This window comes from Zingiber officinale, chromosome 7A, assembly GCF_018446385.1.
Source record: "Zingiber officinale cultivar Zhangliang chromosome 7A, Zo_v1.1, whole genome shotgun sequence".
In the NCBI taxonomy this organism is placed as follows: Eukaryota; Viridiplantae; Streptophyta; class Magnoliopsida; order Zingiberales; family Zingiberaceae; genus Zingiber; species Zingiber officinale.
Window position 1 is genome coordinate 61,753,032 of NC_055998.1, and position 72,089 is coordinate 61,825,120.

The following is a 72,089-nucleotide window of genomic DNA, read 5'->3' on the forward strand; positions in this document are numbered from 1 at the left end:
TTATGCATATCAAAAGACATAAGTCAAAGTACCCGCCTCCGAAAAATAGAAAGGTCCGATCTTACTCCGAGATACTCGTCTCGCGTCAAAATCCTGTGTTAAATCGAACAGTTTAGCTAATTTAATTATAAACAAATAGCTAAACTAATTTCTAATCCACTGACTAGTTAGGGTTAGTTTCATGAACCCCAGTCACACAGTTATACAACTTATAAACCTAAATCACCCTATAACCAAATTAATTATGTATCAAGTCGTACCTAGAACATGTATCAAAAATGTGTCAACTAAATCCATAAACCAAATACTTACCTTACCGCTGCGGGATGGGGTTGCTGCCAAAAATCAAAAACACCCCACAATACACCAAACCTCACCAATCTGTGACCTAGATTAGAAGCAAAGAAAAACATGAACTGAGATCTAGCCACAAACCTAATTCCACAGCTAGGTATGGCCCTTACCTTCCCAATTCTGCTAGGGCAGATCACAATGAAGACAGAACCACTGTGAAAAGAAAAACTAGGGCACAACTCCTTGTCTTCGGCACTGTCAAACAGAGACACCAGAAGAGAAATTTCGGCCAGCGCTCAGGGACCCAACCTAGTGTTCGGATGCTCGATTTTCGGCGGCTCCAGGTGTCCGCGAGAAGAGGAAGGAAGGCTCTGTGAGTTGCAGCGGCGGCGCTGGAAACTCCACAGCAAGGACTACGGCAGACGAGGCTTCGGCTGGACAGAGGAGAGAAGAATCAGCGTCACTGGAGTTGGGGGCAGAGGCTAGGGCACCGGCGATTGGGGTCGGCGTCGGGTGGCTAGGGCAGGCGGTCGGGCGGCGGTGCTAGGGCTGAGAAAGCTGTCGTCGTGAGGGGCAGGGGATGAGGAAGAAGAGGAGAGAACCGTCGAGTAGCCGGCGGTTAGGGCTCCTTTTGGCGTCGGGTTCGGGAGTGAGGGAGAGGAGAGGCGCGCGGGGATGTTTCGGCGAGAAAGAAAACAGAATGAGAAATAAGAAAAAGGGAAAAAGAATTTAAAAAAAAAAGAAAAGGAAAAATCAACTTTTCCTCATTTAAACGGGGTAACCTAAACAGGCTTTTCCGGGCCCCATTTTTATCCCCTTTAACTTGTCCATACGAGCTCCGAAAAATTCCCGAAAAATCTCCAAAAATTCCAGAAAATTCCCTTATTAAGATTCGCCTATTTTCCGGTATTTTACAGATCTACTCTGAACTTGTCTCGACTGTTAAGTCAGGTTTTGGGAGAGAAATAGAGTTGAGATGAAGTTTTGAATTGCTTGAGGGTCTAGGCCGTGCGGTGATGACCGGCCATGTAGCCTTACTCAGCCCTAGTTTGGGCACGACCGTGCGTGCCACACGGCCGTGTAAGGTCGGTCGTGTGTTCCACACGGCCGTGTAAGGCCCTCCCTGCTGGAGCAGGGCACGGTCGTGTGGCTTCCACACGGCCCTGTCACCTTGGCAGTAACAAAGAGGGGCATGGTTGTGTGTCTCACACGGTCGTGTCACCTCGGCTGAGTTAAAGTGGTGCATGACCGTGTGAATCCACATGACCGTGTCATTTTACCCGAGGAGGAGAGGTGCATGGCCGTGTGTGGCACATGGCCGTGCAACCTTTCCAGAGGCTAAGCCTTGCATGGCCGTGTGTGGCACACAGCCGTGCAACCTTTCCTGAGGTGAAGCCTTATATGGTCGTGTGTGGCACACGGCCGTGCAACCTTGGCCGAGAGGAAGAGGGTTGGCACCGTGTGACTCCACATGGCTGTGTCATGGCCGTGTGGGGGTCACACCCTACATCCCAAAAGTAGTGGTTCTCCCCTTTGAACTACTTCTTGACTTATCATTTTATCCCACAACTTTAGGGAGAATATTTGACAGTTCAACTACTACCAAGCTGCAAATTCATTGTACACCATTCTTAATAGTACTTTTATACTAAACAAAGATAAGAACATATGTCCATCAATACCAAAATCTAACATGGTCAGACACTAGCAAATTCCAGGATCACTTCCCACTGTTCTGTCACACATAACATCAAACATTGCTCCTGCTGCCCCCTCCTACTCAAGCTTTCTCTTACCTTTATCTGCAGTATAAGGAAATGCAACTATAAGCAAAGTCTTAGTAAATACCATCTACTCACAAAACTACACATTAAAGAGAACATGCCTTTTATTGTAAAACTGCTTGGGGGAAAAAAACATAAACATGCACTTGAGTATAGTTCACGCTAAAACATATGCTTTGTAAATTTGCACATGATATGTATTTGTAACTAGTTTTATAATGCTAAACATCAACTTAAACCTTGCTCGTAATGGAACGAAAATAGAAATCCTGGCATATCATAGAGTTCATCAACACTATACTTTATTCAAGTTCTCCACTTAATGATGGTTTCACTACAACAAACCAATGAACTTTGAAAACTTTATCATACATATTAGTGAACATAATAATCAACTTTCTTGGGTCCGGCAATGTACCACTTATGTGCATCCTTAATAAAATCTGAGGTAGCTAATCCCGAACCTATTAAGGTACTACTAGGCGAACTTATGCTTAGGGGCAATCTAGGAGTCCATCCCATGGACCTTGTGTCCAGTACATGCCATTTTAAAATAAAATACTTTCTTCTACTCAGTACTTTCTTATAATTACACTTGTTGTCATTTCAACAAACATCTTATGTGCACTTAATCCCCCACACATATAGGGAAGTATCTTAGAGAACTTGATTATTCTTCTTAGTCCCAAAAATTTAATGGGAAGCAAATCAAGGTACTCACACTACAAGAAAAAAGCCTAACAACAACGGTTTTTCCCCGTTGTCGTAGCCCATTTTAAACTGTTGTTAAAGGTCGTGTTGTTAAAAGGGGTGCCCAAAGACAACAGTTTTTAGCCGTTGTCTTTGAAGGCAAAGACAACATTTTTACAACAGTGAAAAACTGTTATCTTTTCCTTCAAAGACAACAGTTTTTCACCGTTGTCTTTGAGCGTCTACCTTTAATAACAGGGTCTTCAACAACTGTTTTAAACTATCTATGACAACGGTGAAAAACCGTTGTCTTTTTTAGAAAAAAAACTAAAAAAATTAATACACAATTTTTCAATATTATAAATCATTCAAAATACTAAATTTCAAAATAAAATTTAATATACAATTTTCTAACATTCAAAAATAATATCTATAACATTCTGAAGAAATTTCATAAGCAACCAACAAAATTTCATAAGCAACCAACAAAATGATAACACTATTAAAACAAAAGTAGAACAATGTAACACAAGCTTTTCTACTTAGATGTCGGTGAAGAGGAGGGATTGCAGCTCCTAGTGCTCCTTAATTTATTAAAGTCTCTTCATTTTTTTAGCTTATCGACATTCTTCCCAATACTCTTGAGGACACCTAAAAAGAGCAGAATGAAATTATGCAATCCTGTGCACAAGAACTATGTAATTCTAAGTGGTGGATCATGTCTGTCACAAGTTCGCCACTAATTTTTTTGACCATTATGCACAGATTGTAGACAAGCATGAAAATAAGCAGAACCATAAATATAAGCGAATAAAGGATACCTTTCAATCTTCTAAATCTTCTTTTCTGGTTGGCCCGTCTCCTTTTCCTCTCTTCTTTTGTTAACTCTGCCTCTTCTTTGATGTTTCCTTTTCCATGAAAAATCTCCTCAGGGACAAGCATAGCCGCATCTGAGACGGCCAATGGAGCAACCTGCAAAACCATTATATTTTAGTGTAGCGCCCGAAAAATTCTCAAAACTATTTTAGAAATATTCTATGATTTTATGAAATTTTAGAATATTTTTATGGAATTTTTAGAGTAGCGGAAGTAGCAAAAATAAATAGAAACGTAAAATACCTTAAGTGGGAATTGAACCCGAGACGACTTATAGTGGACTCTAGTAACCAAGTGAACCCAGCAGGGTCGTGCTGAAAGGAAAGGGGAACAATTTTATTTAAGTTAGAGTTGGGTGAATTAATTCCTTAATATAAATAGGGAATTAAGTGAGGAGTTTTAATTTGATCGTGACTTACCTCTTCTCCTCACCCTTACACGCCGCCCCCTTCTCCTCTTCTTTCTCTCGGCGCACCAAGCCCCAAGGGCTAGGGTTCCGTCCCAAGGGCAAGAGGAACACCTTCCGGCGATATCTCGGTTAGAGGACGTTTCTCTCCGAGAGAAGAGCACGTAGACGCGAGGAGATCGACGAAGGGATCTTCTCCACCGGAAATCTAGCGATCAGATCGTAAGGAAATCTAGCGCAGGATGTAAGAAACCCCTCACCTACAGTATAAGTAGTTCTCGTGTGATTGCATGCTTTAGTTTATTAGTTTATGGATTTTCGGCACATAGGGTGTGCAACAACACACGCCAAGTGCTCGATAGTATGTTCATCACAATTAAAATGCGACTTAGGCATTTTAATAGTTTAGCTAAATGCGATAGAAGCATTTAATTAGTATATGCAGTTTTCTACAGCTTATATGGGACTACGGTTTAATGGGTGGGCTTCCACAGTCGCCTCTAGGTTCAGATAACCTAGCTCTAGGTTCAGATAACCTAGAAATAGCAAGATAAGAGAATTTAGCTATAACTAATATTTTATTTTAGCAGTGGCACTGTACTGGATTAGATATCCATTGGGTTGGGCTCCCACAGTCGTCCCTAGGTTTAGATATCCTAGTAACCCTACTAAATTCGGGACTTGCAAACCCGGGTCTAGTTAGGGATACGCGCATAGCACGTACAGTTGCCGGGCCCATCAGCAGCATGATTATGTATTTTCATCTATCTAGGATAAATAGTTTTCAAACTCACAAATCAGTTGTGTATACAGTTTAAACTCAGTTCTAGCTTAGTTATAGTTTTAGCTCAGTTCATGCTTCAGCTTAGTTTTCATTATTGATACATGTGATAGTTCTATGATTAGTTTTGGTTTCTACGTTGTATGATATCATGCCATGCTCTCACCTGTTCAGCATGTATTTCAAATAGCATGTTTTCAAACCATAGATTGCATCGTATGCATGTTTTGTGAGGTAGATGGTTGCTTACTAAGCGAAAGCATACATATACTGTTTTCCTTATACTGCAGATAAAGGTAAAGGAAAGATGGACAAGCGGAGGCTGGAGGGCAATGCGATGAAGATGTGTGTAGAAGGAACCTGGAATAAAGATCTTGGAGAAATTAGCAAACTAAGACTTTAGTTTTATATAGTGTTATTTTCCGCATTTCTAGTTATTTTAATGCCTTGAATCGTGCACGACTTGCTTAGATTGTTAGTACTTATGCTCATAATCCTAGTTATGTGTCATTGGTATGTTTCCAGCTATTATAGAACTCTTGAAGGTGAGTTCGGCATGAAGCAGTGCTGAAATCAGAGTTTTGCTGCGAAATCAGAAACCCCAATCGATCAACGGATCGATTGGGGGCCCTTAATCGATCAACGGATCGATTGGGAGCCTGGTCCCGTGAACAGTAAGCTTCTGGATCGATCAGCCGATTGATCCAGTCGCATTCTGTCGCAAACAGAGAGTTCAGGGATCGATCATTCGATCGATCGGGAAATCACTCTCGCGAACAGAGAGCTCTGGAATCGATCACTGGATCGATCAGCCGATCGATCCAGAATATTACTCTGAGCACAGTAGCAATCTAAATCGATCCATGGATTGATTCAACAGCTTGCAATCGATTGAGTTCAATCTGGATCAATTGGGAAGCAAGGTTTCGACCAGGAAATCTTGTAATTCAGTTCCTTGACCATAGGGGATGTAGATATGCCATGTATACCTTAAATTGCATCCCTCAGCACATGTAGGACCAAGAATTTGTATTAGCTTGGTAAAGTTTTTAATTGGTACAGTTTTCCGCACCTAGACTTAGAAATGGTCATGGAGATAGCTTAGCACAGCATAATGTGACGGTCCGGCCTTGCAGCCTAGCCAGTAGAAGGCGGGTCATTACAGAGTGGTATCAGAGCAGAAAGTTCCATACTTTCTACACACATCAGCATTGAACCTGCAGCTTCCAAGTAAGAATACCTCTCACTTTGTTATGTTTATTGCTTTCATGTTTGTAGATAACTAAAGTATGCTTATCTGTGATAGTAACTAACATGATAGTATTAGCTATGTAAACATGATGCTTTAGTTATGTATGTCCTTTGTTCCTTTAGAAATGGCACGAGCACGCCCAGCTAGAAGGGCACCAGATACTGAGCCCCAGCATGAGGCAGGCAGTTCAGTGCCTCCCCCAGACCTTACAGCAGTAGTGGCTCAGTTACAGAAGCAGCTAGCAGAACACACTCCCACTGTCACCCCAGAACCTAACTTAGCAACTCCAGTAGTTATAGAGGTTCCACCAGTCCAGCCTACAGCACCAGTAGCCCCAGCAGTAGAGACAAGGAGAGAAGCCTATCTGATCCAGTGGCAGAGAGTTAAGCCAGAGAACTTCTCAGGCACCAGTGAACCATGGGATGCTCAGGCCTGGTTCAAAACACTGGAGAGTACGATGGAGCTTCTGGACTGGCCAGAACATGAGAAGGTGAAATGTGCATCCTTCTGCTTGACAGGAGATGCACGTATGTGGTGGGAGAGAATTAGAGCGAAGCGCCTAGTGAACCAGATGACATGGGCTAACTTCGAGAAAGAATTCTTCGAGGAGTTCTTTCACATGTGGGTCACAAACCGCCACTATGACGAGTTCACTGAGTTTCGTCAAGGAAACCTATCAATTGAGGAAGCCGTGAAGAAATTCAATAGATTGGCTCATCTATGCCCCGAACTAGTCAGCACAGAAAAAGAAAGAGTCCGGATGATGCTCAAGATGCTGAGGCCGGAAAGAGCAATGAACGTGGCTGGCGGCGTTCATAGGCCGCAAACCACTAAAGAACGAGTCAGTAGTGCTCTGACCACCGAGCACTACCAGAACAATATCAAACAGCAAAAGCAAGTCCTCTCATAGTCCAAAGGGCTGGGAGGCTCAGGCACTCAGAAATAACAGGGCCACAGCTCTAACTGGAAAGGGAACTCCAGCAGCAAGCGCAAACTAGGGAGTTACCCGAAAGGAGGACCAGCTAGTAAACAGCCTAGTTATCTCAAATGTGCTACTTGTGGGAAATTTCACCCAGGAGTTTGTCGCAAGGGCACACGAGGATGCTTTGAATGTGGACAGGAAGGGCATATGGTGAAGCAGTGCCCAAACAAGACTAGTCTTCCTCAACCACAGCCGATTCAGTACGGAGGCCAGCCAGCACAGCTACATCAGATGCAGGCCATTCTAGATGGTCCACACATCAGCCAGGGCAGATTAGAAGCCCCTCCAGCTACGACCAATGCGAGGATCTACTCACTCACCAGAGAGGACGTAGCAAATGCCTCGACTGTTGTTTCATGTCAGATTAGTATTTTACAGCAAAGTACAACTGTCTTATTCGATACTGGGGCAACCCATTCCTATATATCCAGGATGTTTTCCGAAAAGTTAGCAATACCCCCAGAGGTACTCAGCAGTCAGTTTTTGACAACATTACCTTCTAGGGAAATTATGAAATCCACGCGCTGGCTCAGAGCAGTGCCAGTTATTATTTCGGACAAAGAACTCTTTTGTGATCTGATAGTGCTAGACATGACTGATTATGATGTCATTTTTGGAATGGACTTCCTGATCAGATACGGTGCCTCTATAGAGTGCCGTAAACAGAAAGTCGTATTCCAACCCGAAGCAGAAGTGCAGTTCGAGTACATCGGAGAACCAAAGAGAAAGGCCAAGAAGTTTCTCTCAGCTCTAAAAGCACAGAAATTAATGGACTCAGGATGTACGGGATTCCTAGCACATGTAGTCAATATCAGACAGAACAAGGACCAACAGCTAGAAGGGATCCGAGTTGTATGTGACTACCCAGCAGTTTTCCCTGAAGAGTTACCAGGCCTAGCACCAGACAGGGAGATTGAATTCGAGATAGAACTCATTCCCGATACGAACCCTATCTCTAAAGCACCTTACCGCATGGCTCCAGCAGAACTGAAGGAACTTCATGAGCAATTACAGGAGCTGCTTGACAAGGGCTTCATATGTCCTAGTCACTCACCATGGGGAGCGCCTGTATTGTTCGTGAAGAAGAAAGACGGGGGCATGCGCCTGTGCATAGATTACCGAGCACTGAACCAAGTCACCATCAAGAACAGGTATCCTCTTCCCAGAATAGATGACCTGTTCGATCAGCTAAAGGGAGCAGCAGTGTTCTCTAAGATAGACCTCAGATCAGGTTATCATCAGGTGAAAGTTAAAGAAGGGGATATACCCAAGACAACATTCAGGACTAGATACGGACATTATGAGTTCGTAGTCATGCCCTTTGGCGTGACAAATGCTCCAGCTACTTTCATGGATCTCATGAACAGAGTATTCAGGGACTATCTAGATAGATTTGTTATTGTGTTTATCGATGACATTCTTATCTATTCAGGAACTCAGGATGAACACGCAGAGCACCTGAAAATAGTATTGCAGACTGTTCAGCAGAACCAGCTGTACGCCAAGTTCACGAAATGTGAATTTTGGTTAGATTGTAACACCCACGAATTTCTTAAGCTAAGTATGTGAAGATTTTCAATTAGAATAAAGGAAGATAAGATAAGATGGAACCAAAAATATATATATATATATAAAAAAAAAGAGAGTTGGTCAAGGATTGAACTTTGAACCTTCTTAAGCTAAGGATTATGGAATTACCACTAGACCATCATGAGTTATTGTTGAATAGAGAATGGGAATTGTAGATAAAGATAAAACCATGATTAAGAGAAGGAAGCAAGAAAACATCAAGTAGCTTTCTTCCTCTTTCTCTTGATTAAGAAGCAAGACAAATTGTCTTGCCTTCCTCACTCTTTTCCATTTTGGTGGAGATTCAAGAGGGAATGAGAGGAGAGGAAGTAAGGGGATGAATGAAGATATTTTCTTCATCATTAAGAGGATAAAGGATGAGTTAAGAAGAGGGGAAAGCAAAGTTCCTTTTTGCTTCTTACTCCCACCTAGCATAAGAGGAAAAACAAAGAAGGGATTTCATTTTTCTTCCCTTCCCTCACCATTGCCGTGACCTAGAGTATCCCCTCTCCTCTTTCCGAAAATCCAACTAGGTTTTCTCCCTAAGAAAACCAAACAACAAGAAGGAATCCTCAAGATCTACCTCTCACAAGCAAGAGAAGCAAAAGGAGCACTAGGAGGAGAAACTCTCTTCTTTCTTCTCTTCACAAGGGGTATCTTCTTTTAGGGAAAAGACCAAACAAAAGGAGGTGAGTATCCCCTCACCTGTGGTACAAGTTGTTATATGATTTTGTTCAAGTTTAGATGAATCAACAACTTAAAGTTTCCTTTATAAATTTCGGCCATGACATTTGTAAGGTTTATGGAAGTTCAAAACCAAAACCAACATGTTTAAGTTTTTTTTTTCTCATGATATACTATGAATATGACCTTGATATTTCATGCTTGTATGTGGCTTGGAGTTAGGTAATACCCTACCTTAGGGTTCGGACATGAAAAGATTTAAAACCCTAGGGAAGCTAAATTTAAAAACTAACATGTTTATGATCTCTTCTATGATGTTATATGAATATTGTCTTGATGTTTTCTACTTGTATGTTGCTTAGAACTAGTAGGACCCTACCATAAGGTTTCGGCCATGAAGGGATTAAATACCTTAAGGAGGCTCAACCTCAAATCTAGCTTGCTTATGTTTTACCTTATGAAAATAACATAAAGCACTTGAGATTCATGTTGCTTAGGGTTAGGTTTTCACATGATAAACTTTCGGCCAACATGAAATGTAAGGCTTAAGCAAACCTAAATTAAACCCTAACATGTTTATGTTTCTCTCCATGATATGCTATGAAATTCATAATGTACTCACATTGTTGTAAATTCTAGAAGAAGTATCAAGTATGAAGTTTCCCATAATATGTTATGAATGTTCTCTTGATGTTTTATACTTGTATGTTGCTTAGAACTAGTAGGACCCTACCACAAGGTTTCGGCCATGAAGGGATTAAATACCTTAAGGAGGCTCAACCTCAAATCTAGCTTGCTTATGTTTTACCTTATGAAAAGATATGAAGATAACATAATGCACTTGAGATTTCATGTTGCTTAGGGTTATGTTTTCACATGATGAACATTCGGCCAACATGAAATGTAGGGCTTAGGCAAGCCAAAATTCAACCCTAACATGTTTATATTCCTCTCCATGATATGCTATGAAATTTTGTAGAGTACTCACATGCTTAGAACCTATGTTTTGTGGCATTCAGCCACCTATATTTTGTGGACTTAGGAAGCTTGAAACTTTAACCTAATATGCTCATGTGATTGCCTATGATAGATGCATGGAAATTGATTAGGGTTCACATGTTTACATGCTATTTGAAACCAAGTTTGGACCTTGTATGTTTCGGCCAAGGTGGGTTTAAAAACCTAGGAAGCATAGAACCTAAATCAAATATGCTTATGATGTTCCTTATGTTAAATGTTATAGAAATGAATGTGGGTTCATATGTTTGTATGATTTAATAAAACCTAAATGAGCCTATGCATGTTTCGGCCACCCTTAGTGGGTTGAGAATTTAGACTAAGTTATGACTCAATATGTACCTTCCTTGCCATGATATGAATTAGGAGAAGTTAACTTGTGATCCATGCATGATTATGTTTTCTTTTTCCTTCCATGATATATTATATTGCTCGTTTAAGTATGCTTATGAACCATGCATGAGAATGATACCTAAAATGGCTATGTGCCCAAATATGATGGCTATGTGCCCAAGACAAGTATGATGGCTATGTGCCCAAGTATGCATGGCTATGTGCCCATTTATGCATACCTTATAAACGACATGAATGACATGAACATGATATGCTATGAATGACATGAATGTGATATGCTATGAATGACATGAACATGATATGCTATGAATGACATGAACATAATATGCTATGAATGACATGAATGTGATATGCTATGAATGACATGAACATGATATGCTATGAATGACATGAAAATGATAGGCTATAAATGACATGAATAAGATATGCTATATGTTATGAAATGATAGAGATATGATATGACATGTATTTTACTTTGAATGGCTTGTACCAAAAGGGTGGGCTCCTTATGCGCCCCTAGGTCGAATTATGGGCCTAGTAAAGGGTGGGCTCCTTACGTGCCCCTAGGCCAAGCTACAGGCCTAGTTTCCTAGTAGGTTCAAGACTAGCTACCTTAGGTCTACTTAGGATGCGCGCATTATGTATGTATGTGGTACTAAGCCGGGCCCCTTTCATGTTGAGATTATTTTCAAGTACTATATGATATTGTTTTAAGACATCTCACACATGACATAAATCATGTTTTGAAAGGCATATTACACATGACATTACCCATGTTTCAAAGGACATCTTGCATCCATGCTTACGTTATGATGTGAAATAATGCTTGCAGTTATGCTATGATATGATGCCTTGATGCTATGAAAAGAAATGTCATGATGCTTTCACTTATGCTATGATGTACACTTATGCTATGATGTGATATATGCTATGATATGATGATTTCTTATGCTATGATATGATCTATACCATGATATGATGATTTCTTATGCTATGATATGATCTATACCATGATATGATGATTTCTTATGCTATGATATGATCTATAACATGATATGATGATTACTTATGCTATGATATGATGTTACTTATACCATGATAAGATTTATGCCATAATATGTTGTTTACTTTATGTTACAATATTATTGAAATTTATGCCATGATATGATATGTTTTTAATTATATGATGATATGAGCGTCATTTATTCTATGATGTATGATATGATGATTTACATGATATGTTGGTTTTTGTGAGTAGGAAAGGATCTCACTAAGCCTTGAGTGCTTACAAATACTTTTCCTTGTACCACAGATAAAAGGTAAAGGATGGATAAACTAGAGGAGCAGTAGGAAGGGGCAAGAGATGTGTGATGGTGACTTGGCTAAAGAAATAAAATGACCTGCTTAAGTGAACTTATGAATAATATGTTATGTTATGTGATGTCTTTCATGATTCCCTATGCATGTGTTAAAAATGAATAATATGACTATTTAAGTTGAACCATGCTATTTCATGCTCATATGCTTAGTATGGTTTTATAAAAATATATATATGCTTCTGCTGTATGTATGTTCATGTACGCTAAGTAAAAAAAAAAAACGAAAGTGACCCCTCCCTCACTAGGCAGGAGTGAGTAGAAAAAGGGGCAGGCGTTACAGGTTGGTATCAGAGCCAGGTTAGCCATCTCACTACACACATCAAGCCTCCATCCTGCCGCTCCAAGTAAGAATTTTCTATGCTTACTCTATTTTATGCCTGATATGTTTATTTAAATATACATGCCTATTTTATTGTTATGATTTTTAGTCTAGGAATATATGATTGTAGGATAGGGTTGACGATAACATATGCTAGGTTGTATTAAGAATGATAACTACCTTATGTTATTCTAGTTGGGAACTATAACGACTTATGCTAGCATTGTTGTTATTTATGAAGATAATCATGGCTACTAGAAGGCATAGTGGCAGACCCGATGAGACAGTAACTCCACCAAACCTGACTCAGGTAGTCACAGACCTCCAGCGTCAAATCACCGAACAACAACAATTGATTACTACTCTAATGGGTCAGCAAGGAAATCCAGTCACCCCGCCAACAAATCAAAACACTATGCCCGTCATACCTATAGCTGCTCCGATGCCACCAACAGCCCCTGTTCCAGTAGTCCGACAGGAAACTTATCTGATACAGTGGCTGAGATTAAAGCCGGGGATTTTACGGGTACATGTGAGCCATGGGACGCCCAGGCCTGGTTCAAGATGGTGGAAAATATCATAGACCTGCTAGATTGGCCCGTACCAGAAAAGATCAAGTGCGTGTCTTTCAGTTTTTCTAGAGACACAAGGATGTGGTGGGAAAGAGTTAAGGCCAAGAGACAAGTCAATCTGATGAACTGGACAGATTTCGAAGCAGAGTTTCTGGAGGAATATTTTCATATGCGGGTGACAAATCGGCATTATGACGAGTTCACCGAATTTCGACAAGGCGATTTATCAGTTAGTGATGCTGTGAAGCGCTTCAACCGCCTCGCACGCCTATGTCCAGAGTTGGTCAGCACGGAAAGAGAACGGGTCAGATTAATGTTGAAAATGCTCCGACCTGAAATAGCTTTGAATGTGGCCGACGGAGTTAATAGACTGCAAACCACGGAAGAGCTAGTCAGCAGTGCTTTGATCACCGAACATTATCAAAAGGCGATGAACGAAGGAAAGAGTCCGGCACAGACTGAAGGACAAAAATCACAGAGTACCAAGACAAACAGGAAAGGAAATTCCGCTGGAAAAAGAAAACAATGGAACAACAGTAAAAGTGGTCCAGCAAATAAGCAGCCGAGGTACCCTCTTTGTGCCACTTGTGGAAAGCAGCATTCCGGAGTATGCCACCAGGGTACGAGGAAGTGCTACAGTTGTGGACAAGAAGGAAATATGGTCAGAGACTGCCCTACCCGGTTCCAGGTACCATCTCAGCAGTATGACCAGAATAGGAGTACCCCCGCACAGCTACATCAGATGCAAGCGGCAATAGAAGGGACTCTGATTAGCCAAGGGAGATTAGAAGCCCCACCAGGGACGACGAATGCCAGGGTTTTCTCTCTCACCAAGGAAGACGTGGTGAGTGCTTCTACTGTGGTCACAGGTCAGCTATCTATTTTCAGTCAGTATGCTACTGTATTATTTGATATTGGAGCAACCCACTTGTTTGTCTCCATACCCTTCATGAAAAAGTTAGAAGTACCACCACAAGTCATAAATGGTAAATTCTTAACAACCTTACCTTCGGGAGAAGTGATGCCTTCCGATCAGATGCTGCGAGCCGTGCCTATCCGAATCGCAGACAGAGAACTCTACTGCGATCTGATAATACTCGACATGCAGGATTTTGATATTATACTAGGCATGGACTTCCTGAGCAAGTACGGCGCTTCAATCGAGTGCCGTAAAAGAAGAGTAGTCTTCCAACCGGAAGCCGAACTGAGGTTCGAATTTATTGGAGAACCAAGGAAAGGAATTGAGGGATTCCTATCAGTTATGAAGGCGCAGAAGATGCTAGATAAAGGATGTACTGGCTTTCTACCACAAATGGTCGACACAAATCGAACCAATGACTAGAAACTAGAAGATGTCCCGGTAGTATGCAAATATCCAGAGGTATTTCCAGATGAATTACCAGGATTAGCCCCTGATCGAGAAATAGAATTCGAGATTGAATTGATTCCTGGCACTAAACCGATCTCTAAAGCACCCTACCGAATGGCGCCAGCTGAGTTGAAGGAACTGCAGGGACAACTATCAGAGTTACTTGATAATGGACTTCTTCGCCCTAGTCACTCCCCATGGGGAGCTCCGATACTGTTCGTAAAGAAGAAGGATGGAACCATGCAAATGTGTATAGACTACTGAGAACAAAATAAGGTAACAATCAAGAACTGGTACCCTCTTCCACGGATCGACGACTTGTTCGACCAATTGAAGGGTGCAACCGTCTTTTCAAAGATTGACTTGAGATCCGGCTATCATCAGGTGAAAGTGAAACGGAGTGATATTCTGAAGACGACATTTCAAACAAGATACGGACACTATGAGTTTATAGTTATGCCCTCTGGTGTAACTAATGCTCCTGCTACATTTATGGATCTGATGAATCGGGTATTTACGACGTATCTCGACAAATTTGTGATCGTCTTCATTGATGATATCCTCGTCTATTCCAGAACCCCAGAGGAACACGTTGAACACCTGAACACGGTGCTACATATCCTTCAGGAGAAACAACTATATGCAAAGTTTTCCAAATGTGAGTTCTGGCTTGATCGGATATCATTCTTGGGTCATGTTATCTCCAAAGACGGAGTAATGGTGGATCCAAGCAAGATCGAAGCTGTAAGTAACTGGAACAGACCGAAGAATGCCAGCGAAGTCAGGAGTTTTCTCGGGCTTGCAGGCTATTACAGGAAATTTGTAGAAGATTTTTCCAAAATTGCAGCCCCTATGACATGTCTCACCAAAAAGAACAAAAGGTATGAATGGACGGATGACTGCGAGAAGAGTTTCACGGAATTAAAAAGGAGACTGACTAGTGCGTCGATCCTTACTCTTCCGGAATGTGACAAGGGCTTCGATATGTACAGCGATGCCTCTATATTAGGATTGGGAGTTGTACTCATGCAAGACGGCAATGTCATTGCCTACGCCTCTAGACAACTTAAAGAGCATGAAAAGAATTATCCCACCCATGATTTGGAACTAGCAGTTGTGGTCTTTGTGCTCAAAACACGGAGACATTATTTATATGGAGCTCAGTGTAAGATTTACACCGACCACCAGAGTCTGAAATACTTCTTCACACAGAAAGACCTGAATATGAGACAACGTAGATGGCTCGAACTAGTCAAGGACTATGACTGCGAGATCTTTTATCATCCAAGAAAGGCGAACAAGGTGGCTGATGCACTCAGCAGGAAGTCTTGTGCCACCTGATGTCACTGTTTTAAAGTTTGAGGATGAACTTTCTATGATGTATGGGGTACTGTAACACCCACGAATTTCTTAAGCTAAGTATGTGAAGATTTTCTCTTAGAATAAAGGAAGATAAGATGGAACCAAAAATATATATATATATAAAAAAAAGAGTTGGTCAAGGATTGAACCTTGAACCTTCTTAAGCTAAGGATTATGGAATTACCACTAGACCATCATGAGTTATTGTTGAATAGAGAATGGGAATTGTAGATAAAGATAAAACCATGATTAAGAGAAGGAAGCAAGAAAACATCAAGTAGCTTTCTTCCTCTTTCTCTTGATTAAGAAGCAAGACAAATTGTCTTGCCTTCCTCACTCTTTTCCATTTTGGTGGAGATTCAAGAGGGAATGAGAGGAGAGGAAGTAAGGGGATGAATGAAGACATTTTCTTCATCATTAAGAGGATAAAGGATGAGTTAAGAAGAGGGGAAAGCAAAGTTCCTTTTTGCTTCTTACTCCCACCTAGCATAAGAGGAAAAACAAAGAAGGGATTTCATTTTTCTTCCCTTCCCTCACCATTGCCGTGACCTAGAGTATCCCCTCTCCTCTTTCCGAAAATCCAACTAGGTTTTCTCCCTAAGAAAACCAAACAACAAGAAGGAATCCTCAAGATCTACCTCTCACAAGCAAGAGAAGCAAAAGGAGCACTAGGAGGAGAAACTCTCTTCTTTCTCTTCACAAGGGGTATCTTCTTTTAGGGAAAAGACCAAACAAAAGGAGGTGAGTATCCCCTCACCTGTGGTACAAGTTGTTATATGATTTTGTTCAAGTTTAGATGAATCAACAACTTAAAGTTTCCTTTAAAATTTCGGCCATGACATTTGTAAGGTTTATGGAAGTTCAAAACCAAAACCAACGCGTTTAAGTTTTTTTTTTCTCATGATATACTATGAATATGACCTTGATATTTCATGCTTGTATGTGGCTTGGAGTTAGGTAATACCCTACCTTAGGGTTCGGACATGAAAATGTTTAAAACCCGAGGGAAGCTAAATTTAAAAACTAACATGTCTATGATCTCTTCTATGATGTTATATGAATATTGTCTTGATGTTTTCTCCTTGTATGTTGCTTAGAACAAGTAGGACCCTACCATAAGGTTTCGGCCATGAAGGGATTAAATACCTTAAGGAGGCTAAACCTCAAATCTAGCTTGCTTATGTTTTACCTTATGAAAAGATATGAAAATAACATAAAGCACTTGAGATTCATGTTGCTTAGGGTTAGGTTTTCACACGATAACCTTTCGGCCAACATGAAATGGAAGGCTTAAGCAAACCTAAATTCAACCCTAACATGCTTATGTTTCTCTCCATGATATGCTATGAAATTCATAAGGTACTCACATGGTTGTAAATTCTAGAAGAAGTATCAAGTATGAAGTTTCCCATAATATGTTATGAATGTTCTCTTGATGTTTTATACTTGTATGTTGCTTAGAACTAGTAGGACCCTACCACAAGGTTTCGGCCATGAAGGGATTAAATACCTTAAGGAGGCTCAACCTCAAATCTAGCTTGCTTATGTTTTACCTTATGAAAAGATATGAAGATAACATAATGCACTTGAGATTTCATGTTGCGTAGGGTTATGTTTTCACATGATGAACATTCGGCCAACATGAAATTTAGGGCTTAGGCAAGTCTAAATTCAACCCTAACATGTTTATATTCCTCTCCATGATATGCTATGAAATTTTGTAGAGTACTCACATGCTTAGAACCTTTGTTTTGTGGCATTCGGCCACCTATATTTTGTGGACTTAGGAAGCTTGAAACTTTAACCTAATATGATCATGTGATTGCCTATGATAGATACATGGAAATTGATTAGGGTTCACATGTTTACATGCTATTTGTAACCAAGTTTGGACCTTGTATGTTTCGTCCAAGGTGGGTTTAAAAACCTAGGAAGCATAGAACCTAAATCAAATATGCTTATGATGTTCCTTATGTTAAATGTTACAGAAATGAATGTGGGTTCATATGCTTGTATGATTTCATGAAACCTAAATGAGCCTATGCATGTTTCGGCCACCCTTAGTGGGTTTAGAATTTAGACTAAGTTATGACTCAATATGTACCTTCCTTGCCATGATATGAATTAGGAGAAGTTAACTTGTGATCCATGCATGATTATGTTTTCTTTTTCCTTCCATGATATATTATATTGCTCGTTTAAGTATGCTTATGAACCATGCATGAGAATGATACCTAAAATGGCTATGTGCCCAAATATGATGGCTATGTGCCTAGGACAAGTATGATGGCTATGTGCCCAAGTATGCATGGCTATGTGCCCATTTATGCATACCTTATAAACGACATGAATGACATGAACATGATATGCTATGAATGACATGAATGTGATATGCTATGAATGACATGAACATGATATGCTATGAATGACATGAACATGATATATTATGAATGACATGAATATGATATGCTATGAATGACATGAACATGATATGCTATGAATGACATGAACATGATAGGCTATAAATGACATGAATAAGATATGCTATATGTTATGAAATGATAGAGATATGATATGACATGTATTTTACTTTGAATGGCTTGTACCAAAAGGGTGGGCTCCTTATGCGCCCCTAGGTCGAATTACGGGCCTAGTAAAGGGTGGGCTCCTTACGTGCCCCTAGGCCGAGCTACGGGCCTAGTTTCCTAGTAGGTTCAAGACTAGCTACCTTGGGTCTACTTAGGATGCGCGTATTATGTATGTATATGGTACTAAGCCGGGCCCCTTTCATGTTGAGATTATTTTCAAGTACTATATGATATTGTTTTAAGACATCTCACACATGGCATAAATCATGTTTTGAAAGGCATATTGCACATGACATTACCCATGTTTTAAAGGACATCTTGCATCCATGCTTACGATATGATGTGAAATAATGCTTGCAGTTATGCTATGATATGATGCCTTGATGCTATGAAAAGAAATGTCATGATGCTTTCACTTATGCTATGATGTACACTTATGCTATGATGTGATATATGCTATGATATGATGATTTCTTATGCTATGATATGATCTATACCATGATATGATGATTTCTTATGCTATGATATGATCTATACCATGATATGATGATTTCTTATGCTATGATATGATCTATAACATGATATGATAATTACTTATGCTATGATATGATTTATGCTATGATATGATGTTACTTATACCATGATAAGATTTATGCCATAATATGTTGTTTACTTTATGTTACAATATTATTGAAATTTATGCCATGATATGATAATTTTTTAATTATATGATGATATGAGCGTCATTTATTCTATGATGTATGATATGATGATTTTACATGATATGTTGGTTTTTGTGAGTAGGAAAGGATCTCACTAAGCCTTGAGTGCTTACAGATACTTTTCCTTGTACCACAGATAAAGGTAAAGGATGGATAAACTAGAGGAGCATCAGGAAGGGGCAAGAGATGTGTGATGGTGACTTGGCTAAAGAAATAAAATGACCTGCTTAAGTGAACTTATGAATAATATGTTATGTTATGTGATGTCTTTCATGATTCCCTATGCATGTGTTAGAAATGAATAATAAGACTATTTAAGTTGAACTATGCTATTTCATGCTCATATGCTTAGTATGATTTTATAAAAATATATATATGCTTCCGCTGTATGTATGTTCATGTACGCTAAGTCAAAAAAAAAAATGAAAGTGACCCCGCCCTCACTAGGCAGGAGTGAGTAGAAAAAGGGGCGGGCGTTACATAGATCAGGTGTCCTTCCTGGGTCATATCATCTCGAAGGATGGTATCATGGTAGATCCCAGTAAAATAGAAGCGGTGAGTAACTGGAAAAGACCTAAGAACGCCAGTGAAATTAGAAGCTTTCTGGGATTAGCAGGTTATTACAGAAAATTTATAGAGGACTTCTCCAGGATAGCCTCCCCAATGACAGCTCTTACCAGAAAGAACAGGAAATTTCAGTGGACAGAGGACTGTGAGAACAGCTTCAGTGAGCTAAAGAGGAGATTGACCAGTGCTCCCATTTTGCCTCTACCAGAAAACACCGACAGCTTTGACATTTATAGTGACGCCTCTAAATTGGGACTAGGAGTAGTACTGATGCAAAATGGCAAGGTGATCGCCTATGCCTCCAAACAACTCAAGGACTATGAGAGGAAATATCCTACTCATGATCTTAAGCTTGCAGCAGTCGTGTTCGCTCTCAAAATTTGGAGACATTACTTGTATGGAGCTCAGTGTAAAGTGTATACAGATCATCAGAGTCTGAAGTACTTCTTCACTCGAAAGGATCTGAATATGCGACAGCGTAGATGACTTGACTGTTGGGTTCTTCGAGCCGCGAAAATCGCTTTTTCGCGTCGCGGAAACCCCGAAGGACCCAAAGCCGTAGATCCGTGCAAAGATTCGTATACAAAATTCGAAAAAAAACTATTTCTTGTACGAGTTCAAAAACTGATCTACTACTTAGATCTATGAGGAAAAAGTGTTTACCCTTGATGCGATGCCCTTCGCGTTCCCGCTCGTCCAAATGATGCCGGATCTCAAGACCGTCAAGCGCCGGTCCTCTAGAAGTATCCACACGGACACACTAGATGGAGATGACAAAAAACCAAGGTGTGCTAGCACCTATGTGGTTCGGCCAAGGGAGGAGAGGGAGAGGGAGAGCTTGAGAGAGAGAAGGAGGAAGATGCACACAAGTGAATGAAAAATGAATTTTTCCACCCAAAAACCAAGTGGCCGGCCACACTTCAAAATTCACATTAATTGCATTAATTGCAATTAATATGAAACCATAAAATCACATTAATTGCATTAATTGCAATTAATATGAAACCATTAAGAGAGTGACTTTGTTACTTCCATGAGGTGGCACCCATGATGATGTGGAACATCATTATTGTTCCACCTAATGCCAACTCACCAATGAGGTGGCAAAAAGGTCAAGTCAAAATTGACCTTTGGTCTTCCTTCTCAAGTCAAGTCAAACTTGACTCAATCTCTACCATGGTGGATCTAATCCAACCATTTGATTCGAGCCAACTTAATATAATGAATCTAATTCATTAAATTAAATTGATTCAATGAGTCAAAATCTAAATTAGACTCATTTAACACATGAATCAACTTGAGTCGAACTCAAGTTAGCCCAATTAGGATTACTCTTAATCCAATTTGATTCATCAAATGAATCTAATCCTCTTGGTTCATCATATGAACCTAATCTCCACCTAATTGTCCTAAGTGTGTGACCCTATAGGTTCTTGTAACGTTGGCAATGCCCTAAACCCATTTAGGAGCATAAGTAATGAGCGGTATCTAGCAACACATCATTACTACCCAAGTTACAAGAATGTCGAGATCCGACATCACCTTGTGACTACCAATTGTGACTACTCACAAAATAATGACAAGTGTCCTTCTATCCTAGACATCTAGATTGATCAATATGAGGCATAGACCGTGTCATCCTCTAATCAATCTAAATCTTGAACTCCAAGTTAGACTCACTCGATCAAATGAGCTCAACATCTAATGTTGACTCATTTGGGCATGGCCATGCACTTAGTGGTCTCACTCTATCAAGAATACAGATGTCGCTCCCGTCATATGGGAGGGATAGATTCCATCTACATCACTCACATCCCTCTACAGAATTCATTATATACCCAGTAATCGCCTTTATAGTCCACCCAGTTATGGGTGACGTTTGACGAAACTAAAGTACATAACTCCTTATGTAGAGATCCATGGTGACTTCAGGTCTAAGGACTAATAGTCATACTAATAGTCACATGAGAAAGGATATGACACTCATATAACGATCCATGATACTTTCTCATGGCGGGTCATTCAGTATACATTCTCTAATGCATACCCATGTGTCAGCTTGATATCTCTATATCCATGACTTGTGAGATCAAGTCATCGAGCTGACCTACATGCTAGTCTTATTGTATTAACATTGTCCCTGAATGTTAATACTCGACTAGGAATGATTTAGAGTAGTGTTCCCTATATCATCTCACTATCGATTCAACTAATCGATTGATATAGGTATGAACCTTCTACTCAAGGACGCTATTATACTTAGTCTATTTGGCACTAATATAAATAAGTATAATAACCAAACAAATGCCTTTATTGATATACAAGAATATGATATACATGAGTCCATACAATCATCAAATGATTGGCTCTAGGGCTCTAACTAACAATCTCCCACTAGCACTAGTGCCAATCAGTATAGGCTCTAATGCCTAAAGACATAGTGTGACCATCATGCTTCCTCTGTGCCAAAGCCATGGTCAAGGGATCTGCGATGTTAGCCTCTGTAGGTACTCTGCAAATCTTCACATCTCCTCTATCGATAATCTCTCGAATGAGATGGAAACGTTGTAGAACTGCTGTGAACTCTGCCAGTTCATAACACTACCATCTAAGCAAAACACGAACCCTGATTGCGATCGGTAATCATCCTGATCGGTCTGGAAGCTGGCATCACTGTAACCCTTTACAGTTAGCTCATCATTGCCTCCATATATCAAGAAATATTCTTTAGTCCTTCTTAAGTACTTAAGAATATTCTTAACCGCTATCCAGTGACTTTCACCTGGATCTGACTGGTATCTGCTCGTCATGCTCAAAGCATACGAGACATCAGGTCGAGTACATAGCATAGCGTGCATGATCGATCCTATGGCTGAGGCATAAGGGATCTGATCCATGCGGTCTCTCTCCTCTCTAGAAGAGGGACCTTGAGTCTTCGAAAGACTCATGCCATGTGACATCGGCAGAAATCCCTTGGAGTTCTGCATGGCAAACCATAGGAGTGCCTCGTCAATGTATGTACTCTGACTTAGGCCAAGCAATCTCTTAGATCTATCTCTATAGATCTGTATCCCAAGAATGTGGGATGCCTCACCTAAGTCCTTCATTGAGAAGCAACTCCTTAGCCAGGTCTTGACAGACTGAAGCATAGGGATGTCCTTCCCAATGAGTAGTATGTCATCCACATACAATATGAGGAAGACAACTATGTTTTCTACAACCTTCTTGTAGTCACAAGGCTCATCTTCATTCTTGATGAAACCAAACTGTTTGATCACATCATCGAATCGAAGATTCCAGCTCCGAGAATGGCCTCTAGCCATTTCTCGGAATCTGCTCTCATCACAGCTTCCTGATAGGTGGTGGGCTCATCCTCTATGAGCACAATGTCATCATGGTCAGACAAGAGAAATGAATATCTCTCAGGCTGACGACGTACCCTATCAGACCTGCAAAGAGGTATGTCTACTTGAACTAGTTGTTGTTCCTCAACACCTTGTGGAACAACATCATCCACAACACTTTGTGGTTCCAGTTCAATTTACATCGAGGCATCAGTGCTATTGTTCGCATCTTGAACTTCTTCAAGATCGAACGTGCTCCCACTAGTCTTTCTAGAAACAAAGTCTCTTTCTAGAAAGACCCCAGTCTTTGCCACAACTACCTTGTGCTGACTGGGAATGTAGAAGTAATATCCCTTAGTTTCCTTGGGATATCCAATGAAAAAGCACTTGTCGGATTTAGGTCCTAATTTCTCTGAGACTTGACGTCTAACGTAAGCCTCACAACCCCAAATCCTCATGAAAGACACCTGGGCATCTCTCCCAGTCCATATCCTATATGGTGTCTTTATCACGGCCTTTGATGGAACTCGGTTGAGTATGAAAGCTGCCGTGTCTAGAGCATATCCCCATAGATATGTCGGAAGATCTGTGTGACTCATCATAGATCGTACCATATCTAATAAGGTACGATTCCTCCTTTCGGATACACCATTCCACTGTGGTGTTCCAGGAGGAGTGAGTTGATATAAAATCCCACACTCAGCTAAGTAGTCACGAAATTCATGGCTTAAGTATTCACCACCTCGATCTGATCGAAGTACCTTAATACTCTTGCCAAGCTGGGTATTTCATTCTTGAATTCTTTGAACTTTTCAAAGGATTCAGACTTATGTGTCATCAAGTACACATAACCGTATCTACTAAAATCATCAGTAAATGTGATGAAGTATCTATAACCGCCTCTAGCAGCAACATTGAAAGGGCCACATACATCACTATGTATGAGTCCTAACAAATCAGTTGCTCTCTCGCTATGCCCACTAAAGGGGGTCTTGGTCATCTTGCCTCGTAGGCATGACTCGCATATCTCATATGATTCTAAATCAAATGAGTCCAGCAAACCATCCTTATGGAGCTGGGATAAGCGCTTGTCATTTATATGACCTAAGCGACAGTGCCAGAGGTATGTTTGGTTCATGTCATTTGACTTGAACCTCTTGGTACTAATGTTATAGATAGGGCTCTCAAGGTCTAGAATATAGAGTCCGTTTATTAGTGGTGCACTACAATAGACCATATCTTTCAAATAAACAGAACAACATTTGTCTTTTTATTATAAAAGAGTATCCTTTCTTGTCTAAACAAGAAACTGAAACTATGTTCTTAGTAAGAGCAGGCACATAACAACAATCATCTAAATCTAGTACAAGCCCAGAGGGCAGAGATAGCTGATAAGTTCCTACAGCAACAGCAGCAACCCGTGCTCCATTGCCTACTCGTAGGTCCACCTCGCCCTTTGCCAATGCTCTGCTATTTCTCAGCGCCTGCACATCAGTACAAATGTGAGAAGCACATCCAGTATCTAATACCCATGATGTAGAAATAGATAGATTGACTTCTATGACATATATACCTGAAGTGGAAGTCTCACTTCGCTTCTTCTTAAGATCCTCCTGGTATACCTTGCAGTTCCTCTTCCAGTGCCCGGTCTGACCGCAGTGGAAACAGGTAGCATCCTTGGCGACCCCTCCTTTAGGCTTCAGTGCCTTGCCTTTGCCCTTGGCTTGGGACTTTCCTTTGCCTTTGGGCTTGCCTTTGCCCTTATGCTTTTGGACCATCAGAATGGGCTTAACCTTCTTAAGGTTAATCTCAGCAGTTCGTAACATACTAAGTAGCTCGGGCAGTGGCTTGTCAATCTCGTTCATGTTATAGTTGAGAACGAATTGACTATAGCTATCCGGCAAGGACTGCAAGATCAAGTCAGTGGCCAGCTCTTGGCCAAGTGGGAACCCCAGTCTTTGTAGGTTCTCTATGTACCCAATCATCTTGAGTACATAAGGACCTACAGGAGCCCCGTCTGACATCTTGCACTGAAACAGTGCCTTCGAGATCTCAAATCTCTCATGCCTCGCTTGTCCCTGATATAGTTGGCGAAGATGCTCAACCATATCAAAAGCGCCCATCAACTCATGTTGCTTCTGAAGCTCTGAGTTCATGGTCGCGAGCATTAGACAGGACACATCTAATGCGTCGTCTTGATGCTTCTTGTAAGCTTCTTTGTCGGCTCGCGGGGCATTAGGAGGAGCCTCCGGAATGGGCTGCTCCAGAACGTACAGCTTACGCTCCTGGGTGAGAACTATTCTCAAGTTCCTGTACCAGTCCAGGAAATTCGCTCCATTGAGCTTGTCCTTCTTAAGGACAGATCGCAGGGAGAAGGAATTCGTGTTCGACGTCATGGTTATCTACAACAGAAAAATTTGCAGAAAATCATATTCTTTAAAAAATCATTTAATTAGGCCTTTTAATTAAATGATGCTCCCACTGAATTCTATAATTCTTGTGGGACAAGATCCACATCATACTAACCCTTGAGTTAGCTTTGGCTAATACGCCCAAGGCTTAGTATGATCGGCAGGTAACGATTACCAATTACCTCTCTATGCAACTCTTGTTTATAGAATCAATATCCGCATTTATATTAAAACTCGAGTTAGCTTTGGCTAATACGCCCGAGAGTTAATATAGATGTGATTTTGACCTATCTTTCCAACTATTGGAAGAATGCCTATAGTTGACTCGATCCAACCGAGTAACTATGAATACTCAATCTAATTGATTTTTTATTCACCCATGCGTTGATAGACGGGACCAAGATTGTCCCTCCGTACCCTACCCAGATAATATGTATTGCTCTGCTTTGGCAGATTCAACAATACATGTGATCGAGGTAGTGATAGGTATCACGGCACGGTTAGGCATTTTAGAGTTGGTTCGATCTAGATCTAATCTAATCGAGAAGAATGCATCTTGTGCACGACTTAGATCTAATCTAATCGCAAGGGTGCATCATGTGCACGACTTAGATCTAATCTAATTGTTAAGGCACTAATTAATTAATTAACTATTAAACATGCATCAGATACATAATAATTAATTAATTAATCTATTTGTGATTTAGTCATGGCCCTACTACGATCTTCTCAAGCCAATGAGAAGATCGATTGGTCAACCTAGGGTCAACAGCTTCTCCAAGCGCCTCCCTTTGACCACCTTGTGTTGCTCGTGCCCGCCTCGGAACTCCGTCTCGTGTGGACCCTCCACCGCTCCAATTTGTACATTACAATTTGAAACTCGAGTTACATTCGAGTCTAAATCTAATTTACAACAAGAATAAAAGACGAGGCACGACGCGCAGGTCGCGAATAACAAAATAAATACAACACGCGAAAACACATCACGGCACGCAGGCCGTATTATGAATTACAACACAACCAATCATATTGGGTTTTGGGCCATGACTATCACAAATTAATATATATAATTCAAAATTATATATTTTCATAATTTTCTATAATTTTAAAATTAATTTTTACAATTTTTACAAGTAAAATTTCCAGGCGGTCCCGTTTAGCAGTTTCGGGCGCAATCGCGGAACGGATTCCCTTGCGGGGCCCAGGGGCAGCGCCCCTACCCACGATCTAACCATCGCGAGGGTTCCTTTGCGATCCAACAGCGCCTAAACCCTCTGTCCCAAAACGATTTGGGCCGAGACATTACCGTTTCGGAAAAATCTTCCCGACGGGTTCGTTTTTAGCGATTTCGGGTGCGATCGCGGAGCAAATCCCCTTGCGGGGTTAGGGGCAGCGCCCCTACCCACGATCTAACCATCGTGAGTTGCTCCGTTGCGATCTAAAGGCACCCGAGTCCGCTGTCCCAAAAGATTTTGGGTCGAAACGAAGCCGTTTGGGAAAATTCTTCCCGATAGCCGAAGCCTACAAGTGCCGAGACACTTGTGCTTCGCCTATAAGGAAAAATTACCCATAAAAACATAAAAATTGAATTTTTACAGAAAATCACAGAAGTTTTTGTTTTCCAAAAACCAAAAACTAACTCGTACAAGTCTTTGCACGTGGCTCTGATACCACTGTTGGGTTCTTCGAGCCGCGAAAACCACTTTTTCGCGTCGCGGAAACCCCGAAGGACCCAAAGCCGTAGATCCGTGCAAAGATTCGTATACAAAATTCGAAAAAAAACTATTTCTTGTACGAGTTCAAAAACTGATCTACTACTTAGATCTATGAGGAAAAAGTGTTTACCCTTGATACGATGCCCTTCGCGTTCCCGCTCGTCCAAATGATGCCGGATCTCAAGACCGTCAAGCGCCGGTCCTCTAGAAGTATCCACACGGACACACTAGATGGAGATGACCAAAAACCAAGGTGTGCTAGCACCTATGTGGTTCGGCCAATGGAGGAGAGGGAGAGGGAGAGCTTGAGAGAGAGAAGGAGGAAGATGCACACAAGTGAATGAAAAATGAATTTTTCCACCCAAAAACCAAGTGGCCGGCCACACTTCAAAATTCACATTAATTGCATTAATTGCAATTAATATGAAACCATAAAATCACATTAATTGCATTAATTGCAATTAATATGAAACCATTAAGAGTGTGACTTTGTTACTTCCATGAGGTGGCACCCATGATGATGTGGAACATCATTATTGTTCCACCTAATGCCAACTCACCAATGAGGTGGCAAAAAGGTCAAGTCAAAATTGACCTTTGGTCTTCCTTCTCAAGTCAAGTCAAACTTGACTCAATCTCTACCATGGTGGATCTAATCCAACCATTTGATTCGAGCCAACTTAATATAATGAATCTAATTCATTAAATTAAATTGATTCAATGAGTCAAAATCTAAATTAGACTCATTTAACACATGAATCAACTTGAGTCGAACTCAAGTTAGCCCAATTAGGATTACTCTTAATCCAATTTGATTCATCAAATGAATCTAATCCTCTTGGTTCATCATATGAACCTAATCTCCACCTAATTGTCCTAAGTGTGTGACCCTATAGGTTCTTGTAACGTTGGCAATGCCCTAAACCCATTTAGGAGCATAAGTAATGAGCGGTATCTAGCAACACATCATTACTACCCAAGTTACAAGAATGTCGAGATCCGACATCACCTTGTGACTACCAATTGTGACTACTCACAAAATAATGACAAGTGTCCTTCTATCCTAGACATCTAGATTGATCAATATGAGGCATAGACCGTGTCATCCTCTAATCAATCTAAATCTTGAACTCCAAGTTAGACTCACTCGATCAAATGAGCTCAACATCTAATGTTGACTCATTTGGGCATGGCCATGCACTTAGTGGTCTCACTCTATCAAGAATACAGATGTCGCTCCCTTTATATGGGAGGGATAGATTCCATCTACATCACTCACATCCCTCTACATAATTCATTATATACCCAGTAATCGCCTTTATAGTCCACCCAGTTACGGGTGACGTTTGACGAAACTAAAGTACATAACTCCTTATGTAGGGATCCATGGTGACTTCAGGTCTAAGGACTAATAGTCATACTAATAGTCACATGAGAAAGTATATGACACTCATATAACGATCCATGATACTTTCTCATGGCGGGTCATTCAGTATACATTCTCTAATGCATACCCATGTGTCAGCTTGATATCTCTATATCCATGACTTGTGAGATCAAGTCATCGAGCTGACCTACATGCTAGTCTTATTGTATTAACATTGTCCCTGAATGTTAATACTCGACTAGGAATGATTTAGAGTAGTGTTCCCTATATCATCTCACTATCGATTCAACTAATCGATTGATATATGTATGAACCTTCTACTCAAGGACGCTATTATACTTAGTCTATTTGGCACTAATATAAATAAGTATAATAACCAAACAAATGCCTTTATTGATATACAAGAATATGATATACATGAGTCCATACAATCATCAAATGATTGGCTCTAGGGCTCTAACTAACATTGACCTGGTCAAAGTCTACGACATAGACATCCTCTACCACCCAGGGAAAGCAAATAAGGTGGCAGACGCACTTAGCAGGAAGTCCAGTGCTACTTTATTATCCCTAGTAGCCATGTCACCGCCCCTACAGAAGGAAATCACAGATTTCAGTCTTGAACTGGTAGTGGGACAACTCTCTACTATGACCTTAGCATCTACCCTGCTTGGTGACATCCAGACAGCTCAGGAACAGGATTCTGAAATTCAGAAAATCAAGCAAGGGATAGCAGAACCAGGAAGTGGAGAGTTCAGAATGGCTGATAATGGGGCAGTATATTTCGGTGACAGACTATGTGTTCCAGATCAGGAGTAACTACGAAGGAAGATTTTAGATGAAGCTCACAGGACTTCCTATGCGATGCATCATGGCTCCACCAAGATGTACCAGGATTTGAAGAAATGCTTTTGGTGGCCTGGGATGAAGAGAGACATCGCTAGATATGTTAGCACCTGTCTAACCTGTCAGAGGGTCAAGGCAAAACATCAGAGACCAAGAGGAGTTCTGCAGCCTATCCAGATCCCAGAATGGAAGTGGGAAGATATTTCCATGGATTTCATAGTGGGATTACCCAGAACCACGAATGGTTTTGACGCCATCTGGGTAATAGTCGACAGATTGACTAAATCAGCCCACTTCTTAGCTATCAGGATATCCTACTCCATGGAGCAGCTAGCTCAGTTGTATCTCAAGGAGATCGTCAGACTGCATGGATTTCCACGGACTATCATCTCAGACAGAGACAGTAGGTTCACGTCACACTTCTGGGAGTGTGTACAGTCAGCATTGGGCACTAAGCTAAAATTCAGCACAGCTTTCCATCCTCAGACAGATGGTCAGACGGAGCGGGTAAATCAGGTACTCGAAGATATGCTTCGAGCATGTGCCCTAGACTTCAAGGGAAGTTGGTGCAAATATCTGAGTTTAGCAGAATTTGCATACAACAACAGCTATCAGGCCACTATTGGTATGGCACCCTACGAGGCTCTCTATGGGCGGAGGTGTAGATCTCCAATCTGCTGGTTTGAAAGTGGTGAACAGAAGGAACTAGAACTTCAGACAGATCTAGTAGCAGACACCACAGCAGCTATACAGCAGATCCGCCAGAGGATAGAGACAGCTCAGAGCCGCCAGAAAAGCTATGCTGATACACGGCGTAAACCCGTAGAATTTTCAGTTGGGGATACAGTATTCCTCAGAGTGGCTCCCATGAAGGGAGTAATGCGTTTTGGGAGGAAGGTCAAACTAAGTCCCAGATATGTGGGACCATAACTTATCACTAGAAGAGTTGGCAAGGTAGCATATGAGCTAGAGCTACCACAGGAGATGTCAGCCATCCATAATGTATTTCATGTCTCTATGCTGAAGAAGCATATCCCATATGCCACCCAGGTGATTGAGCCCCAGTCGATACCAGTCCACGAATACCTCAGCTATGATAGTCGGCCTATTCAGATAATAGACTGAGCAGTTAAGAAATTGCGGAACAAGGAGGTACCATTAGTAAAAGTCATTTGGCAAAATCACACAGCAGAAGAAGCAACTTGGGAGACAAAAGCTAGTATGAGGCAGAAGTACCCAGAGTTATTCTAAGTTCGAGGATGAACTTTTTATAAGGTATGGGGGATTGTAACGCTCGAAAAATTCTCAAAACCATTTTAGAAATATTCTATGATTTTTCTGGAATTTTAGAATATTTTTATGGAATTTTTAGAATAGCGGAAGTAGCAAAAATAAATAGAAACATAAAATAGCTTAAGCGGGAATTGAACCCGAGACCTATTGGGTCCTACGACTTATAGTGTACTCTAGTAACCAAGTGAACCCAGCAGGGCCATACTAAAAGGAAAGGGGAACAATTTTATTTAAGTTAGAGTTGGGTGAATTAATTCCTTAATATAAATAGGGAATTAAGTGAGGAGTTTTAATTTGATCGTGACTTACCTCTTCTCCTCACCCTTACACGCCGCCCCCTTCTCCTCTTCTTTCTCTCGGCGCACCAAGCCCCAAGGGCTAGGGTTCCGTCCCAAGGGCAAGAGGAACACCTTCCGGCGATATCTCAGTTACGAGGACGTTTCTCTCCGAGAGAAGAGCATGTAGACGCGAGGAGATCGACGAAGGGATCTTCTCCACCGGAAATCTAGCGATCAGATCATAAGGAAATATAGCGCAGGATGTAAGAAACCCCTCACCTATAGTATAAGTAGTTCTCGTGTGATTGCATGCTTTAGTTTATTAGTTTATGGATTTTCGGCACATAGGGTGTGCAACAGCGCACGCCAAGTGCTCGATAGTATGTTCAGCGCAATTAAAATGCGACTTAGGCATTTTAATAGTTTAGCTAAATGCGATAGAAGCATTTAATTAGTATATGCAGTTTTCTACAGCTTATATGGGACTACAGTTCAATGGGTGGGCTCCCACAGTCGCCTCTAGGTTCAGACAACCTAGCTCTAGGTTCAGATAACCTAGAAATAGCAAGATAAGAGAATTTAGCTATAACCAGTATTTTATTTTAGCAGTGGCACTGTACTGGATTAGATATCTATTGGGTTGGGCTCCCACAGTCGTCCCTAGGTTTAGATAACCTAGTAACCCTACTAAATTCGGGACTTGCAAATCCGGGTCTACTTAGGGATGCGTGCATAGCACGTACAGTTGCCGGACCCATCAGCAGCATGATTATGTATTTTCATCTATCTATGATAAATAGTTTTCAAACTCATAAATCAGTTGTGTATACAGTTTAAACTCAGTTCTAGCTTAGTTATAGTTTTAGCTCAGTTCATGCTTCAGCTTAGTTTTCATTATTGATACATGTGATAGTTCTATGATTAGTTTTGGTTTCTACGTTGTATGATACCATGCCATGCTCTCACCTGTTCAGCATGTATTTCAAATAGCATGTTTTCAAACCATAGATTGCATCGTATGCATGTTTTGTGAGGTAGATGGTTTCTTACTAAGCGAAAGCTTACAGATACTCTTTTCCTTATACTACAGATAAAGGTAAAGGAAAGATGGACTAGCGAAGGCTGGAGGGCAATGCGATGAAGATGTGTGTGGAAGGAACCTGGAATAAAGATCTTGGAGAAATTAGCAAACTAAGACTTTAGTTTTATATAGTGTTATTTTCCGCATTTCTAGTTATTTTAATGCCTTGAATCGTGAACGACTTGCTTAGATTGTTAGTACTTATGCTCATAATCCTAGTTATGTGTCATTGGTATGTTTCCAGCTATTTTAGAACTCTTGTAGGTGAGTTCGGCATGAAGCAGTGCTGAAATCAGAGTTTTACTGCGAAATCAGAAACCCCAATCGATCAACGGATCGATTGGGGGCCCTCAATCGATCAGCGGATCGATTGGGAGCCTGGTCCCGCGAATAGTAAGCTTCTGGATCGATCAGCCGATCGATCCAGTCGCATTCTGTCGCAAACATAGAGTTCAGGGATCGATCATTCGATCGATCGGGAAATCGCTCCCGCGAACAGAGAGCTCTGGAATCGATCACTGGATCGATTGGCCAGTCTGGATCGATCAGCCGATCGATCCAGAATAATACCCCGAGCACAGTAGTAATCTGAAATGATCCATGGATCGATTCAACAGCTTGCAATCGATTGAGTTCAATCTGGATCGATTGGGAATCAAGGTTTCGACCAGGAAATCTTGTAATTTAGTTCCTTGACCATAGGGGATGTAGGATATGTCATGTATACCTTAGATTGCATCCCTCAACACATGTAGGACCAAGAATTTGTATTAGCTTGGCAAAGTTTTTAATTGGTACAGGTTTTCGCACCTAGAATTAGTAATGGTCATGGAGATAGCTTAGCACAGCATAATGTGATGGTCCGGCCTTGCAGCCTAGCCAGTAGAAGGCGGGTCGTTACATTCAGTGACTCGAAACTGTTTTTACCATAAACTAAAAGACAACACCAAAAGATATTTTTACCTCTTCCATTGCTAGAGCAGGTACATTGACTTGTATAGACATGTCCTCAATAACCTACATCATAACTTATGGTCAATCAAGAAATAAATACTAAAAGAATTAAACACTTGATAAGCTTTATTGCTAACCAGCTTTGGAGCAAAATGGAAGTGAGACAGCGCATCCAACTTTAAGGAAATCTTTTTAAATAGCATTGTTGCCTGCAGCCATAAAAGAAAAAGTGTATGAGAAAAGCTGAGAAGCTACCCAAGCAGCCAGATGTTATCGCAGATCAATACCATAGATCTAGTGGATCTGTATTATTAACAAATTCAGATTGCAGATATCCCAATGTCAGTTTTTTTTGGCTATAAAGTAATGTCATTATATGCATCAGTAAGAAAGACATCCATCAATAATATAATATTCCATCAGGACTTCTGAAAAGTTTCTGAAGCAAACAAACAGAAAGGAGGGAAAACCCAAAGAGCTTGAGAGGTTTCAATATAATTTCTCAATAGTGAGAATACAACAGTTGTAAGGAGCTTAAAGAAAATGCGTCGATGAAGACTTATAAACTGACACCTAAGACATACAAATTATCATTCTCATCAGCCATCAATCACTAAACTATGATTACTATCCTACCAGCAGCTGAAATTAGAAATTGAAAAAAATGCAGATAATTTTGGTACAAATAGCTACTAATTGCTAGGGTTCAGTTTGAATTTTTATGACAAAATTTACCACATAGGAATAGTAAATAAGTGGACAAGTAAAATACCTCAATCTTAAGTTTATCAGAAGCAGAAAGAAGAGCTGGAGCTAGACCCGTCTTCTGCGCATATTCTTCCTAAATTACAAAAAAAAGGAGAGAGAGAGAGAGAAGTGAGCATAGTCTATGTATCACACATTAGCTGATTAATAAAAATGATTTGCATGAATGAAGCAACGAACCTCATATATCTCGGCAAGACCCTTCTTACTCTTATTTTCATCCTGTTAAAAAGTCCATTATGACATTGTTCCCACTTAGAAGTGTTCAATTTATATATCTTAATGTTGCCAAAGTTAGACAGAACAAGAAAATTACCATCTCTTTGGTCTCCTTAGGGGGTTTAGATGGCAAGATAGGTGCTCTTTCAACGTCATCAAAATGACCCTGGAAGCAATCATAAACTTGAACATTACATGATTCTAATTGGTGTGTTTTTGTGGTTTTACATTTAGATATTATTGTCTTCACGATCTTTGTTGTCTAATAAGAATGAATTGTTTAATTAATAGCCGTGCTTGGCATGTTAGATTGTTAATCTTTCTGGTCTTGAGAAAGAAATAATGCATATTGTTGTTTCAAATACCAATATACCATTTTATCTTTTCATGAATATATACATCAAGCAATTTTCTAAATACATCTAGAAATTATTGGATTTTCATACTCTTTTAGCCTGATTAAAGGGGTATGAAATGTATGCAATTAAAACAAACTATTTCTCAGTACATTTTTCAACCACAACCCAAGTTTGAATTTCATGATGAAAGAGTAAAAAGATAGAACCAAAATAAAATCCTCCAGTGAATAATATTTTCATGCTGCAACACGTTAAGATCCTCCCGTCAACGATACTACACGAATAATTGAAAAGGCAAATTAGAATCAAATGATCATGGCTAAGTTGTAGCACCCACTAAGCTTTTAAGATAAAAATGAGAATGATGAATTTACCTTAGAAAAATATTAGTAGAATGTTGAACCAAAAAGAAATAAAAAGAAATAAAAATAGGGAATGGTCAAGGATTGAACCTTGAACCTCTTATGAAGTAAATGATAGGATTAATGGGTAATAACCAGTTGGGATAGGAATAATATATTGATAGCAAAGGAGGGAAACTCATGATAAGGGTGAGAGTAAAAGCTAGCCAAAAGAAAATAAGAAAAGAACAAGAGAAAGGCAACTTGCCTTCCTTCTTTTCTCTCCCTTTTCTTCTTCTTTTGCCGTGACTTAAAGAGGGGGATTAAGGGGATTCATTCCCCCTTGTTTCATCATGAATGATGAGAACAAATGAATAAATAAAATAAATATAAAAAAAAAAGGGCTAAGGGAGAAGGAAAGCAAAAACCAATTTTGCTACCTCTTTTTCTCTTAACATAAAAGAGAGTATGTAAAGAGAAGATGTTATTTTTCTCTCATTTCTCTCATTCTCCCCTCTCCCTCACCGAACCCTCAGTCCCCTCTCCTCCATCTTCGGCCCCAAGCCAAGGTTTTCTCCTAAGAAAGCCTAAGATACAAGGAGGACTTAGCAAGGGAATCAAGGGAAGGGAACTAGAAGAAGAGGCTACTTCTTCCATCACCACACCTAAGATCCACAAGCGAAAAGGATGTAAGCTTCCCCTCACCTGTGGTACAAGGCGTTTTATGTGCTTTTCAGATTTTATGAGGATTAGAAAACCTAGAATAGAATTTAAGAAATATTCGGCCAAAGAAGAGTTTTCAAATCTAGGAAGGTTTAAACAAGTCCTCATTTCATGATATTTTTCTATGCTATGTAGGAAGGTTTTCCTTCATGTTTTTATACCTATATGATGCTTGGTCAGAGGAGTACCTAACCCTAGAATTTCGGCCAAAAATATTTTAAAGAGGTTAGGGAAATCATTGTTTAACCAAACTAGTACAAGATTCCCTCCATGAATTACTAAGGGTCTTTTATTGGTTTTTCTTGCTTGAAAGTTACTTGGAACCTAAAGAAATCCACTCATATGTTTCGGCCAAGAAAAGAGCTTAGGGTTAGGAAGACCTTTAAATTTAAGTAACCATGTTCATATGATAGAATATAGAGTTCTCTTAAAGAATTGCATGTTGAATATTGCTAGAAATTCATGAACTCTTCATTAAGATTTTCGGCCATGATAAGATGGATAGCTTAGAAAAGCTTAAACAAAATTTTAACATGCTCAAGACCTCTGTGATATTAAGATATGAAAGTTGTTTAATGATCTCATGCGTAATTAGGGTATAGAGAATTTAGTTACATGATATATGACATGTAAGAACACAAGGGTCCTAGCTTGTTTAAGAACCAAATTTGTATATGATGTTCTTAGTAATTTTTGCCATGAAACTTACTTAGGTTTTCCATGCTTTAGGCCACTTAAAACCTTGTTTAGAGATTGGTAGGTTTCGGCCATGAGGAAAAATAAAAGAAAAAGGAAAGAAACCTAGGAAGCCTAAGACACAATTCACATGTATGTTTATTATGCTTGCCTTTATACATGCTATGAAACTTGTATGACTTCCTATTCTTTTAGGCTATTTGAAGCAAAGTTAAACATTGATGAGTCTCGGCCAAGTAGGGTTTAAATGACCTAGAGGCCTTAGAATTGAAACCAATTGTGTTAAAAATGCTTCTTATGGAAATATGATAGTATGTTGATTGTGTCACATGCTTGTATAATTTTTCCATGACCTAAATGGACCATTGTATGTTTCGTCCATGAAGGGATAGATGCCCTAGAAACCCTAGAACAAAAATTAAATATGCTCATGTCACTCTACATGAAATATGATAAGTAGAAAGCCAAAGTTCTCATGCTATATGTTGTTTAATGACCTAAAATGAGGCTAGGGTAAGTTTCGGCCATACCCATTGTATGATGCCTTATTATGAAATTATACATGATGTTAGTTCAAGTTCACATGCTTGTATGCTTGCTTTTAGCCCTAATGAATACTTGTTAAATTTCGGCCATGACATATGTTAAGGGCTTGAAGAACTTAGGAACTAGCTCAAATATGCTTACTATGTTACTTGGAAAAAAATGCTATAAATATGGTTTAAGGTTTCCATGCTTTCATGACATTTGGGACCTTGTTTCACACCTAATAGGGTTCGGCCACATGAAGTTTAGGGACTTGGAGAACTTAGAAACCAAGTTAATCATGCTTATAATGCTTCCTATGAAATTGATGTGATGATAATTTAGGTTCCACATGCTTGGAGGTTGTTTTTACCTAAATTGAGATCTAAGGGGGGGTTCGGCCATGATAAGAACCCAAGGGATTAGGAAGCTTAGAACCCAAGCTAACTATGTTACCATGTTTCTTATGATAGTATAATCACATGATACACTCTTATGCTTAAACATGTATGCTTGTGATTTATACTTTCCATGATATGGTATGTGCTTAGAAATATGCATGCTTTGATGATATGCTATGTGCTTAAAATATGCATGCTTTCATGATATGCTATGTGGATAGAAATATGCATGCTTTGATGATATGCTATGTGCTTAAAATATGCATGCTTTTATGATATGCTAGGTGGATAGAAATATGCATGCTTGGATGATATGCTATGTGCTTAAATTATGCATGCTTTCATGATATGCTATGTGGATAGAAATATGCATGCTTTGATGATATGCTATGTGCCTAAAATATGCATGCTCTCATGATATGCTATGTGGTGAAAATATGCATGCTTTTATGACATGCTGTATGCCTAAGTGATGCATACTTTTTATGGCATGATGTATGCCTAAGTGATGCATACTTTTTATGACATGATGTATGCCTAAGTGATGCATACTATTTATGATATGATGTATGCCTAAGTGATGCATACTTTTATGACATAACGTATGCCTAAATGATGCATACTTCTATGATATGCTATGTGACTAAATGATGCATTTTTATACATGCTACTTTACTTTGTAAGGCTTGTACCAAGGGTGGGCTCCTAATCAGCCCCTAGGCCTTTGGTTGTGTGATCCAAGCTAGTAAAAACAAAGGGATGGGCTCCTTAGTACGCCCCTAGGTCTATGGCTGTGTGATCCGGACCTAGTTCCTTGTATGATTCAAGACTTGATACCTTGGATATACTTAGGAAGCGCGCATATCTACGTGATTTATCTATGTGTGGTACAAGCCGGGACCCTGATTATGTTGATATTATGTTCAAGTATATATGTAAGAAGAAATGGTTTTAAAGATCATGAAACATACACATGTTTTCGGATACATGTTTTCAAAATCATATTGCATATACCTTATGATCATGTTGTGACGATGCTATGATACTATGATATGCCATGATTAGATATGATTATGTTATGTTTCATGCTATGCTTTAAGAGATGATATGCCATGACTAGTTATGATTTTGTTATGTTGCATGATATGCTTAAAGAGTATGATATGTTATGCCATCACTAGTTGAGATCATGTTATGTTGAGACATTCTTTGATCATGTGATGATTTTCGATTTTAGTGAGTAGGAAAGGAACTTACTGAGCCATGAGTGCTCATAGCTTACTTTCCTTGTACCACAGATAAAGGAAAAAGCTGGATGAGCTAAAGGAGCAACAGGAGAGGCAAGGAGATGTGTGTGGCAGTGGCTAGGCAACCAAATAAGAACCTGCTTTAAAAACTTTTAAAGAACTATGCTTTGGTATCATGAATTGTAGTACCGTATGTGTGACTTGATGTTATGTTTCTACTAATTTTGATATCATGTTATTGATGCCATGATAGTGTAGTTCGGATTTGATGAAAAGAAAAAAACAAAAGAAAAGTTTTTATTAAACTAAGAAAATTATTTTAAGTCTTCCGTTGTTTTAAAAAGAAAAATTTGTACATGGAGTATCGTAGCCCTGTCCCTTAGGGTTAGCAGGGAGGGCGGGCGTTATAGGTTGGTATCAGAGCCAAGTTTTTGCCAGCTCACTACACACACATCAAGCCTCCGACCTGCCGCTCCAAGTAAGAATGCTTATGTTTAATTTTCTTGTTATATGTTTATGCTTAATCTACTTGTTATATGCTTATGCTTAATTTCATGTTATATGACTTATGCTTTATTTATTTATTTTCTTCCTTGTTATATTGTCTATGCTATACTTTCTTTGCTACATTGCTTATGCTTTATTTCCTTATGTTATATTGTTTGTCACTCTATTCCTTATTTTCCTTATGCTGCTTATGCTTTAGTTTCATGTTTTGCTTGCTTATGTTTGATGCTTTATTCTATGCTTTTAGTTATAATTTAGATTAGGATTACATATTAGTAGGTTAGGAATAATACCATAACAAATGGATAGAAACAAAATAGTACGTTAGATTGGCTAAAAATGATAACCACTTACACTAGTCTATTTATCATTATTTAGATAAACATGGTTAGGACACGCAATACCCGAACCGAGGGGACAGTGACTCCACCAGACCTGACACAGGTAGTCGCAGACCTCCAGCATCAGATCGCAGAGCAACAGCAGCTGATCACTACCTTAATGGGTCAGCAAGGCAACCCGATTACCCCACCGGCAAATCAGAATACACTACCGGTTATACCTACAGCCGCACCAGTGCCCCCGGCTGCCCCTACTCTGATGGTCCGACAAGAGGCCTATCTGATTCAGTGGCAAAGGCTTAAGCCGGAAGCATTCTCGGGAAACTGCGAACCATGGGATGCGCAAGCCTAGCTCAAGACCGTGGAGAGCATAATGGAACTACTGGACTGGCCTGAACATGAGAAGGTCAAATGCGCGTCGTTCTGCCTTATCGGAGATGCCCGGATGTGGTGGGACCGAGTAAAGGCGAAAAGACAAATAAACCAGATGTAGTGGACGGATTTTGAGACAGAGTTCTTAGAAGAATTCTTCCATATGCAAGTGACCAACAAGCACTATGACAATTTCACTGAGTTCCGGCAAGGTGATCTGTCAGTCAACGAAGCCGTCAAGAAGTTCAACCGCCTAGCGCGTCTGTGCCTAGAACTGGTCAGCACTGAAAAAGAAAGGGTCCGGTTAATGTTAAAGATGCTCCGACCCGAGATCGCTCTGAACGTAGCTGGCGGAGTTAATAGACCGCAGACTGCAGAGGAGCTAGTCAGCAGTGCCCTGATTACCGAGCACTACCAGAAAGCAATGAACAAGGGCAAGAACCAAGCACTGACCGGAGGACAAAAATCACACAATACCAGAACCGACTGGAAAGGAAACTCAGGTGGAAAGAGGAAACAGTGGAACAACACAAAAGGTGGTCCGGCCAATAAGCAAACCAAGTACTCTCAGTGTGCCACATGTGGAAAGATGCATTCGGGAGTATGTCTCCTAAGTACCAGAAAGTGCTACAACTGCGGAAAGGAAGGTCATTTGGCAAGAAATTGCCCTACTCAGTCTCAGGTACTACCTCTGCAGAACAACCAGAATATGAGTACCCCTGCAAAGCTGCACCAGATGCATACTGCCATAGAAGGGACTTCAATCAGCCAAGGAAGATTGGAGGCCCCACCCACTATGACGAACGCCAGAGTCTACTCTCTTACCAAGGAAGACGTGGCGAATGCCTCTACTGTTGTCACAGGTCAGCTACTTATTTACAATCAGTATGCTGTAGTATTATTTGATACCGGGGCAACACACTCGTTCGTCTCAACACCTTTTATGAAGAAGCAAGATATACCACTCCGAACTCTAGAGGACACATTCTTAACAACCATATCATCCGAGGAGATTATGCCATCAGACCATATGCTGCAAGCAGTACTCATTCGGATCGCAAACAGAGAACTCTACTGCAATCTGATAGTACTTGATATGCAGGATTATGACATAATATTGGGCATGGATTTCCTTAGCAAATACGGTGCTTCAATTGAGTGCCCAAAAGGAAAGTGATTTTCTGACCTGAAAATGAACCAGAGTTTGAGTTTTATGGGGAAGCGAAAGGAACGAAGAAGTTATTGTCATCTATTAAAGCACAAAGGATGTTAGATAAAGGATGTATAGGGTTTCTAGCGCACGTGGTTGATACCAATCAAGTCAAAGACCCGAAGCTAGAGGATGTCAGGGTAGTATGCAACTATCCAAAAGTATTTCCTGATGAACTACCAGGGTTGGCCCCTGACAGAGAGATAGAATTCGAGATCGAATTGATTCCTAGTACTCAGCCGATCTCAAAAGCACCTTATCGTATGGCTCCGGCGGAATTAAAGGAGCTTCAGGAACAGTTATCCGAATTACTCGACAAGGGACTTATTCGTCCTAGTCACTCTCCATGGGGAGCTCCAGTGCTGTTCGTAAAGAAGAAGGATGGGTCTATGCGAATGTGTATAGACTACCGAGCGCTGAATAATGTGACGATCAAGAACCGGTACCCACTCCCACGGATCGATGACCTGTTCGACCAACTGAAGGGTGCGACCGTTTTCTCAAAGATAGACCTACGATCCGGTTATCATCAAGTGAAGGTGAAACCAGATGATATACCAAAAACAGCATTTCGAACCCGATATGGACACTATGAGTTCATAGTTATACCTTTAGGAGTAACCAACGCTCCTGTAGTATTTATGGACTTGATGAATCAGGTATTTACGGCATATCTTGATAAATTTGTAATCGTCTTTATTGACGATATACTTATCTACTCGAGAACCCCAGAAGAACATGCTGAACACCTGAATACTGTACTACGGATCCTTCAAGAGAAACAACTATATGCAAAATTCTCCAAATGCGAGTTTTGGCTTGACCGGGTAATATTCCTAGGTCATGTCATCTCCAAAGATGGATAGAAGGACACTTGTCATATTTTGTGAGGAGTCACAATTAGTTGTCACAAGGTGATGTCGGATCTTGACATTCTTGTAACTTGGGTAGTAATGATGTGTTGCTAGATACCGCTCATTACTTATGCTCCTAAATGGGTTTAGGGCATTGCCAACGTTACAAGAACCTATAGGGTCACACACTAAGGACAATTAGATGGAGATTAGGTTCATATGATGAACCAAAAGGATTAGATTCATTTGATGAATCAAAGTGGATTAAAAGTAATCCTAATTGGGCTAACTTGAGTTGGACTCAAGTTGATTCATGTATTCAATGAGTCTAATTTAGATTATGACTCATTAAATCAACTTAATTTAATGAATTAGATTCATTATATTAAGTTGGCTTGAATCAAATGGTTAGATTAGATCAACCATGGAAGAGATTTGGTCAAGTTTGACTTTATGCCACCTCATTGGTGAGTTGGCATTGATGTTGACCAATGATGATGCACCACATCATCATGGTTGCCACCTCATGGGAGTTACTAGTGAGTGCCACCTCATGGAGGTTACATTCCCTCTTTGATGACAACTTAATGCATTAATAAGGGGGTTACATTTGGGAAATGTGGTCGGCCACAATTTGAATGAAAATGGATTCATTTTCATTCAAGTGATGATTATTGCATCTTCTTCCTCTCAAGCTCTCCCTCTCCTCCTTACTTGGCTGAACCACATAGGTGCTAGCACACCTTGATTTTTTTTTGGTCATCTCCACCTAATTAGTTCGTGTGGATACTTCTAGAGGAGTGTCTATTTTGACACTCTCGAGATCCGACACCGTTTGGACGAGCGGGAATTTTGCGAGGGCACGCTTCAAAGGTAAAAGTTCTCAACACATAGATCTAGGAGTAGATCCAAAGTTTTTGAAACTCGTACTTGTATTTCATTCGGTTTTTCCTTGCACGGATCTACAGCTTTGGGTGATTCGGGGTTTCCGCGACGCGAAAAGCGATTTTCGCGGCCCAAAAAACCCAACAAAATTAACCTATGCAGCTTTCATAATCTGCAGTATGCTGTGGATCTACAAAACCCTCAGGTTGTGTCATGTACACATCCTCGAGCAAGTTTCCATTCAGAAACACGGTTTTGACATCCATCTGCTAGATCTCATAATCGTGGTATGCTGCAATAGCAAGCATGATCTGAATGGACTTAAACATCGCTACTAGAGAAAAGGTTTCATCATAGTCAATACCATGAATTTGCTTGAAACCTTTAGCTACCAGATGACCCTTAGATATAAGTCTATCCATGTCAGTCTTTCTCTTAAAGACCCACTTACACCCAATTGGTTTTACCCCTTCAGGAGGATCAACCAAAGTCCATTCTTGGTTGGTATACATGGATTCCATTTCGGATCTCATGGCCTCTAGCCATTTTTCTGAATCTAGTCTCATCACAGCTTCCTGATAGGAGGTAGGCTCATTCTCAATGAGCATAGCGTCATCATGGTCAGACAAGAGAAATGAGTATCTCTTAGGCTGACGGCGTACCCTATCATACCTGCGAAGAGGTAGGTCTACATGAACTGGTTATTGTTCCTTAACTCTTTATGGAACAATCTCATCATCCACAACACTTTGTGGTTCCAGTTCAACTTCCATCAAGGCTTCAATGCTATGTTCCATATCCTGAACTTCTTCAAGATTGAACGTACTCCAACTAGTTTTTTTCTAGAAACAAAGTCCCTTTCTAGAAAACCCCTAGTCTTAGCCACAACTACTTTGTGTTGACTGGGAATATAGAAGTAATATCCCTTCGTTTTCTTGGGATATCTTATAAAATATCACTTATCGGATTTGGGTCCCAGTTTGTCCGAGACTTGATGTCGAACGTAAGCCTCACAACCCCAAATCCTCATAAAAGATACCTGGGCATCTCTCCCAGTCCATATCCTATATGGTGTCTTTATCACAGCCTTGGATGGAACACGCTTGAGTATGAAGTCTGCTGTGTCCAGAGCATAGCACCAAAGAGATATAGGAAGATCTGTGTGACTCATCATAGATCGTACCATATCTAATAGGGTACGATTCCTCCTTTCGGATACACCATTCCACTGTGGCGTTCCAGGAGGAGTAAGTTGGAATAGAATCCCACACTCAGCTAGATAGTCACGAAACTCATGGATAAGGTATTCTCCACCTCGATTTGATCGAAGTATCTTAATACTCTTGCCAAGCTAGTTTTGTACTTCATTCTTGAATGCTTTGAACCTTTCAAAGGATTCTGACTTATGTGTCATCAAATACACATAACCATATTAACTGAAGTCATCAGTAAATATAATGAAGTATCTATAACCACCTCTAACAGCGACATTGAAAGGGCCACATACTTAAGTCCTAACGAGTCAGTCGCTCTCTCGCTGTGTCCACTAAAGGGAGTCTTGGTCATCTTACCTAGTAGGCATGACTCGCATGTCTCATATGATTCGAAATCAAATGAGTCCAGCAAGCCATCTTCATAGAGCTGGGATAAGCGTTTGTCATTTATATGACCTAAGCGACAATGCTAGAGATAGGTTTGGTTCATTTCATTTGATTTGAACCTTTTACTATTTATGTTATAGATGGGGTTCTCTAAGTCTAGAATATAGAGTCCATTCATCAGAGGTGCACTACAATAGAACATATCGTTTAAATAGACGGAACAACATTTGTTCTTTATGATAAATGAAAAACCTTTCTTGTCCAAACAAGAAACTGAAATTATGTTCATAGTAAGAGCAGGCACATAACAACATTCATCTAATTCTAGTACAAGCTCAGAGGGTAGAGATAGAAAGTAAGTCCCTACAGCAACAGCAGCAACCTGTGCTCCATTGCCTACTCGTAGGTCCACCTCGCCCTTCGTCAATGCCCTGTAATTTCTCAACGCCTGCACATTAGTACAAATGTGAGAAGCACATCCGGTATCTAATACCCGTGATGAAGAAATAGAGAGATTAACTTCTATAACATATATACCTGAATTAGAAGTCTCACTTTTCTTCTTCTTAAGATCTTCCAGGTAAACTTTGCAGCTCCTCTTCTAGTGCCCGGTCTGACCGTAGTGGAAGCAGGTAGCATTCTTGGCGACCCCTCCTTTGGGTTTCAGTTCCTTGCCTTTGCCCTTGGCTTGATACTTTCCCTTACCTTTAGGCTTGCCCTTGCCCTTATGTTTTTGTACCATCAGAATGGAGTTGGGCTTAACCTTCTTAAGGTTGAGCTCAGCAGTTCTCAACATGCTAAGCAGCTCGGGTAGTGGCTTGTCAATTTCGTTCATGTTGTCATTCATGACAAATTGACTATAGCTCTCCGGCAAGGATTGCAAGATCAAGTCAGTGGCCAACTCTTGGCCAAGGGGAAATCCCAACCTCTATAGATTCTCTATGTACCCAATCATCTTGAGTACATATGGATCTACGGGAGTCCTGTCTTACATCTTGCACTGAAACAGTGCCTTAGAGATCTCGAATCTCTCGTGCCTAGCTTGTCCTTGATATAGTTGACGAAGATGTTCAACCATATCATAAGCACCCATCAACTCGTGATGCTTCTGAAGCTCAGAGTTCATGGTCGCGAGCATGAGACAGGACACATCTAATGCGTCATCTTGATGCTTCTTATAAGCATCACGGTCAGCTCGCGTGGCAGTGGCGGGAGGTGCCTCGGGAATGGGCTGCTCCAGGACGTACCGTTTTCGTTCCTGTGTGAGAACAATTCTCAGGTTCCTGTACCAGTCCAGGAAGTTAGCTTCATTGAGCTTCTCCTTATCAAGGACAGAACGCAAGGAGAAGGTGTTCGTGTTTGACGACATGGCAATCTACAACAGAAAATGTAGAAAATAAATATCATATTCCACTAATCATTTAATTAGGCCTTTAATTAAACGATGCTCCTACTGAATTATAGAACTTTTGTAGAATCGAGTCATGGATATGGTCAAACCACACTCACTAGATTCTAACCAACTATCTATATTTCTTGTGGGACAAGATCCACATCATACTACGCCTTGAGTTAGCTTTGGCTAAATCGCCTAAGACTTAGTATGATCGGTAAGTAACTAATCACTAATTACATCTCTATGCAACTCTTATTTATAGGATCAAGATCCACATGTATATTAAAACTTGAGTTAGCTTTGGCTAAATCGCCCAAGAGTTAATATAAATGTGATTTTGACCTATCTTTCAACCATTGGAAAATGTCTATAGTTATACCCAATCCAATTGAGTTTAACTAGTTATACTCAATCTGATTGAATTTGTACTCACCCAAGAGTTGATAGGCGGGACCAAGATTATCCCTCCGCACCCTACCAAGATAATATGTGTTGCTCTGCTTTGGCATATTCAACAATAACATGTGATCGAGGTAGTGATGGGTATCACGGCATGGTAGGCATTTTTGAGTTGACGCGATTAAGATCTAACCTAATCGTTGATGTGTATCATATACCCGATTTAGATCTAATCTAATCGTGGTGCATAATATACGTGATTTAGATCTAATCTAATCGTTAAGGCACTAATTAATTACTCTACTCTAGCATGCATCACATACACACACACAAGTAATTAATTAAATTGTGATTAGTCATAGCCCTACTACGATCTTCTCAAGCCAATGAGAAGATTTTATGGTCAACCTAGGGTCAACAACTTCTCCAAGCTCCTCCCTTTGACCGCCATGTGTTGCTCGCACCCTCCTCGTAACTCCTCCTCGAGTGGACCTTCCACCGCTCCAATTTTGTACATTACAAATTTGAAACTCGAGTTACATTCAAGTCTAAAACTATTTTACAACAGGAATATTAAAATAGAGAAAGGCACGATGCGCAGGTCGCATAGCAAATACAACATGCACATCACAAAAAATGGCGCACAGACCATAATATGAATTACCACACATTTTGTCCAATCTTATTGGGTATTTGGGCCATGACCATCACAAAAATTATACATAATTCTAAATTATGTAATTTCCATAAATTTCTATAATTTTTCCTACTATTTTTACAATTTTATGAGTTACAACTTCCCGGCGGTCCCGTTTAGCGGTTTTCGGGTGCGATCGCGGGACAATGCCCCTTGCGGGGTTAGGGGCAGCACCACTTCTCGTGAAATGAGTCTCACGAGTGTCCCACGATGATCTTACAGCACCCTAAGCCACTGTCCCAAAACATTTTGGGTGAGACCTTGCCGTTTCGGAAGGCGTTTCTCGGTAGTCGAAGCCTACAAGTGACCAAACACTTGTTGCTTCGCTTCTACGAAAAAAATACTCATAAAATACATTAAAAAAGTAAATATATAGAAACTTACAGATCTGTAGTTTTTCATAAAAAACCAAAATAAAACACATACACGCTTCGCACGTGGCTCTGATACCACTGTTGGGACTTTCGAGCCGCAAAAACCACTTTTTGCCTTGCGGAAACCCCGAAGTCCCATGCCACCGGATCCGTGCGAAGATAAAAATTTTTATGTACATGTTTTTATAACCTAGATCTACATGGTAGAGAAGTTATACCTTTGATGCGAAGCCCTTCGCTTATCCCGCCCGTCCAAGGTTCACCGGATCTCAAGGGTGTCAAATGAACACCCCTCTATGTGTATCCACACGAACAAAAGGATGGAGAAGAAACCTTAGAGTGTGCTAGCACTCATGGAGGTTTGGCCAAGGAGGAGGAGAGGTAGAAAGATGAGAGGACGAAGAAGATGGAGTTACACAAGCACATCTAATGCACACTTAAGTGGTCGACCACTTAATGGAGGAGTTTTTATCTCCATGGTATACCAAGGGTCACAACTCTTGGTCTCCCTCATGAGGTGGCACACACTCATGTAACCTTTGATGATGTGGCACATCATCATTGGTCGGCCCTATGCCAAGTCACAATGACATGGCATTTGGTCAAGTCAAGGTCAAGTCAAACTTGACTCTTCATCTTCCTTCTCAAGTCAAGTCAAACTTGACTTAAATTCTCCCATGGTTGATCAAATCCAACCTTTGATTCAAGTTAATTTAATTTAGTGAATCTCTATCCATTAAATTAAATTGATTCAATGAGTCATAATCTAAATTAGACTCATTGGACACATGAATCAAATTGAGTCCAACTCAGTTAGTCTAGTTTGGATTACTCTTAATCCAATTTGATTCATCACATGAACCTAATCCTCTAGGTACATCAAATGAACCTAATCTCCATCTAATTGCCCTTTGTGTGTGACCCTATAGGTTCTTGTTGTTGTTAGTTAGAGCCCTAGAGACAATCATTTGATGATTGTTGTATGGACTCATTGTATCATATTCTTGTATATAAATAAAGGCATTTGTTTTGGTTATTATACTTACTTGTACTAGTGCCAAATAACTAAGTATAATAGAATCCTTGAGTAGAGGGTTCTTATCTATATCAATCGGTTAGTTGAATCGATAGTGAGATGATATAGGGAAGACTACTCTTAATCATTCCTAGTCGAGTATTAACATTCAGGGACAATGTTAATGCGACGAGACTAGCATGTAGGTCAACTAGATGACTTGATCTCACAAGTCATAGATATAGAGATATCAAGTTGACACATGGGTATGCATTGGAGAATGTATACTGAATGACCCGCCATGAGAAAGTATCATGGATCGTTATATGAGTGTCATATACTTTCTCATGTGGCTATTAGTATGACTACTAGTCCTTGGACCTGAAGTCACCATGGTTCCCTACATAAGGAGTTACGTACTTTAGTTTCGTCAAACGTCACCCGTAACTGGGTGGACTATAAAGGCGATTACTGGGTATGTAACAAATTATATGGAGGGATGTGAATGATGTAGACAGGATCTATCCCTCCTATATGACGGGAGAGACACCGATATTCTTGATAGAGTGAGACCACGAAGTGCATGGCCATGCCCAAATGAGTCAATATGAGATATTGAGATCATTTGATTATAGTGAGTCTACTTGGAGTTCAAGATTTAGATTGATTAGAGGATGATACGGTCTATGCCTCATATTGATCAATCTAGATGTCTAGGATAGAAGGACAATGTCATATATTGTGAAGAGTCACAAATAGTAGTCACTAGGTGATGTTGGATCTCAACATTCTTGTAACTTGGGTAGTAATGATGTGTTGCTAGATACCGCTCATTACTTATGCTTCTAAATAGGTTTAGGAGCATTGCCAACGTTACAAGAACCTATAGGGTAACACACATAAGGTAATTAGATGGAGATTAGGTTCATTTGATGAACCTAAAGGATTAGGTTCATGTGATGAACCAAATTGGATTAAGAGTAATCCAAATTAGGTTAATTGAGTTGGACTCAATTTGGTTCATGTGTTAAGTGAGTCTAATTTGGACTTAGACTCATTTAATTAATTTAATTCAATGAATAGAGATTCATTAAATTAAAATTTACTTGAACCAATGGTTAGATTAGATCAACCAAGGGAGAGAAGTGGTCAAGTTTGACTTGACTTGAGAGGAAGATGAAGGGTCAAGTTTGACTTGACCATTTGCCACCTCATTGGTAAGTTGACATTAAGTGGCTAATGATGATGTGCCACATCATCAAGTCTAGAACATGTGTGTGCCACCTCATGAGGAAGATCAAGAGTTGTGACTCTTGAAATCCCATGGAGTATATAAACCTTTCTTGAAAGTGGCCGGCCACTTGTGATTATTGTGGGAGTTTCATTTGTGTTGTGAAACCTCCTTCTTCTTCCTCAAGCTCTCAATCTCTCTCCCTCTCCTCCTTTGGCTGAACCTTACAAAGGTGCTAGCACACCTTTGTGTTAGGTTTCTCCATCTATAGCGTGTGTGGATACACATAGAGGGTTGTACACTTGACAACCTCGAGATCCGGCATAACCTGGACGAGCGGGATTACGCGAAGGGATTCGCATCAAGGGTAAACTCTTCTCCTTGTAGATCTAGTGTAGATCTAGGTTAGAAAACTCATATTCGAAGTTTTACGAAATTTTATTCTTCGCAAGGATCCGGTGGCGGGGGTTTCGGGGTTTTTGCAACGCAAAAAGTGATTTTTAAGGCCCGAAAGACCCAACAGTTGTTGGTGCAAGCTGCACCAGCATCAAACCTGAGTTTTGATGTTGTCAAAGGTTCAAGTTAAGTCTTGTTATGATCTAACAAGTTGACTGAGTGTGCAGGATGTTTACTTTCTCATATGACTATTAGTATGACTACTAGTCCTTAGACCTGAAGTCACCATGGTTCCCTACATAAGGAGTTATGTACTTTGGTTTCGTCAAACGTCACCCGTAACTGGGTGGAGTATAAAGGTGATTACTGGGTATGTAACGAATTATGCAGAGGGATGTGAGTGATGTAGATGGGATCTATCCCTCCTATATGACGGGAGAGGCATCGATATTTTTGATAGAGTGAGACCACGAAGTGCATGGCCATGCCCAAATGAGTCAATATGAGATATTGAGCTCATTTGATTTAGTGAGTCTACTTGGAGTTCAAGATTTAAATTGGTTAGAGGATGACACGGTCTATGTCTCACATTGATCTATTTAGATGTGTAGGATAGAATGACACTTGTCATATATTTTGAGGAGTCACAATTAGTAGTCACAAGGTGATGTTGGATCTCAACATTCTTGTAACTTGGGTAGTAATGATGTGTTGCTAGATACCACTCATTACTTATGCTTCTAAATAGGTTTAGGATCATTGCCAACGTTACAAGAACCTATAGGGTCACACACATAAGGTAATTAGATGGAGATTAGGTTCATTTGATGAACCTAAAGGATTAGGTTCATGTGATGAACCAAATTGGATTAAGAGTAATCCAAATTAGGTTAATTGAGTTGGACTCAATTTGGTTCATGTGTTAAGTGAGTCTAATTTGGACTTAGACTCATTTTATTAATTTAATTTCAATGAATAGAGATTCATTAAATTAAAATTTACTTGAACCAATGGTTAGATTAGATCAACCAAGGGAGAGAAGCGGTCAAGTTTGACTTTACTTGAGAGGAAGATGAAGGGTCAAGTTTGACTTGACCATTTGCCACCTCATTGGTAAGTTGGCATTAAGTGGCTAATGATGATGTGCCACATCATCAAGGCTAGAACATGTGTGTGCCACCTCATGGGGAAGATCAAGAGTTGTGACTCTTGAAATCCCATGGAGTATATAAACTTTTCTTGAAAGTGGCCGGCCACTTGTGATTATTGTGGGAGTTTCATTTGTGTTGTGAAACCTCCTTCTTCTTCCTCAAGCTCTCAATCTCTCTCCCTCTCCTCCTTTGGCTGAACCTTACAAAGGTGCTAGCACACCTTTGTGTTAGGTTTCTCCATCTCTTGCATGTGTGGATACACATAGAGGGTTGTACACTTGACAACCTCGAGATCCGGCATCACCTGGACGAGCGGGATTACGCGAAGGGATTCGCATCAAGGGTAAACTCTTCTCCTTGTAGATCTAGTGTAGATCTAGGTTAGAAAACTCATATTCAAAGTTTTATGAAATTTTATTCTTCGCACGGATCCGGTGGCGGGGGTTTCGGGGTTTTTGCAATGCAAAAAGTGAATTTTAAGGCCCGAAAGACCCAACAGTTGTTGGTGCAAGCCGCACCATAATCAAACCTGAGTTTTGATGTTGTCAAAGGTTCAAGTTAAGTCTTGTTATGATCTAACAAGTTGACTGAGTGTGCAGGATGTTTACTCAACCAAGAAAGACCTAGTTGGAGGCTAGGCAAGAGAAATCTTAGCAGATCGTGGAACGCAGGTGCAAGTCCAAGGAGGTCGAGAGGACCTGAAGCTTGGCAGTATGATCGAGAGGTCTGGAGAACCTAAGATCAAGGGAAAAATCCTGGTGAGCCGATCAAAGCTAAGTGAAAAGTCCAAACTAGATCTGGAGGATCTAACTTTGGCAGGTAGGTTGAGGTGAACAACTGGAGGAGCGACAGTGAGGTCGGATTCCCGAAGGGAAGAACCTTAGGTCGCTGATCCAACTGAAGAAACCAGGAAGGTTTCCAAGTTGAGATCAAGACAGTGATAATGTCTTTTATATTATTAATCCTGCATTATATTACTACTGTTCTAACATCTGTTTTGCAGGAAATAGTTTTTGCTTAACCTTCTGTTGTAGGACCGACTGGATCGGTCAACTGAACCTGTGGTTCGGTCGACCGAACAAGATCAATACAAAGCAGCTAACATCTCAGAACAAATGATGGGTACTGATCGGTCAACCGAATAGTAAGATTGGTCGACCGAACCATGAAGACTCAGCACAGGATAGTTCATCAGCAGCGATCAGCAGAAAAGGGAAAAAGGACTGATCGATCGACAGAACCGGAGGACCGGTCGACCGATCCAATCAGAATTAATTGCGGCATTAATGAAGATCTTGGTTGATTTCGACGAACAGGGAAATAGATTGTTCGGTCGACCGAAAAATAGGTCTGGTCGACCGAACCTGTAACGACCCAGCCCTTTGGCCTCTTGAGCGTCCCTTGCAGTGGCCCACTGACGGCCCCTTATGTCGTCGGCCCATTTGGCGATCTCTCATGTCATCGACCGACGACCCTTGGCCGTGCCGTTACTCACTAGGACTTTCCACCCCTGGGCAGTGGATTTTTGCCTCCCCCAAGATTCGAACTCTAGACCTCTAGGCTTAAGTACTAGAGTTTATGAATCCTACCGCTCACTTGGCTACCAGGATTCATAAACTCTAGTACTTAAGCCTGGAGGTCTAGAGTTCGAATCTTGGGGGAGGCAAAAATCCACTGCCCAGGGGTGGAAAGTCCTAGTGAGTAACGGCACGCCCAAGGGTCGTCGGTCGACGACATAAGAGATCGCCAAATGGGCCGACAACATAAGGGCCGCCAGTTGGGCCGCCACAAAGACTGCCCAAGAGGCCAAAGGATCGGGTCGTTACAGAACCATTTATGAGCATTTACCACAAAAGATCGAGCCAGCTTCTATTTTCGGCGAGCAAGGAATGGAACAGGGTTCGGTCAACCGAACATAGGGATCGGTCGACCGAACGCTCAAGGAAGTTATAAAAAGTGCTCGAAGTCAGAGGCTGTGACAAGATTTTCTGATCAACTCAAGTTCTATTCTGCAAGCTGTTCGTGCTTCATCAACTCTGCGAGTCATTCCGATAGTGCTGACCTAGCTTCGACTTTCAAATATATTGTCGGTATCTTTTACTTTTGTATTGTACTTAAATTCATTTAAGATAGTAGGAGTGTTCTATCTTAAACATCTTTGTATCTGTACGATCCACTTCTTTCCGAGGATTTTGGAAAAAAGGGCTTTAGTGTTTTGCCCATCTGTGCGGTCAAGGACCACGGGCCTTCGAGTAGGAGTCGAGCTAGGCTCCGAACGAAGTAAAATACCTTGTCTCTTTTCTTATTTTTGCTGCACAACTTTGGTTTTAAAAGATTAAAAGAATAGTTTTTAAAGGAGCGATATTCATCCCCCCCCCCTCTATTGCTTAAATCGTTCTATCAATTGGTATCAGAGCCCGGTTAGCTCTGAAATTTCTTAACCGATTTTCAAAGCATCTTTTTTAAAAAAAAAACTTTCTTTTCTTTTCCTTTAGAATATTTTTATTCATTCTTCAGGCACTACTAATCCCAAGACGAAAGTCTTGGAAATTTTTTTTAATTTTTGTCTTACAAGAATGACGAACTCGTATCAAGAAGGATATAGTACTGTCCGACCTCCACTATTCAAAGGAGAAAATTTTAGTTATTGGAAGAATAGGATGGAGTGTTACTTGAAGTCCGATATCGTGTACTGGTTCACTGTTTTGAAAGGATATACTCCCCCCAACAAAGGACGGAACAACACTAGAACCAGAAGAATGGACTCCCCAAATGATCAAGAAGGCACAATTAAACTACAAGGCGATCAACACCATTCAGTGCGGGCTTACTATGGAGGAGTTGAACCGAACGGTCCCTACGACGACGCCAAAGAATTGTGGGACTCGCTAGTCAAGCTACACGAAAGAACTAACAACTCAAAGGTAAACAAACGAGATTTATTTTTAAATAATTTATTAAATATAAAAATGTTTCCTGGAGAGACGGCTTCGCAACTACACGCTCGACTGAAGGACATCTTAAACGGCCTCCACCTGATCGGGCATAGTCTTGAAAACCGCGACACAATAAGGTATGCTTTGAACGCTTTTCCGAGGAATGCTTTGTGGGCATCAATTGTAGATGCGTACAAAGTTTCCAAAGATCTTTCAATTCTTAAGTTAGACGAGTTATTTTGTGAATTGGAATTACACGAACAGTCTAACACAAGCCATGTCGAGAAAGGTGTAGCTTTGTATGTTGGATCAAGCAAGGAAAGAAGATCAAAAAAGAAGACCGAGTCAGAAAGCAAACCAGACTCGGACTCAACAAATGAAGAAGAATTAGTCAACATGGTCCGAAGGTTGTTGACTAAAAGGAAGTTTAGAAGAAGCACCAAAAAGACCTCACCAAATCAGATCCAAAACAAATCAAAAGTGATTTGTTATGGCTGCAACAAGAACGGCCATTTCAAAAATGAATGTCCAAATCGGAAAGAAGAAGGACCCAAATCATCAAGACGAAAGAAGGCTCTTCAAGCGACATGGGACGAAACTTCTTCCGACGAATCTGACGCGGAGCAAATGAAGCACTCGAGCCACCTTGCATTTATGGCAAGAAATGAAGATTTCGGGTCCGAGTCCGACGAAGAGTACGAATCTGAGATCGACATCGAGTCCGATAAAAGCCCCAAATCGGAAGATCCAAATATGGTAACCATTTATTCAAAGTCTAATTTGCTTAAAGTAGTTAAATGTTTGTTTAAAAAATTATCAAAATCAGAAAAACAAAATAACTTGTTACTTAAGGAAATAGACCACCTTAAGCAACAAGTTAACTTGAGTGACTCAACTAACCGAGTTCAAATCGGAACTTCAACTCAAGTTGAAAAACTTGAGGAAGAAAATTCCGATTTGAAAGTTCAAGTCGAGCGACTCAAGAAAATGTTGGAAAGTTCAAAATGGGATCCAAGTGTCTAAATATGGTACTTGGATCACAACGAGCCATGTATAACAAATCAGGACTTGGTTACAAACCCAAACAAACAAACAAACCATACTTATCCTTAATCAGTCAAAATACTAGAAGTCAAGTCCAAGCATGGGTTCAAACAAACTTTTTAACCAAACAAATTGAACCAAACCTCTACTTGGTCCCTAAGAGTCGAATCCATTACTTAGATAGACCTTATCTAAGCTATAACTCAGGGGGAGCAAATAAAAAAACAATCCAACCAACTTGATTAAATCAAACTCAATACTTAGCCTTAGGATTATTATTTTTTTTTTTTTTTGCTTAGAATGGTTAGATGAGAAAGGTTTACCAAACCCCCCTACAACATAGCACCGGAATGGATTGGGATGATAGTACGTCAAGGAAACTTTGTCGAAGGCATGTCTAGGCTGAATATGGAATTCTACCTGGTGCACTAGACTTAGTGGATCTGACCGAAGCTACCCCAGTCAAACATAGGCAAGTTAGACCAAAATTTAGTACTAAGTTTTTTTTTGGACAGGAATAGTTAAGAAAGTCTTTAGCAAGTGGTCTAATGATATTCAAGTAGGTCATATGCCTCGCCACTGAACTGAAACTTATCCTTAGGACGCATGCTTGATTAACCCAAAACTAAGTTTGAATCTAACATGAGTTCAATAACCTCTTTCAATAAATTCAAAATTAATTGAAATCTAATTCAAATCTAATTCAAACTTAAATTCAAATTCAAAATTAATTGAAATCTAATTCAAACTTAATTAAATTCAAATTAAAAATTAATTGAAATCGAATTCAAACTTAATTAAATTCAAAATTAATTGAAATCTAATTTAAACTTAATTAATTCAAATTCAAAATTAATTGAAATCTAATTCAAACTTAATTAATTCAAATTAAAGCCTATTTAAAAACTTTAAAATTAATTATCTTAAAAATTATTTTAAAAATTATTTTTTAAACTTATTAAAAAAAATTAAACTTATTAAAAATTATTTTAAACTTTTTAAAAATTATTTTAAAAATTATTAAAATTTATTTTAAACGTATTAAAAATTATTTTAAACTTATTAAAATTATTTTAAATTTATTAAAACTTTTTAAAACTTATTAAAATTATTTTAAACTTATTAAATTTTTTTTTAACTTATTAAAAATTATTTTAAACCTATTAAAATTATTTTAAACTTATTAAAAAAAATTTTAAAAACTTATTAAAAATTATTTTAAACTTATTAAAACTTTTTAAAACTTATTAAAATTATTTTAAACCTATTAAAATTATTTTAAACTTATTAAAACTTTTTTTTAAAACTTATTAAAAATTATTTTAAAACTTATTAAAAAAATTTTAAAACTTATTAAAAATTACTTTAAAACTTATTTTAAACTTATTAAAAATTATTTTAAAACTCACTTTAAACTTATTAAAAATCATTTTAAACTTATTAAAAATTATTTTAAAACTTATTAAAAAAAAATCTTTAATGTTCTGTCGACCGAACGGAATGTTAGGTCGACCGAACCGACGTAACTGCAATTACTCACATATTCAATTAATCGGTCGACCGAACAAGTTTATCGGTCAACTGAAAACAAAAACTTCAACCGTTCACCTATTTTTACACCTAACGTTTCTCTCTGAAAAATAAATTTATCGGTCGACCAAACAGGTGTCCGATCGACCGAACATCATTTCATCTGTCAAAAAGAGTAGCGATATAAAGGGATCGATCGACCGAACCCTTTATCGGTCGACCGATCACCCTCTATATAAACAGAATCGGGTGACCTTTAGAAAACACCCAATCCATTCTCCTCTTTTCTAATCTGTTTGCCGATTCTAGCCTCACCTCTTCTCCGAAAATGCCTCAGTAATTATCTAGTCTTTTCTCAATTAATTATATACTGCAATATTAATTTTCATTATCATCTTTATAGTGAGAAAAGTAGAGCTATTGCACAACGAGAGGCTAGCTCTCTTAATCCCAGCCAAGACCCTAGGTTTTCTTTTGAAGAATTGCGTCAATCTTTTCCTAATAAGAAATTTAAGGTGTTAGGAACGCATTGTCTAGATCTTCAATTCTATCAAACCTTCTGTCCTGAGGTCATAGACATCACACAGCACTTTCAACTAGACAGTATTGTCTTTTGTCGTCATGCATATAATCCTATTTTGTGTTCTGAGTTTTATCATAATCTGTGTGAACTTGATCCCCATCATTATAGAACTAGAGTTGCTACTCGAGATATGTTGTTTGATCTTGACATATTTATTCGATTTCTACAGATCCGACCTTCGGTTAACCATATCTTTTTTAGTAAGTCTCTTCCCGATCCATTACCTGCTCCCTTCTCTCATCTGACCCTTGACATCATGTATGCCAACTTCTTTGAGGGACCTCGTCCTAAAAAGATGTCAACTGTACCCCTTTGTCCAAAAGATAATGTTTTTTATAAAATGGTCGTGTCTTGCATTTATCCATTATCATCTAGAGATCAGGGTGTCTTGCGTCCAGTTCATCTTTTTCTGATGTATGCTCTTAGACATCGACTAGACTTTGACTTAGGATACTGGGTATACAGATCTATCATTTACTATTCAGGGTACAGTACTTCATATAAGGTTCATATGGTTCAGTGTCATGTTCTTATTGCCTACATTGCTTCTCTGGGTGTGGGAGTTCATCGGGGTGAGTTGATTGAGCAATCAAATTTTGATCTTGTCGGGATTAGGCAGTTGTCCTTGGTTGGGATTAAGACTAGCACCGAGGGGCTTGTGTACAAAAGAAATCATCCACGCTACATCCCACTGGCTGTCGACGACCCTATTGCTGAGGATGATCTGATCCCAGTTACTGTGCCTCCTCCTGTGTTTATTGATCCTGGTTTCGCCATGACGCCCTGCTTTGATTTTGCTCAGAGCAGTTCATATGCTCCTCCTCCTCCAACTAGTGACTTCTTTACCCGTCTGTGAGATGATATTTTTAGTCGTATTGACTCCTTGGAAATAAAAATGGATGATCAGTACAGCTCTCTTCAGGGACAAATTGCAGATTTTCATCAAGAGATGATAGAGCGTATTGATGCTTTAGAGAAGGAGCAGCGGAGGATGTTTGATTATTATCAAGATGATGAGGATGAGGATGAGTGATTCTGGGGATCTGTTGCTTGTGACTTATTAAATCTATTGACTTGAATTATGACTATGTTTAATTTTAAGGAATTTCTAGTTAGTCATGTTTTTTTTCTAAATTAATTCTTTGCTAAATTCTATAGAATAGGTTTGTTTGTTTTGGAAATTATTACTTAGTTTATCTTTCAAAATTATTTTTGTAAAAATTCTCTTTCAAATTTTTAGTTTTCAAAATTTCTTTCAAATTATTTTAAATTTTCTGGAGTAGCTTAAGATCTACCATAGAATTGCATGATCCTATAGTCCTAGGAGCCAGCATCTCACAAGCACAGTAGGATCCCTTGTTTGATAACTTAGAATGGGTGAAATGCTTAGGGTTTAGCCCTAGATTTCAGATGCTTATGTCAGTACATCGCTATAAATCTGGGCTTTAAAACAACATACATGAATCAATTTAGGTTAACTAACCGGTAAAAACCCAGTTAGTACTAAGTACTCAAATTGACCAATCTGAGTCATCAGCTACTATCTAGTGATAGTTAGCCTTGAACAAAGGTTGGACATTTCATCATAAGGACAATTTTCCTTAGTTTTCCTACCCATGTCTTAGGAATTTGTCAATTTTAGGAGGAGCTTCAAACAAGATTTTTAAGTTTATATCTTTTTTTTGTTTAGTGACCAACTCCTTTTCAAAATATATTATATAATCTTCAAATTTTATTTTCCAAAATTTTTCAAACATATTTTTGACTTAGTGAAATATTCTTCCTTTTCAAGATATTAATAAAAAAACTATTTTTCAAAAAAATTTTAGTTAAATTTTTTCTTTTCAAAAATTTTATTCAAAATTTACATTACTAAGTAAAATTTTCAAACAATCTTACTTGGTTTTTGGGTCTTCCCCTATTTTTTATGTGTATCAAAGGGAGAGAGATAGTGAATTCAAGGGGAGTTATTTAACTCAAGGGGAGAAAAATTGCTTCTTTATTTACTTGTTGCATAATTTAACTTAACTTTGAACCTCTGTTGCCAAACATTAAAAAAGGGAAGATTGTTGGTGCAAGCCGCACCAGAATTAAACCTGAGTTTTGATGTTGTCAAAGGTTCAAGTTAAGTCTTGTTATGATCTAACAAGTTGACTGAGTGTGCAGGATGTTTACTCAACCAAGAAAGACCTAGTTGGAGGCTAGGCAAGAGAAATCTGCAAGTCCAAGGAGGTCGAGAGGACCTGAAGCTTGGCAGTATAATCAAGAAGTCTAGAGGACCTAAGATCAAGGGAAAAGTCCTGGCAAGCCGATCAAAGCTAAGTGAAAAGTCCAAACTAGATATGGAGGATCTAAGTTTAGCAGGTAGGTTGAGGTAAATAACTGGAGAAGCGACAGTGAGGTCGGCTTCCCGAAGGGAATAACCTTAGGTCGTTGATCCAACTGAAGAAACCAGGAAGGTTTCTAAGTTGAGATCAAGAGAGTGATACTGTCTTTTATATTATTAATCCTACATTATATTACTACTGTTCTAACATCTATTTTGCAGGAAATACTTTTTGCTTAACCTTCTATTGCAGGACCGACTGGATCGGTGGACCGAACTTGTTGTTCGGTCGACCGAACAAGATCAATACAAAGCAGCTAACATCTCAGAACAGATCAGATCAGAGTCTGATCAAAAACTGATCGGTCGACCGAACAGTAAGATCGGTCGACCGAACCATGAAGACTCAGCACTGGACAGCTCATCAGTAGCGATCAGCAGAAAAGGGAAAAAAGATTGATCGGTTGACCGAACTGGAGGACCGGTCGACCAATCCAATCAGAATTAATTGCGACATTAATGAAGATCTTGGTTGATTTCGACGAACAGGGAAATAGACTATTCGGTCGACCGAAAAATAGGTCCGGTCGACCAAACCATTTATGAGCATTTACCACAAAAGATCGAGCCAGCTTCTGTTTTCAGCAAGGAAGGAATGGAACAGGGTTTGGTCGACCGAACAGAGGGATCGGTCGACCGAACGCTCAAGGAAGTTATAAAAAGTGCTCGAAGTCAGAGGCTGTGACAAGATTTTCTGATCAACTCAAGTTCTATTCTGCATGCTGTTCGTGCTTCATCAACTCTGCGAGTCATTCCGATAGTGCCGACCAAGCTTCGACTTTCAAATATATTGTCGGTATCTTTTACTTTTGTATTGTACTTAAATTCATTTAAGATAGTAGGAGTGTTACTATCTTAAACATCTTTGTATCTGTACGATCCACTTCTTTCCGAGGATTTCGAAAAGAAGGGCTTTAGTGTTTTGCCCATCGGTGCGGTCAAGGACCACGGGCCTTCGAGTAAGAGTCGAGCTAGGCTCCGAACGAAGTAAAATACCTTGTCTCTTTTCTTATTTCCACTGCACAACTTTGGTTTCAAAAGATTAAAAGAATAGTTTTTAAACGAGCGATATTCACCCCCCTCTATCGCTTAAATCGATCTATCACTTGTAACGTTGGCAATGCTCCTAAACCCATTTAGAAGCATAAATAATGAGCGGTATCTAGCAACACATCATTACTACCCAAGTTACAAGAATGTTGAGATCCAACATTACCTTGTGACTACTAATTGTGACTCTTCACAATATATGATAATGTCCTTCTATCCTTGATATCTAGATTGATCAATTTGAGGCATAGACCGTGTCATCCTCTAATCAATCTAAATCTTGAACTCCAAGTAGACTCACTCTAATCAAATGAGCTCAATATCTTATATTAACTCATTTGGGCATGGGCATGCACTTAGTGGTCTCACTCTATCAAGAATAATGATGTCACTCCCGTCATATAGGAGGGATAGTGTTGGGATTTTCGAGCCGCAAAAATCACTTTTTGCGTTACAGAAACCTCGAAATCCCATGCCACTGGATCCGTGCAAAGATTAAGAGAACAAAAATTTCGTGTACATGTTTTTCTATCCTAGATCTACATTAGATCTACATGGTTAAGAGATTACCCTTGTAGCGAAGCCCTTCGCGAATCCCGCTCGTCCAAAAGTTGTCGGATCTCGAGTGTGTTCAAGTGGACACACCTCTATACGTATCCACACGAACAATAGAGATGGAGAAAACACTTAGAGTGTGCTAGCACTCTAAAGGTGTTCAGCCAAGGAGGAGGAGAGGAAGAGAAGAAGAAGTAAGGAGGAATAATAATGATCGATCAAGAAAATGAGAGTAAAAATGGCTTAAGTATTTTCATTTAATGATCTTCATTAGGTCGGATGGACCAGATTCTCAACGGATGGCTTAGATCTCTCTGATCTTCAACGAACGGTCCATAATGCTCCAAGGTGTGATCGCCTCGTTTAGCGCTTGATTTGAGCCCAAATGTGGTCTGATTTGATCGGGTCCATGACCCTTTTGATGTCTACAAAATAAGAATCAAATATTAGCATCAAATACCATAATTATAAGCCAATCTGCAATTAAATCCAAGATCACATGCAATTATGAAATACAATGTAAAATGTGAGATTAGGCTATGAAAAGACCATTAAAGATATGCATTATGAATCAAAATAATATAGCAAAATCATGGTTATCAAATCCCCCACACTTAGCCTTGGACGTCCCGTTCAAGTCAAGAAAACCTAAAATCATCTCCACACAAATTTCCTAGCAATACCTAAAAGATAGTAAACGGTAATTAACTATGGTCATCTTAAAGATCACAAACAATCATGAATACAATTCAAACAATAATCAGTAGGTATGGTGCTTTCAATCCAATTGAAAAATTAAGCAAGTTGCAATCTCACAATGGATTTGCCTATTCTAACTCTCACACTCAAGCATGAATAAAAATGGAGCTCACTCAATGCAACTCACAACATTTCACTACCATAAGGTTGCTTATTTTCTAATTCTCCACCACAATAAAACATAGCATACAAGAATCAAAAAGATTTTATCAACAAGAATTAAAATGGGAGCAAAAAGAGCAATTGAAATGAATGTAGTAGCAAAAGAAAAAAACATTAATGAAGAAAATGAGAAGATGAGAGTATTGGAGGAGTATACTTGATGAGTTGACCCATTTTGATGTGAAAAGAGATGAATACCATTTATTATTACCAATTCAAAACATCAAGCTAACCTCTCCTTTAATTTGATGGCCAACATAAAATCTTGATACTCTATCTCCAACTTTGATACTCTTTTGTCTTGCCCTGTTTTCACTGTTTTTTTTTCTAGCTCTTACACTTCAATTCCAGCATTTGGATCAAAAATAATCTCAAATCATGAAGAATAATACCCTCCCCCACACTTAAAACATTGACCGTCTCGGACAATTAAACACATTTTGCTATCCACTATTTAAACACCTTTTAACCACTGTTTTCCTTTTTCCATCTGCAGAATTTACTTTTTCTTCCTTTCTCTATTTCAGATTCAAATCCATTATAAACAGAGACCATTCTGACTTGCTGCAATTTTTAAAATCCAAGTAAAACAGCAACTGTATTCTTCCCAGCATTCTGAATTTATCAAATAACATTGCAATTGAGACATTTAACTTGAATTTGAATTCTGCAACAGATTTTATCAATATTTCTGATCAGAAACAACATTAGCAGTTGGCACAAGAAATTTAATCCACAGCAGCAACAATAGTCCAGTTTTTTTTTTTTAGAATTGAAGCTAGTAACTATGAATTGTTTCTTCAATCTGCAACTACAAAACAAAATTCGTTCACTCCAATAGTATCCATTTTCATCCCTTGCAAATTCCATATCTGCAGGTTCCTCTCTCTGTTTTAGAATTGGCTTAAGGCTTGGCACACATAAATCAGCAATTTACAGCTACTATTCCAAAAATCCAAATTCAGAAATCAAATTTTGATAACTGCCATTCCATTTTGATCTAATTGAAGATTGCATTCCTATTGCAGTTGTTCTTAGTCATTCATTAGCTAGGGAAATGAACTCACCTTTGTATGGCTTAAGAAGCAAATAGAATTAAAGCAAAACACAGCTCTAAACTCAGCTCCTGCTCATTTCTGCATCCAAATAATTTTTTTTCTTCCTCTTTTTTTCATTTAATCTTCAGCAGGACTTAACCACATTTTCTTACAAAGGCACAACAATTCAGCTCGAATTTGAACTTCCTATAGATGCAATTTCTATAACCAAACCCCAAACTGCAGAATTGAGTGTTAAGTTTTCAGTTCCAACTTGTGTGTCTGATTTGTAAGTAATTTTCAGTTTAAAAATCAGGTAAATTCTGGTGAAGAAAGATCACCATTTATCAAAACTAAAACAACAGCTAGATTTCAATTTTTCCATGAACAAATGGCATCAAACTCCATTTTGTGTAGTAAAATACAAATTCCAGCATTTTCCTCATAACTTTATATCAACTTTGCATTATTAAGCCAACAAAAATCTCAATTCTTCTTCGTCTTGTTTTTTAAGACCCATTACAATGCATACTTGAAAGAATTCCAAGTTTCATTAACTCTAATTCATCACAATTCAATTCCCAAATTGGCACAGAAATGTGCATTTCATACTGCAAAATCTGCATTTCCAGGTTGCTTCTCTTTATGATTTCCTATTCTTTCAGCTTCATTCTCTTTTGATTTCATTGTTCCATTTCTGATTCCTGTAAATCAGCTTCAACTTCCACTGATTAAAGAGTTTCCAGGAACACTTAACAGTTAACTTATCTAGCTGATACATCAATTGCATGTAAAATCTCAGAATTCTAGTTTCAGCAACCAATTTTGAAAACCATTTCTGGTAATATAACAACCTTAATGCAGGAGCTTCTTATCCTTAGCAACAATTTTTACTTAACTACTGCCTTGCTGTATGACAAACATGTAGTGAAAACAGAATTCAAGCATCTATGGCAATAAATGCATGTTGCTATTTCTTTATGCTTGTATCCGTCTAGTAAATTTTGTGTAAGACATAAAAACACAAAGGCACCATTTGTTACTGAATTTGATGAGTTTCAATTGAGTTCATAACTATTGAAGATCTCCACAGATTTTAATACCAACATGATACACAGAATTTTAAAAACTACAGGCCATTTTTTTATATATATTAACTTCAAATGGTTCAATTGTTCAGCTGAAACTTCTGCACAGCCACTAATAGACAGTTTCAACACCATCTCAATCCAGCAACTTCTAATTCGGAAATCAGATTCAACATCTCCTTCCTGATCAGAATTTAATTTTAGACGACCTCAAGCTAAAATTGACACACACAAACCAAAATGGTGCAGAGAACTTTGCACTTAGGTTTAAGACAATTGTTCCTATTCAAAATCAGAATTCAGTTCCTCAAAGAAGTAACCGGATTCAAGAAATTCAGTAATTTAGGTTTTTAGCTCAAAGATCTGCAGCTTCCTGATCAGCAACAATTTCAGCAGTTGGTACAAAACAGTTTCAGAAATCATGCCTTTTATCCACTCTAATTCAATCCTTCCTCCGAAAGTTAATCCATTTGAATTTCTTCCTAAGTATTACAACTCACTGATTTAAGAACCAATGTATTGTATCAGTATGAAAATCAGAAATGAAAACAAAACTGAGGATAATTCTGAATTTTTCATTTCTCATTCACCATGCATTACTGATCTTGCTTGCTATCCAGAATTAGCATGAAAAATCCCTCTCTGTTTCTGCAATGACCAATTTCTCCAGATTCCAAACATACAAGCAACTTCAACTTGATGTATTAAGTATCAGCAATGAATACTAGAGTAAATTCATCTTGAAGCATACAATGTAAACAAGGGAACAAAGTTTGATAACAATCAATTTGCGTTTCTGTATTCTGCATTTCTGTGTTCTGCATTTCTGTGTTCCTGCAGCAAACATCTCCTTTGTTTTTTTTTTCTTTTTCATTTGTTTGACTTCCAAGTTTAGATTATAATTCTTGAATGACTTATCACTTCATAACTTGAAATTTCACTTTCTTCCTTCATTCTGCTTCTACATTAAACATCAGCCTTCATTTGCTGTCAATGGTCACTGCTGCAAATTCTGCTACTTCTCAATTGGTCCAACCATCAATTTGCTCCCAACAATTCAGAAATCTTCAGTGGATCAGTTTCTTGATTCTTCATTTCTTAAACTCTTCTTATCACTGCCTTTTACTGCATTCAAAAATAGTGGCTTAAAGAAGTTGCTGGCCTTGAGCTATGAAAAAGTTAGGCTTCAATAAGAAGAAGAAAAAAAAACAACTGGCAATAAACCAAGTGCCAAATTAACTCAAAGTTCTAAAATAGCCATCCTATTTCTGCATTTGCATCTTGGTAACAAATTCTCAAGTTCAATGTATCAAGTTTTAACGAATTATTTCAGTCTCAACTTAAGGTTTCAGCTTCAATTTCGAATTTCCAGCTTCTGATTTCTAATTCAGCAACAGATTATAAATCTATCCATGCAATTTGTAGAAGACATAGAAATACAAGAAACACACTTTGTCACTGAAATAAGAAATCTAATTTCAGAATTCTAATTCATTGTTTCCAATCTCTTGATCAACTGAGGAGTGTATTCACCAAAATGGCAAATTGAAAACTTAAGTTAATACATTCATTCATAGCTTGATTGGTTTTATCCTTGACCTTAAGTACAATTTGTTCTTGTTTCTTTGTCTATAGTAGGCATAGATAGGGATTCAAACTGAGCCCTGTAGTAGACCAGCCGATCACCTCTTAAAATCCTTAACAACAACAGCAACTTCAGAAAATAGTGAACCAAATCAATTTGTAGAGAATTCCCATGAACTTCAAACATATGTAATTCACCCTCACATTCAAACCTTAATCCATCTTAGCAATCCAACTCATCAAAAATTTCCATCAAAACTCCCAATGAAATAAGAATGACAACCAAAGTGAATCAAGAATTAAAATGAAGAGTATCAAGAATTAGATTGCTTGATGAAAATATTTCAAGAAAATTGTGGAGAAAGAAATGGGAAATAATGAAGGAGCAAAAATGACAAATATCCTTTATTTCCATGCATACATATGCTATTGTGACTTTGAAAAGAAAACTAAGAAAGTTCTAGAGTTTCAATTGTTGTAAGTACATGCCACACAAAGAAAATAATAGTGTTTAGGCTTAAAGTGGTCCTCTCTAGGTATTATTCATGCAAACAAGCTCAACTAATCAAATTGGAATCCACCACCAAATTAACTAATATCATGTAAGTAAGGCATCCAATCATGTCAAACGACCTAAATTGATGATCAAATTTAAGAAACTTTTACCATCTTAAACATATTACTAGCGAATTCCCATGGAGACTTTTATTCAAATTGAAAAGCTATGTATACCAAACTAAATGCAAAAGTGTGGAATCAAAGTGTGGAAGTAAAATGCAAAATTCAAAGTATGTAACTAAAGAAATGCATAAAAAGAATTTTATTAACAAAACATGAATTAAAATGCATAAGAAAATGAAATCGGAACCAACTCCCCTTTAATTCCGGTGGTCGAAGAAGATTTAGCAAAAGAATCCACGTCGGAAATGGAGTAATTGTTGTTCTACTGAAATTCTTTTTATTCTTCATTTTTCTTTTGAAAACCTTTTCTGGAGGACGGAGGAGGTTCAGTTCAAGCATCCACTCTGGAAGCTTGTATTCTCCTACAACATCAACAAAAGAAAACACCTCCCACACACATGTGGGATAAAAAGATAATAGGAGAACATTAGTCTTGGTAGGAAATGTATCAAACAATGGATCACATCTAACAAAATCAATGAATGGTACCTCAATTAAATTTTTTGATAAATCACAAATAGTACTCACCTTGTCATTTTGAAAGGTACCTGGAGTAGTGATTGTTACCTCCTCTTCATCAAGATATGGCTCAAGCTCTGGTTCTAGTGACTGTACAACCTCATATAGTGATTCTTGGGTGCTTGGCTCCATAGCACAAGTCTCTACACTTATATCTTCAATTCTTGGTGATTCTTGAGGTAATGCTTCCAATAAGCACTCCCCTACACTTAAATCATCTTCAAAAATATGTTCAGAACCTGAATCACTAACAACATCTTCAACAACAAAATCATTAAGATCAGAAATTTGCATAATTACATATTTATCACAAAAAATACTAGAAAAATCATGTGAATTAATGGAAGTAGGGTCAGGCCTGACAGAATCGCTACTTTCCATCTCTCCACTGGAATTTCGTGCTTGCAACTGATTGATGGATGATGCAATTTGATCCAACTGAATTTGTATGTTCTGTATCCTTGAAAATTGTTGCTCTTAATGCTCACTCATTTGTTGCATGATCTCCTTGAGTTTCCATGTTGACTCATCCATCTGAGGGTCATTTTCTTGAAAAGGTTGTGGCATAAAATTTGTTGAAACTTCTTGAAATCTATATGAACTCTGGTAGGTTGGATATGGCTCTACAAATTGTCCTTGTGCACTTTCATACCTGAAACATGAATTATCCACCCAATTAGCATTAAAACCATTAGAAAATGACTCATACCTATTTTGTTGATCCATGTATGGGTAATATTGATACTCAGGCTGAAAATACTGATTCTCCATTCCACCTCCAAAATTCTGAAAATATGGATCCATGCTAAAGAAATCTCCTATTCTTCACTACAACACTAAAAATCAAGATTAGAAGACTCAAAAGCATAAAGTTTCAAACACATAAAATTATGAACAGTAAAAGCACTTAATAATTCAAGAACAAACCAACATGAAAATACAAAAAGAATTAAGCAATTAAATCAATCAACATGCTAACAAAATAAACCAATTAATGCACAATCCAAAATAAACGCACACTACTAATTATTCCCCGGCAACGACGCCAAAATTTGGTGTTAGCCATTTTGCATGTCACGTGGCACATCAAATTAATAAAGATTGGAAACTCACTAAAATTAAGACAAATGTTGTAGTAAGGAGTCCCAAGTCATATTTTTCCAAGGGTAACTAATAAACGTGTGAGTACTCTAGAATTGATTCAAATAAAGTTATTATATTAACAAGGTCTATTAGGCTTTTCCATTTGATTCACATCACAAATCGATTCTCATCTTCACATGATTCACTCATTTCAATAACTTCGTATCAATTAAATTCGGATTCTTATTCATCATCTAATTAAATGAATTCATTACCCTATCTTCAATACCACACCAGTAAAATCTAAATTCTTTTGCCCAACACTCTTCTTGAAACCTAGCAACATCCATTTCTCAATCAATTTCAATAATCAAGCTCAAACAAAGTAATGTATGAATGGAGATAACAATCAAAAACTCATGTAAGTGTTTAACATTTAAACAAATTATCAGTAGCAAAGGTTAATTGCAAAGAGCTTGGAATTGATAACTGAATAGCAAAAATCTACAACCTACAGTGACTGTAAAATAGAACATAGATTAATTGCAAGGGTTTAACAGGGTCCGGGTTTGTAAGCAAGGAAATTCAGAAAAGAAACTGCAGTAAACTGGAACAAGTAGAAATGATAAAGAAAATGAATCAAAAAATGGACAGAAACTCTCGGAAACCTCCCCTCAAGTTCTGATGGATGCGAAATTCGCTGATCAGAAACCTCCCCTCATAGGAATACGGCGGTGGAACAGAATCAATGCGTGGCTGAGAAACCTACCTCTGCCGCTCTCTGATCACCGGAAAGTGAACGCCAAAGCTTGGAGATCGTCGTCGTTGAAGAAGAAAAAGAACTGGATCTGGAATCGGGAATGGGAAGCTCGGCATCGCGGCGGAGAAGTAGCAGCTACAGTGGAAATGTCGCGAGCCGAGTCCAGGGACACTGTAGTTCCTCACGCGACTTTTAAATCTTCTCAAATCTGATCGGACAGTCCAGAACAATTCGGGGCTTCATCAAAGGCTGGATGAGTTCAGATCTGGATCAAAACTTCTGGATATTCATCAATGGACGAGATATGCTTCTCATTAGGTCGGATGGACCAGATTCTCAACGGATGGCTCAGGTCTCTGTGATCTTCAACGAACGGTCCATAATGCTCCAAGGTTTGATCGCCTCGTTTAGCCCTTGATTTGAGCCCAAATGTGGTCTGATTTGATCGGGTCCATGACCCTTGTGATGCCTACAAAATAAGAATCAAATATTAGCATCAAATAACATAATTATAAGCTAATTTGCAATTAAGTCCAAGATCACATGTAATTATGAAATACAATGTAAAATGTGAGATTAGGCTATGAAAAGACCATTAAAGATATGCATTATGAATCAAAATAATATAGCAAAATCATGGTTATCAACCGTGTCATCCTCTAATCAATCTAAATCTTGAACTCCAAGTTGACTCAATCTAATCAAATGAGCTCAAATCTTATATTGACTCATTTGGGCATGGCCATGCACTTAGTGGTCTCACTCTATCAAGAATAATGATGTCACTTCCGTCATATAGGAGGGATAGTGTTGGGATTTTCGAGCCACCAAAACTGCTTTTTGCGTTCCAGAAACCTCGAAATCCCATGCCACTAGATCCGTGCGAAGATTAAGAGAATAAAAATTTTGTGTACATGTTTTTCTATCCTAGATCTACATTAGATCTACATGGTTAAGAGATTACCCTTGTAGCGAAGCCCTTCGTGAATCCCGCTCGTCCAAAAGTTATCGGATCTCGAGTGTGTTCAAGTGGACACACCTCTATACGTATCCACACGAACAATAGAGATGGAGAAAACACTTAGAGTGTGCTAGCACTCTAAAGGTGTTCGGCCAAGGAGGAGGAGAGGAAGAGAAGAAGAAGAAAGGAGGAATAATAATGATCGATCAAGAAAAGGAGAGTAAAAATGGCTTAAGTATTTTCATCTAATGAAAATACTTAATGCTCATTAACACCATTAATGAGCCTCATTAATGAGCCTTAATGAGTATTTAATATTCTTCATATGGTCATTTTGAAACTCATTCGAAATTTGAATCTAAAATTCAAATTAAATTTCATTTATCATTGAATTCAAAATTCAATGAATATCATCATTAAGCCTCACTTGAGTCTAACTCAAGTCTAGCCTCACTTGAGTCTAACTCAAGTCTAACTCAATCGAATCTTACTCAATTAATCTAATTTGGATTACTCTTAATCTAATTTGATTCATCATATGAACCTAATCCTCTAAGTACATCAAATGAAGCTAATCTCCATCTAATTGCCCTTTGTGTGTGACCCTATAGGTTCTTGTAATGTTGGCAATGCTCCTATACCCATTTAGAAGCATAAGTAATGAGCGGTATCTAGCAACACACCATTACTACCCAAGTTACAAGAATGTTGAGATCCAACATTACCTTGTGACTACTAATTGTGACTCTTCACAATATATGACAAGTGTCCTTCTATCCTTGACATCTAGATTGATCAATGTGAGGCATAGACCGTGTCATCCTCTAATCAATCTAAATCTCGAACTCCAAGTAGACTCACTCTAATCAAATGAGCTCAATATCTCATATTGACTCACTTGGGCATGGTCATGCACTTAGTGGTCTCACTCTATCAAGAATAACGATGTTACTCCCGTTATATAGGAGGGATAGATCCCATCTACATCACTCACATCCCTCCGCATAATTTGTTACATACCCAGTAATCGCCTTTATATGTAACACCCCTAGAAAGCCTAGATAAGAAAGTAAGGATAATGAGAGTACGAATGAAAAGAAGGTGTAAATATTCTAAGTTAAATATTAAGATGGATTTAGATGATTAAAACTTTATGAAAGAAAAATAAAGTTGAGAGTATAAATCATCTATGCATGATTTAAAATGTATGGAATTAATATGGACAAAAGGAAGAAATATGAGATAATATATATATGTATGAAATATTTATGCATAATGCATAATATAGTAATATACGAATTATTATGTACAAAAGAAAATAAAATGTTAGAAGAGAGATTGAACCTTGGATCTCTTGTAAGGAACATGTATAGGATACCAAAGGGGATAGGAGAATTATTGATAAGGAGAGAAAGGATTAAGTAGTTAAGAATAAGAAAGGATTCTTTCTACTTAAAAGGAAAAGGAAGTAAAAAGAAATAAAAATATACATAAACAAGTTTTGATCCTTGGTTCTCTTGTGGATGCATGCATGTGTTAACCAAGTGGGATAGGAGAGGATATTGTAAGAGGAGAGATAGGAATTTTAATTAAAGGAGAGAAAAGAGAGAAATTAAAGGAAAGAAAAGAGAGAACTCAAAAGGCATTTCTCTAGAATATTCTTGTCATTTAAGGGGAGAAATGAATAGGGAGGATGGATCAAGTCAAGTTTCCTCCCCTCATTTTAGTATAAATAGGCATGGAGGGTGACTTCAACTTCATCCCCCACTCATTCTCCTCCTCTCCTCCCTTTTGTGCCGAGACTCACCTCTCCCTCTCTTCTTCTTCTTGTTGCCGAGCAACACAAGAGGAAGAACCTCTTCTTCCTCTTCACTCTCTCCCTCTTTCTCTCTTGTTGTTGCCGAGCAACACAAGAGGAAAGAGAAGCCTCTTCTTCCTCCTCCTCTCCACCAAAAGACCTAGCCACTCCTCTCCTCCATTGGTGCCGAGCAAAGCAAGCAAGGAAGAAAGGTCCAAGCAAGTTCTCAACTCTAGGAAACTTAAGCGAAGAAGGTAAGCTTCCCGTCACCTGTGGTACAAGGCTTTTTATATATTTTCAGATTTTATGAGGATTTTAAAACCTAGAAACAAGTTTGAGAAAATTCGGTTAAGAAGAGCTTTCGAAATCTAGTGAGGTTTAACTAAGTCTACACTACATGATAGATTTTCTATGCCATAGAAAAGGGATCTTCTTCATGTTTTTACACCTATATGATGCTTGATCAAAGGAGTACTTAACCCTAGAATTTCGGCCAAAAATATTTTTAAGAGGCTAGGGAAATTATTGTTTTACCCAACTAGTACGAGGTTCTCCCTATGAAATGTTAAGGATCATGTATTTGTTTTCTTGTTTAGAAGATAATTGAAAATAAAAGAAAAAAAAAAGGGAAAGGAACCTAGGAAGTGTTATACATAATGAGAAAGAATGAAATTTATGCTATGTATATGTCATGATATGTGATAGCATAGGAAATGCTATACATAATGAGAAAAGAATGAAATTTATGTTATGTATATGCCATGATATGTGATAGCATAGGAAATGCTATACATAATGAGAAAAGAATGAAATTTATGTTATGTATATGCCATGATATGTGTTAGCATAGGAAATGCTATACATAATGAGAAAAGAATGAAATTTATGTTATGTAAATGCCATGATATGTGATAGCATAGGAAATGCTATACATAATGAAAAGAAATGAAAAATGAAATGCATGAAAGATTGTTAGGGATATGATATGATAG

General features: G+C 38.9%; 2 long non-coding RNA genes across 2 annotated transcripts; both read right to left on the reverse strand.

Moving 5' to 3' along the window:
• Nucleotides 1-3,586: 3,586 nt before the first annotated feature.
• LOC122000139 lies at nt 3,587-32,943 on the reverse strand. Its single transcript, XR_006116970.1, has 2 exons — nt 32,886-32,943; nt 3,587-3,740 (listed from the first exon to the last, which is right to left on the reverse strand). It is a non-coding gene; the product is annotated as an uncharacterized LOC122000139 (long non-coding RNA).
• A 704-nt stretch (nt 32,944-33,647) lies between these two features.
• LOC122000140 lies at nt 33,648-34,031 on the reverse strand. The gene is made up of 3 exons (XR_006116971.1): nt 33,958-34,031; nt 33,822-33,863; nt 33,648-33,717 (listed from the first exon to the last, which is right to left on the reverse strand). It is a non-coding gene; the product is annotated as an uncharacterized LOC122000140 (long non-coding RNA).
• Between the last annotated feature and the right edge of the window lie 38,058 nt (nt 34,032-72,089).